The 51139-nt window shown below is 42.5% G+C and overlaps 3 protein-coding genes across 3 annotated transcripts; all 3 read left to right on the top strand.

The window, feature by feature from the left end:
• Nucleotides 1-943: 943 nt before the first annotated feature.
• On the top strand, nucleotides 944-24576 carry radil2a (Ras association and DIL domains 2a). The gene is made up of 17 exons (XM_030790082.1): nucleotides 944-1068; nucleotides 1575-1904; nucleotides 2122-2357; nucleotides 3473-3807; nucleotides 6370-7047; nucleotides 7741-7778; nucleotides 9076-9263; nucleotides 9569-9681; nucleotides 13095-13314; nucleotides 14147-14319; nucleotides 17579-17723; nucleotides 18825-18994; nucleotides 19525-19871; nucleotides 20315-20329; nucleotides 22117-22249; nucleotides 23756-23895; nucleotides 24428-24576. Exons 1-17 carry the CDS (start codon nucleotides 944-946, stop codon nucleotides 24525-24527), a joined length of 3486 nt encoding a protein of 1161 aa, XP_030645942.1. The 3' UTR covers nucleotides 24528-24576.
• A 4550-nt stretch (nucleotides 24577-29126) lies between these two features.
• Nucleotides 29127-35772, top strand: ankrd40 (ankyrin repeat domain 40). The gene is made up of 6 exons (XM_030790782.1): nucleotides 29127-29168; nucleotides 29422-29562; nucleotides 30374-30522; nucleotides 30652-31248; nucleotides 31551-31732; nucleotides 33009-35772. Exons 2-6 carry the CDS (start codon nucleotides 29429-29431, stop codon nucleotides 33156-33158), a joined length of 1212 nt encoding a protein of 403 aa, XP_030646642.1. The 5' UTR covers nucleotides 29127-29168; nucleotides 29422-29428; the 3' UTR covers nucleotides 33159-35772.
• Nucleotides 35773-43598: 7826 nt separating this feature from the next.
• wfikkn2a (info WAP, follistatin/kazal, immunoglobulin, kunitz and netrin domain containing 2a) lies at nucleotides 43599-45969 on the top strand. Its single transcript, XM_030790769.1, has 2 exons — nucleotides 43599-43796; nucleotides 44458-45969. The coding sequence occupies exons 1-2, from the start codon at nucleotides 43599-43601 to the stop codon at nucleotides 45967-45969; spliced, it is 1710 nt and encodes a 569-aa protein (XP_030646629.1).
• Nucleotides 45970-51139: the final 5170 nt, after the last annotated feature.

Here is a 51139-nt window from a genome sequence, read left to right as displayed (position 1 = left end):
CAGGATTCCCTCACTCACTGCCCTGCATGCAGTTCATCTAAGTACTCGATTTACTGAATGTATATTTCATCTCAGTACATCTGCTTTTAAATATGCACGGTATCAATAAAATGCAGTTTGCATTACACAAATTTTATAGAAGAACGAAGTCTTAAATTCCTCTTTAGGTCTTTCCGGTATTAGCTCATCAATCCAAGGACTTTATATTTCACATGTAGGTGTTAATCCAGGAGTTGTTAATGTTCAAGAACTATTAACTAGCACTGAAGTTTCTGGCTCTTAAAAGGCTTTCTCACACGCCCTCTCAAATGACGTCATATCTGTGTCCCGCTACTGGCGCTGTTCACAAAACTTTCAAACGAGTTCCATGAGAGCAGTCTTAACGGAACGGCTACGCGACGGGGTGGCCAGGAGTGTGTTTTGTCTTTGACAAGATTTTTTATGTGAAGTGATTTTTAAAATTATTTTAAGACTGGAAATTGAGCATAAATACTCCAACAAGTTTTTTTTTGGTCTGTTAACGGGATTGTATAATCGTCACTGAGAGAGGAGAAGATACATTTCGGAATAGTTTTGAGTAGACTTGAGAGCCTTCTGTCAATAACGTTTCATACTGTTGTTCCTTCCTTCTGCGGATTTACATATCACTCTGTCGCCCCAGACACTGTTGTTCGGATTGAGACAAGTAAAATGAAGACTGGCTCTTATCGGAATTGACCGTGCCATGCAAATGTAACAGTGGAAGAGACAGTTTGGAGAGATTCATCATGAGAAGAGCTGGATTTCGCTGGGGATTTGTGGTGCAAACTAAACTGCTGACGTTTCGCTCTAACGCTCAGTGCATATCTTAAATATTATTTGTTTCAGCACCTCGGATTATATTTTTGGTTTTACATTGTTCTGTTTTTACATAATAAAATAAAACTTATAAAAATCTGGGAGCATGATTTCGGAGGAAAGTAACCACATATCAAAACAAGCCCTCGGCTTTCCAGTGGGATTATTGATCCGCTCTCCGAAAAAACGTCTGGCCAAAATCGGGAGAAAGCCAAGCAATGGATCTTTACAGTGAGTGACATGCGCACTTTACTCAGAGTCAGACTCGTAAATCTTGGTTTTAATCCAGGCAAGGTAAAAGCAAAAATGTAATGCTAGAGAACACTAGACAGCCATGACGTTTACGTACAGTGTTGCTGAGGGAACGTGACGGACAGGCTTCACCCCTTCGCCACCGCCAAAGGTCATGGTTATTTTTTGAGACCATCTTATGGCGCAAGAGTCTTTTTGCCCCTAGCAGATTTCTGATTTCCAAGTTTCATCCTGGGGTTGAAGAGATCTCATTCGGTCAGCATCATGTTAGTATGGCAGAGGATTTTACAGAAACTTATAGCCATCTCATATGTTTTATCCATTGTTTTTATGTTAAATGTAAACAGTCTCGCTTTTTATTCTGTTTTAAGGTGGCAGGACTTAGGGGAGAGGCAGGTGTATTTCTGGGTTGCCTTTAAGCAGTATTGTCTACACAGGGCAGATGAAATCAGTTTGCCAAAATTTTCTTTCCCTCTCTCTTTTAGGTCCAACACCTCAGATAGCACATCTCAATCTGTGGAGAGCACCGGTGTGAGGCAGCCCGCCAAGAGCAAAATCCGTCGCCACAACAACAGGCTGTCCACAGTTTTTAACCGTAGCCCTGTCTTAAGGGACGGTCGACAGGTTCACGGTGGTAGGACCATGGCTGGAGACCTTCAGGCTGCCGATGACCCCGCAGAGCTGTCATGTCAAATGTCTGCTCCTGGAATCCTCAAGATTTTTGGTAGTGATATCTGCCAAGGCACCAACTACAAGAGTGTGCTGGCCACAACTCGCTCAAGTGCCAAGGAATTGGTGAAGGAGGCCCTGGAGAGGTGAGCGCAATAAAATTCACAAGATTTTACTTTATTCAAAGACATTATGCAAACTCATCGCGTTGACTGAATCAGTTAAGCGTTGGCAGTTAGATTTTACAGGGTAGGTCAATGTGACAGCTGCTGCTATCGCTTCTGCTGGTGATGATGATGATGATGATGATGATGTTGATGATGATTGTCTGATTTACATGCTTCATTTCTCGTTCCCTCACAGATACTGTCTAGAGAAGGAAGATCCAAGAGACTATGTGCTCTGTGATGTGATTGGTAAGATTGGGGCGGACCACCAGTGGAAGACTGAGTGTTTCCGGGTTGTTGGTGACCTTGAAAGGCCCTTGGTGCTGCAGTCACTTTGGAAACCCAAAGAAGGATTCTCTCGGCGTTTTGAGATTCAGAAGAGATCGAGTGTGGAAGAGCGCAACGCCAAGGACACAGACGTAATAACTGCAGGTAAAATATACTGAAGAAATTGACTGGATGACTTAAATATTGCCCCAGTTTCCCTGAGATCACAAGACAGAGGCTTTGATCTATGGTTCTAATAGGACCTATATAACCAAATATTTGAATAAGTTAATCCAGTAGGAAAGTGGGTCAGTTGTTGTGGTCAGTACCAATCATAACTTTTTTTTCTTTTTTAATGGCCCCATTGGGTCTCACACGGGTTTTCCCACTGGGATTTAGAGCTGCTAAAACGTGTCTGGCGTCAGTTTGTTATTCTTTCCATCCTAGCTTGTATCCTGCACTCTAAAGAGTGTGTGGTCATGTTGACACTGGCAGACGGCTGTTGAGTTTCCCAGGGTCCCCTGGTTTGGAGCCAGGGGCTTGCCGGTGGGGGCAGGGGGTGGGGGCAGTGCCACTAATGTGCTTTCTGCCAGAACAATGCAGTTCAACGCCCATTTCCACACCTGATAACGCCCAGCGTGCTGGGTGTCCCCAGGCCTTGAACATTCCACAGTGTTTCATAGCCTCAATATGAGGTGAACGCTGAAGGTGTTATGTTGGCCACAGTGGTATTAGATGGAAGTGAACTCCTCTAGTTGTCTGGCTCCGGATTTCCCTGTCATTTTATTTTTTTTTCACAACAGAGCCAATGTACGCCCTAAAGCGACGCTAGCATGTTTCCCTTCAGTGGCATTATTCGGGACTTTATTGGGAATGCGCCCATAATGGCTGGTTCCTCTATGTGGGAAATCCCAGGAGTCCAATTATTTAGATTAAATTGGGTTGATTCTTTGACTGCACACAAAGCCCTTTGCTACTGATTTTAGCTGCTAAATTATATCTTAAACATTTGGTGATTGTGTTATATTTTAGAACTTTGTAGCCCTGAACATACATCTCTTGCAGGATTTAGTCTGAATATCCATACCCTTACTGAATCACACTTAGAACTACTGCTTCAAATTTTAAGTGCTCTTCATCTTAGGAGCAAAACAGATTTAAACACATACTCACACACGTGCACATGAACATCTAAGTGCGCGTACACACACACACTCACACAGACACACGTCGTCACAGTAACGTTATGCCATGTCCAACCTTGTGTTGTTTCTCCCCAGGTTTGAACGCTCAGGTACGGAAACTTCAGCATGGAAGGTCACGGGTCACATCTCTGTTCGTGGACAGCAGCGATGGAGAGATGGAAGGCATGAGCATATGGAGGAGTTTGAGTGACATGGACATCACCGCCATGGGCAAGGAAGCCTGTAAGGTCCAAAAAAGTCCAATACAGGAGGACCCGGAGGCTGAGGCCGATAATGAAACTCTGAAAGAATGCCTGAGCTTGGAGAAAGAGGAGACGGAGAGCAGCGACGACAACACCACCCAGTACTCTATCCATCCTCCCTTCGACTTCCCTTACTTTCTTCTCCTGCAGGGCTACAACCACGGACAGGTAAGAGAACTGTTTTATCAGTTTTACCCGCTCAACTTTTACTGTGGTCTGCAAAACGTATGAGGGCACTGCCTCAAGATGTCTCCTCATTGTTCATTTCATTAAAGCATTAGGTTGGCCTTTTGGGTTGTATCTGCTGTGCTGTCAAGCAATTGCGAGTCCTCTCTGTGTAACTGGTTGACATCACGAATTAATCGGCGGTTCTACAAGATCATCAAATGTGTCTACAGGCACTTTTGGATAGATTATCCCACACTGGGAGTTGTTGTGTCTATAGTTTTGTTCTGTTGAGATTTCATCAAGGTCTCAGAGTGAGCAGCTACGTTTATTCTTGTGAGGAACATCCTTCTGGTGTTCTTTGACCAGAAGATGAGGTTCAGTGAAACTCTTTTTGGCTTGTGTGTGTTTCTTTTTGTGGGTATGGCTTTTAGCAGATGTTATGAGCTTCTTGTAGGATTAATCCTGTAGCTATGTGGCTTTAGGATGGATTGGAGGAGACATCTCGTCTTAGCGTGCGTGCGTGCATGTGTGTGTGTGTGGGGGGATGATCCCTGCGTACCTAACCCCTGGGGGCTCCCTTTGTCACTCACGGTCAGGAAGCAAAGCTCCGGTCAACACCGGCACCACCAGCAGCTTAGCACTCACGCAGGACAAGCCAGCGTTTTGCCATACTCATGAAAGGAACATTCCGTCCACATTTCAGCTGAACCCCTAATGAACACAGAGACCCCAGATTACAGATCACAGACAGTGGAGGCGTAATGTGACACTCCATGGTGACAAACCCCATAAAACTCTTATGAAGCCATATGTTTCATACTGGCATCTTTTGATGCAAAAATAGTAATGATAGTAATAATAACCTAATACTAATCTAAACAGGTGGTAAGTCAGTGTGCTTAATTCATCCAGGCCAATTTAACTTTGTGCACACTTATAGCTCTTGTGTAGCCTGCACACTGGAATATTGAATATTTCCTCTGTATGTTGGAGGAATAAGAAAGAAACACGCAGTCTATTCATACTGTATCTAGCTTTCTGCCATGTTGACAGTGGTGCTCTTGGTGATAAATTTGTTTACTGAACTTTTGTTTGACAAAAGTTCCACAGTGACAAGTTGAGGCCTGGCCACACCCGTGTGGAGAAAGAGGAAGCAGGCCCTGCAATGGTGTTTGTTCTTCACTGCTGAGTGTGCAGAACTTGGCAGGGAATCACACAAGCGTCATTCTAACACAGGAAAGAGACAGACACATTGACAGTATTTCTATAGGCCTTTTGAATTGTGCATTTGATGGTTGCAATGTTGCCCGAAAGTAGAAAAATGTAAGCGGTTGGCCTGAATATGCGTTGTTATACTGTTTGATTATCATCTAGTTTTGCTCAGAAAGGAGAATGCGCACAGAATTAATCTAGACTCTTGGTCTGTGTGCTATTTCACTTAGGCTATATTAGTTTTAAATTGAAATCTAGCCAAGTTTCCCCTGTTACTTGGACAAGACTGCAAGGTGATTGGTAGTTATAGAGGTAATTATGTGTGCATCTAGGCTCTGTCTCAGGTTTATGCGACTGTAAACAGAGGTTAACATTCCGGTGGGATGAAGACAGACTGTAATTTTGTGCAGGTAATGGGAACTGAAGTTTAAGAATATTTAGACTGTGCATTGTCTTAGTGCCAAACCACACAGCCCCAACAATCTGAGCTCATACTGTTAGACACAAGGGCGGACTGTGTGTTGTTTCTTTCTAAAAATTATCACTTTATCTCTCAGCACAAGAAAAAAACCTACCTAGGAAGCAAACGTAAGCACACGGAAATGACCAGGAATGATTAGACAGACCAAGGCACTGTTGCCCAAAAAACGTGGTCATTTAAAGGATTGATTGTTAGTCAAAAGCAGGTGTTTAGGAAAAGATTAGCTTATCCTAAGGGTTTTAATGCCAGACAGCTCTGATAATCCTGAAAGGCAGTTTTCAGATCAAAAGAATCACATGACCTCACAGAACAATGCAGGCGTCATGTTTTTCCCTTGACCTGATTGGACAGATGTTTGTTGTCATGGCATTTGACTGCTGAATTTAGACTGGTTCGTGTAAAATGCTGTATGTAGAGCATTTTGTGAGTGTGTAATGACAGTAGCAACTAAAACAAAGTGGTAGCACATGGAAATGGTTTGTCATGTCCTGGATATTTCATTTCGGAGGGAAAAATAAACTTCCCGCACTGAAGTCTGCATTGCTCCACACTGGTCCACGTAGTCTGATGGTGATTTGATCAGATATATTGTTGGTATTTTAAAGTTTCTGTGGTCACGTAGGTTATCTCCTGTGCTTTGTACCACTCATGATTCTGATAAGGACAAGTAGATACAGCTCTCAGTCAACATTAAAAAAAAACCAAACTTGTTTCCACAAGCTAAAGAACATTAAAACTCCTCTCATGTTGCAAAGTTTCTAATCCGAAACATATAGCAAAATTCACTTTTCTTTTTTTTTTTTTTTTTGAGTGACAGTATTGTCCACCCTTCCTCCTTTTCTGAAGCGCCGTCTTCCTCGCTGTTGCAGGACTTTGTGATCTACCTGATGAGCAGGAGCAGCTGCGTGTTTGGCAGCTGCAGCGAGCATTTCGCCGCTGAAGACGAGGAGGGTCTGAAGGTGGACGTCTTGCTCTTCGGCCCAGACATACTGCCCCTGCACTGCTGCGTCCGGCGTACGGAAAACCCGTCCGACCCGTCTGAAGGCGCAAGGAGGTCCCACACGCTGCTGAGGCCGTACGACGGCGCCGCGGTCACACACAACGGCAACCTCCTGAAAAACGAGGCGCGGCTCAGCCCGGGAGACCTGATAGGGATGGGCCAACACTACCTGTTCATGTTCAAAGACCCCACCACCTCAGGAGCATCTCAGTCACCTCCCTGGGTGAAATCTCTGTGTCCCGCTGTGACAGCGCCCCCCTGTATAAGCTGCCGGTCTTCGGTAAGGAGGCCCCGGGCCCAGCGCAGAACCGTGGCCCGGTGGAGGGACCTGGAGGGTAGTGCGGTCAGCCTGTCGTACGACGTCCAGCAGGAGGACGGAGTTCTGGAGAAGATCCTGACGATGGTGGACCCGTCAGGGGACGAACCCAAACTCACTCCAGCGTTCTTACTCTGTTTGTGTATCCAACACTCGGTGGCTAATTTTGAGATGGCACAGTTTCGCAGGCTGCTGTTACGTATGGCCAACCAGATTCAGCTCACCATGTGGGTCAGTGAAAGCAGTGTTTTTAGTGTACCATTAGACAAAAGGAGATTCAGATGACAGGCACAAAGGTCAACCGTTTTGCAATCAACCATGTAATGTAAAATTGTTGTAATTTGCATCTTAATTTGCATCAACGTGCGTGGTTGTCTCCTGCCTTTTCTGGGAAGTAATTTGGTATTTTATTAGGGGTTCTGGGTAGATTATTATTTTTCTAACTTTTACTGTTTTAATCTGATTCGCTCTCATGCTAATTTGATCTGTGCTTATCAGCTGAGCCTTTGAGAGCTACTATTCATTCATTCCTCATTAAGTACTGTATTACAGCTACATTGCATCATCAGCACACCCAGATGATGCAGTGAATGTCTTACTGAAGGGCAGACTTTTAGATTACCAAAATCATAACATAGAAAATACATGAAATATCTGGGTGGACAGATTCTTTTATGACACAGGCCAGTTTGGGTGGACAGATTAACTTCCATCTTAAATCATTTATATTTACACATTTAAAACATAATCCAGCGTTAGTCCCTTAGATCAGCTCTATTCAAAATGTTAGTATTAAATGTGATCGCTGCATTGATGTAATAGGGAGGTCTGCAGTAATGAAAAATTAGTTATTCAAAGAATCCTTTTGGAAAAACGTAGCCATGTGTTTAAAAAGGCGGTTGTTTTTCTTTTCTGACCCTATAGGATAGGACAAAAGAGCTTTCTGCGCTTCAGCCAGATGGGTAAGAACCTTGTCTTTACTCTTTTACATTTCACAGGCTACAAACATAACAGTGACTGGCTTAAACAAAACAGAGTGACTAGTTCATTATCACCTCAGGGAGGGGTAGTCCTGTCAGTGTTTTGTTTACAAAGAGTACTCTGCACATAACCCAAGACCCAAGCTATTACATACTGTCACTAACTGGTGAATAGCTACCCCGCTGATATGTAATGAATGTGTGTGTGTGTATTTAACAGGAAGAGAGATGATGTGATGATAATCAGGCTTTGAGTGTGAGTTTGTGTGTGTGTGTGAGTGTGAGTTTGTGTGTGTGTGAGTGTGAGTTTGTGTGTTTGTGAGTGTGAGTTTGTGAGTGAGTGTGAGTTTGTGAGTGTGAGTGTGTGTGTGTAAGTGTAAGGTGCTTTGTGATAATGAAGTGCTAGCTGGTTTATCAGTGCTGGTGTCTGCCCCGTGTTGTATCCTGACTTTCAATCGTTTTCCGTCACATTGAGTCTGAGGTGAACAGGCTGAGGGGTGGGAGGAAAGGGCAAAGGGGAAAAGTGAACTTCAATGACCGTGTGATTTTCTGTTTTTTTCTTTTTTTGTTTTTTTTTTCGCCTTCCTTTGATTCTCTCTTGCCCTTGCCATTTTTTATATCGCTATTCGAAGATAAATGGAGAAACAAAAAAGGTTTTGCAGTTGTTTAAATGTGAAATGATGCAATTATTTTTTTTACTTCAAACATGTTTTTTTAACATACAACACACACCTGTATGTAGTATATCAAATAGACATGTGAAGTTAAATCATTTAGAGCCTCCGGTGCTCTGAAACTGTAATAGATATGAAAAGATCGGGGAGTTTTAAGAGTTGTTAGTTGTTCTGATGGATCAGGTCTGGTCAACCCTGTCTGTCCTGGTACTTTTCCACCTAAAATGAATTTTTTTTTTTTTTATGTGTGTGTGTGTTCCTCCTGACTCTGACACCATCATCAGACAAAACAAGGCTCCTATCTAATTTAAGTTTAACATTCTTCCAAGTTAAATTTTGCTAAGTTCAGCTCAGCTCAGCTTTCAGTGAGAAAGCCAAATGACCGAGCAGTTTAGGAAAACAAATGTAAAGAAGCCTTCAGAGGAACCAAAAATGAAAGCTCATTCTGTAGTCAGTGCTCTAGTGTCCTGATGTAATGAATTTCTTTGCTGTAGCAAAAAAAGAAAAGAAAAGAGACAGCACTGTTGTGGTTACTGAAGCACTGGTGTGGTTACTGAACCCCGGGTGTCGGTCCAGCTGTGTGTCTGAAGAGGTTTGTTTTATAGGGGTTCTGGAGACATGCCGCCAGATCCAGAGGAGCTATGTTTGCTGAGCTTGGAGGAGCTGGTACCAGGCCTGAAACCACTGGTTCTATGGATGGCCAATTCCATTGAGCTCTTGCACTTCATCCAGCATGAGGTCCCCCAGCTGTTACCATGGAGACAGCAGGAGGAGCAAGAGGGGGAGAGCAAAGGTAGTTACAGAGATAGGAGTTTGAAATGTTACGTTTTTCTGTAAATTGATGCATGGTTCCCATATTAAGGTACACTGTTTGCAGAGTTCTTTTTGTAGTACATTCTTCCTGACTGTCTTATGTTTTGTAAGCCTCTGAAGAGATCTTTATGTGTCGTTGAGTCTTTATCTTTTAATCTGTACATCTGTGGTTTGAGACAGGTCATTGTGTCCTCATTGTGTCCTCTTTTGTTGTATGTTTTCAGAATGTGTATATGTTATCTTTGCTATATGCTGTCTTAGTGTCAGTCGTGGTTTTACTTTCAGGATTGTTGCAGTCAGAGATTCAATCCACTCGCACAGCCAGTGAGGAGGCCATGACTGTCCTAGAAGAAATCATTATGTTTACCTTCCAGCAGTCTGTTTATTACCTCACTAAAGTAAGCCTCACAGCCACAAATCACGCGCACACACATACACACACACACAAAAATGACATATTCTGACACAGAAATGTGTACAAATGTCTACATGCACGCAGGCGGGCACACACATCCCCTGACCTTCCGATAAATAGCGTAGGTAATTACTTTTTCACAGACAAACAGTCTCTCACATGCCAGTGCCTCTGCACATTCCTTTCTTAACCTTAATAAGACACACCTATCCACACACATTTCTCCGTCTGCCCACTCCTCTGTTCATTCAGCCCTATAAGGAAGCCCCCGGTCCTCGGCTGGATGTTGAATACGTGAAACAGGACGTTCGACTATAAACACCATTCTTCACTTTAGCAGAGCAGGTCAGGGAACAGTCAAGACCGATCGGTGGAAACACACAGATTTGACTCCCTCTCGGGACTGGCCAGAAAGATAGTTCGTCCTCCACCGTAACAAGCACTGTCACGCTGCGTTTTCCCAGGGTTTAACATAATCGTGTAACGTTGATCGGATTTGAACGTTCCTCTATGTTTCTGTTTTGTCATGCCTGACCAGCAATACGCATAACATGGAAATACGTCACTTTCCTGTGTTAAATGATCTCTTATCAGATGTTGTATATCTTTTGAGAATGCGTCTTGTTTCCATTTAACTGGATGTTTACTGGACGGGCCGGGGCCACAGTTTACACGTTTTTATGGATGACAAGAATGAGTGCAAGGGTAAATTTTCCATGTTAGGATGTATTTTGATTTTTGAAATATAAATAGCTTGGCTTTACTCTCTGCAACACTTCTACCAATAGACTGTCCCATGTGTCACAGCTACCTGAGTGGGATGGGATCTGGTTGCCAGTGTTGCCTAGTGACAGTGTTCCGAGATTGGATTGATGGAAGGCGAGGGGTGTGTTATTGTTTTTTGACCCTTTGATAGGTCTGTTAGCTGTCACTTGCACTTTCCACTCAAGTTTGTTCTCGCTCTGCTGCCACAGACGCATTTTAACTTGCAGGGCACTTTAGTTGACAAGCTGAGATGTGTTAATATTCGGAGTCAAACAAAAATGGATCCCCAGGGGAGAAACTCAGGAACAGCCCCTCAGCCAACCACAGCGTCTTCTAATGAAAACACACAGAGAGACGTATAGAGTTGTATTTGATTCTTTCTTTGTGTATATATTGACCTTTAGTGTGTTCTTCTGCTGCTCCTCTGGTCTTTAATGTGATCTTTCATGTGTTCTTCACACTGAAGAGTGGATTTGGAGAGCTGCTGGCAGAGCAGACAGGAAGAACAGTCAGACCCAGCCGTTCACTGGGAAGCAGCTGTAGACTGGCAGGGCTAGAGCCGAAATGCCGGCCTGAGCTCTCTGTCTGTTTCCTGCGCAGGAAAAGAGCTGTTGTCATCAGTACCATCCCGTCAAGCCCTGGCCAGTGACATAGACTGCTAGCTAAAACCAAAGTAGCTGAATGACCAACACCACGTGAAACACAGGACGTTTTCGCATTCTCAAACAATGTTACATGGAGCCCAGCCCACTGGGAATCCAAACTTCTGTTTATTCCAGTTAATCTGAGCATTCCTTTGGCTTCCACCTGAGATTATCTTCGTTATGACGTGCTGTAATTGTTCTCTCCTTCTGTAATTGCCCTTCTCTTTTATTACTGTAGGCTTATAAGTAGTTAGTGAATAATTTCTTTCTTTGTCAAAGATAAACAGATAAGCCAGCCTTTACCAGTAATGGAGAAAAAAATATGTGCCTTCTTTTTCCTTATGAGCTGCAGCCAGGTACAAGTACCTGATACTATTAAAAGGCCCACCTAATACACATTCTACTACAGTGAACTTTAAACAGCGTCAGTGGGGAGTTGGAGAATATTATTCTTTGTGAGAGATAGTTTGTGCTTTGACTTGAACCCTGGATTCTGTCTTTTCTGTGTTTAATTCTCTCTAACTCTGAATCCTGCCCACTGCTGAAGCACAGGCCCTAAGAATTAAGACTCTTTGGGGATCTGTTGCCTTTCACACATTGTCACATTTTTGTCACATGTAATTTTGACGACAATATTTTCAACTTCTTCTTTCATTCTTTCTAAAAGTCATTTTCCAGAAATCGCTGTAGTTGCCTCCAACAGAACTCACTTCTGCTGGGTTAAGGCAATGTTCCCTCTCAGCAGTCAAGCAGTCAAATGACTTGTGCTGCGTGGAATTTCCCTTTATTTTAATCTGAAAAGTGAGATCACCAAGTTGTCTTTTAATCATCCTAGTTATCCCTGGGTTCCATTTACTCATAGCCTGGTGTGTTCTCACATGACTGACAGGCAGGATGATGTCATGGCCTTGAACAAACAGAGGAGAAGGGAGGGGTGGAAGAAAGCAGGAATGAGAGAGGGTTTCAGTGAGGGAGATATGGAGAAAGAGCAGGACCTTAGGTTCCCTCTGGGTTACTCATTGACCTCTCATACCTCTGGTGCATGAAAGTGTGAAAAAAGCTGTCAGCTTTTAATCAGTGTCTTTCATGAATATAAGAGTCAAAGCCTTGATTGATGTCTTAAACAGCACTTTAGAGTGGTTGGTCTACTGTGTGTGTATGTGTTTGTGTGCGTGTGTATTTTATGGTGTATTTTATGTATTATTTAGATGGAATTTTTCAATTTTGTCTTATTTGTATTTATATAATATGTTGATTTGTTCATTTATGTTTTCCCCAACTGCTCACATTTTATGTGTGTGTTTGTGTGTGTGTGTGTGTGTGTCCTCCCATTTTATCTCTAGGCACCTCCACAGACTCCTGTGTCTTTGTTAGTGTAGTTATGAATCACGTGCAGGTGTTTTGTGTCAAATGCATCTGTTATACTGTAGGTTATCAGTATAGCGTGTGCTTGGGCTGGGGAGTGATCAGAAAGATTCCAGAGACTCCCTGTGTGGCATCAACAACAGACTGAGAGGAACAGATGTTCTGCTGGCCTCTGGCACACGTCTGTATCTGTGTAACGCACAGGAAGTCGGCTTGTGCCATGTTTCCATCGGGTTCATGAGCTGAGACAGAATATTTTGTAACTTTTCCCAAGCACAGCAGTGCCTGAAAGACCGAGATCTCCTGTCAGGAAGGAACACTGCTGAGAATGAACCTAAATGAAGGGGTTACATCTGTTCAGTTCAGTCTTGTGACTTCTTATTTTCACAGTAAAATTGCACCATTATTGTCCACTGCAAAACTGACACTGAACTGCACGTCTGCTTTTGTTGCGTAAAATTTGATATATGTGGAAACATTTCCCAATGTCACACAGACGTATAGGATCATATATTGTATCAGAGAGCATTTACTCAAAAGCATTTATTAAAACATCATGCTACCATTTGTACGCCATATGCACTGATTGAATATTTCTTTCTGTTCCTCTCTCTGTGTATAGAGTATGTACGCGACTTTGCCGAAGCTGTTGGACAGTAACCCATTCTCAGACGGTGGTCATCTGAGAGTGCCCGAAGGCGTCAGCGGCATTCTGGACGTCCTGAAGGGGGCACTGCATCTGCTCAGCGAGTTTCAGGTGCACGCAGAGATCTCCTCTCAGCTCCTGGCCTACCTGTTTTTCTTCACCAATGCCTCACTCTTCAACGCTCTCATGGAGAGAGGTACGAGTTATCGCCGTGGTAACCCCGACCCTCAGGTCTTGCAGTGCGTTCAGGGTTTCTCTGTGTCTTATATTTCATCGTTCTTGGCAGCGTCATAAACCTATATATACCATTCGGATTCATCTGAGGTCAACAGATGAGACTGCATCTACCTAAATAACTTAAGTGGCACACGTTGACAACTCAGAGATTATCAAGCTTCTACTCAGGCTGGTCCAGATTAGTCCGGGATAGATTACAATTGGGACGCTCAGATGTAATGAATGATAATCGAGTTGCTTACTTAAACTGCCAACTTTTGGGGTTGTTCAAGTGCTAAACCTGTAATTACAATAATACTGCGCAGCCTCAATGCACCATTGTTCTATCGACCATCCATAATAATGATCGCTGACAATGCTGCCGCAGTCTTCTTTCAGTCGCTTTAAGATTAATGAAGAAGTAAAACGATTTTGACTTTGTTTGTTAACTGTAGGCGTTTGTTAGGCCAAGGGTGTCTCTATGGGCAGCTAAAGGTTGAACAGTAAGAGTCCACAATGGGTTCTTTGAATTTGGGTCACGGGAAGCACATACAGTAGTACCTCCCTGCAGAAAAGAGCTGTTATACTGCATTTTTTGGCAGCGTTTTAAAGAGTTGACCTTCTGTTTTTCATGTCTCATGTTTTGTTTTTTTTCCAAAAAGACTATTGTGTAGGTTTTAATACGTTCTCAAAATATTGACGGATTAGTGTTGTAAACAGCTCGTTTGTCAGATGTCCAGTTGTTTTGGTCTTTCAGGATCATTATGAATTTGTCATTGATTTGGGTTCTTGTTTTGATCTTTCCTTTGAAGGTTCCGGAGGTGAGTTTTATCAGTGGTCCAGAGGAGTCCAGATTCGTGCCAACCTGGACCTGATCATGGATTGGACCCAGAGTATCGGGCTGGGTGACATGGCTGCCGAATTCTTTCAGAAACTCTCATCTGCTGTCAACCTTCTAGCCACTCCAAAGGAGAACCTACTTCAGGTAAGCCCCCATGTCCCACAACCTCCCGCTTAAACTCCTTCAGCAAAGAAGGAGTCTCAATGAAGAGCGTTCTCGGGAAACCGGTTTATCTGTTTACCCAGATTATCTGATGATCTGATAATCCGTCAGCAGGTGTGCATGCAGACGAGTGGAGCGACGGTATGTAGATTAGAATAAGATATGTCAGACATACATTGAATCACATACAAAATCACTCAGCAGAGGGTGAGACATGTTATTGTTTACTTACACACAGGCTGTTCATATAAATCACAAAGACCTGTAGCATTACAGAGAAGCCAATGTATAAATGAACCGTAAAAATGACCTCATCAGCTGGCAACGTTCGGCAAACCTGTTTGACAAACACAGGTCAGGCTGTAAAGTATCAGGTGCAGTTTAGCGTAACTGAACCATGTCCAGACATGTGCATTTCCTGTATTCTCGCCGAGTGTTTTGTCAATGATGATGCGTAGCCTCTTTGGCACATGTTCAAAGTGCCAAAGCAGGAAAAAAAATGATGTCATCGAAAACAAACTGGCACCTGCCAAGCAGTGTGGTTTTATGTGGTGCAATTATTATAACTGTTTTTTTTTCCCTAAGAGGAAGATCTTTTGTGTTTGCTAAATTGCTCTTGTCATTAAACATGGGCATTGTCATTGTTGTAAGAGGAATTGTTAAACTACAACTGCGGTCATGTATACATGGATCAGATGTCAGAGAAATGCCAATACTTTGGTCCTTTCAGAGCCTGAATGGACACAGGCACGTAACTGCGTGGTCTGAGTTCTTAATCCTTCCTTAACTGTGTAATTTCCTCTCTAATCCATTGAGAAATTGTGGTGGGGATGTGTTACTTCCACATTGTTCTTGTGAAGGTCTTTCCCTGTACAGTTTCAGTCAAGCAATCACAAGTTATAAAACCAAAACACTTTTCTTTTGATGTTCTAAGAGGACCAGACAAAGGTTTCAATATGTCACACTCGCGCACACACTCACGCTCGCACTCACATTCACACAGACACGCACACACACACACTCACACACACACACACACTCATTGCTCTCTGTAATAAAATGATGGGGCATTGAAAAGGTTTGGGGGAGAGAAACCTGTCTTGAAAGCAGAGCAAATGTCTGGTTGGTCTGTCTGATAGTAAACAAGCTTTGGGTCTAAAGTCTTTAAACCCATCATGGAATCACACTTAACGTGGGTTCACCTGAGTAACCCTGTCACTCTGCACATTATCAAAGAGCCATACACAGGAAGGGCAGGGACAAAGTGCAGGAAGGAGTAGTGATGTCACAATGGGCTAGAGAAGCACAAGGATACGTGAAATGAGCTGAATAGTTTTTAGAACAACAAACAACACCACGTGACTGACTCATCACCATCGTTACCGTTTCTATAGTTATTGTTTCTAATGTTCACTCTGGCCACATATTGAAGATCTGCACCCCTTCAAATCCTTAAATTACATTCTTTGCATTTCTTACTGTCTGAATGAGGATTAAAGTTTCATTTTTGAACCCACTGAAATCTCAGTGCATTTGAGAAGATTGGCAGGGATGAGAAAAATAATTTGAAAGTAGATTAATATTTTCCTTTCGATTATAGTCTTAACATTGTTTGGTAATTTTTCAGAGACACTATCTGGTATGTGAAATAAAACAGTTGTGACTAGTGAATCTACTGCTTTCTTTTTCCCTTAGTTTTGAGTCTCAGTTTTCTCTGTTTTGAGCCGGCTAGTCCAGATCCAGCCCAGCTGTGGTTACATGGAAACAGTTGCTTGGAGGTTTTTTTTTTTTTTTTTTTTTTTTTTTTTAGGGTTCCACCCATGGCATGAGGTCATATATTTTGGTCTGTAAAACCGGGCATGTGTAGCACACAGTCATTTATACGTTCCTCTTTTTTCCATCTGTCTTTTTTTTTTCCCTAATCCACTCGGTTTGGTCATGTCTTCTGCACTGTGAAACTATGCTGTTAGAGCCTTTGTGCAGACTTCTGGTTTCACAGTCACAGTGTAGTCAGACAACACTGCTGGGTCAGAGAGAGGCAGAGACAAAGACTCAAGACAACAGGTTTGTCAAGTAAAAAACACTCAACACTCATGAAAGAGAGACGAAAATGAAATCCAAATGAAAATATGATAAAAGGAAAATACTTTTTGTTTATAAAACCTCATCGCTCTACTTTAGGGCCTTTTTCTATGTCTCTTTTTACTTTCCGAGCTGTCGCTGACATGTCTGCTGGCATGCTGAGGGTATCTGACTCTGCCCAGAGAAGACTTGTTTACGATTTTATAATATAGGCCACATCAGCTCGGGCTTTGGTTATTTTCCTCTTCAGCAAATCTGGGTGTGCGGTGATATGTTTACATCTGTGTCATAATGTGTTTGGGTGTGTGGAGCAGAAGACAAATACCCTCAAAATATGCACAGCAGAGAGATACTGAAACATGTTTCTTTATGTCCGTCAGACGTGTAATGTGACACGTATTAGGTTGTGTCTGTTGCGTAGAGGTTGGATGACATCAAAAACGTTATACATTTATATCACACAGTTTTCTCAGTGTTTTGCCCTATGAGCAGTCTCTTGGAAAAAGTTGCTTAATTACAGAAGTAGTGTTGTGTTGTCAGATGGGTTGGTCCCACATGGAAGTGACCACATTGGGCAAATCCTGACTGTCGTTAACGTAGTCTCTCAATCACAGAGAAAGACAAAAGACAAAACACAGATAACTGTTGGAGGATGTGTTTAAGTCCTGGAGCCTGTCCTCTGGTGTCTGTGCCACTGAGCCCTATATCACACATGGCATTTTAATGATGTTTTTTTGAGGCAGAAATAGCATGTGTTTACCTCTGTGTGGTTCCTCTAATTTTGCTGCTGTGTCCATGATGTGAGGTGGGACATGTTGGTGGATTTGGACTATGATGATGGGGTTGTGTGTGTGTGTGTGTGTGTGTGTGTGTGTGTGTGTGCATGCGCGTGTGTGCGAGAGAGAGGGAGGTGATTTATATGTGTGTGTGTGTGTGTGTGTGTGTGTGTATCTCTGAGAGAGAGAGAGAGAGAGAGAGAGAGAGAGAGATCATTCTTAAGTCTTGCCTCTAATATTTCCCTGTTGTGTGTCTATCTCTGTCTTGCTGTGCATGTGTGCGCATACATACATGAGTGACAGACTTTGTCTCTTTGAATGCAGTCTCCTTCAGTGTTTTCATATCATTGTACATGTGTCTTTATTTGTTTTGTTTTCCACAGGCATCCTGGTCATCTCTGAGGGCAGAGTTTCAGCCTCTGAACCCAGCTCAGCTCTACCACATACTAAGGGAGTATAACTCAGGCAAACCTTGCCCCCCAGCCTGGACCCCCTCCACTGAAGACGCACAGGCAGCACTCACAACCTGTAAGTCAGACTGGAGACACAGCCATCCCCCTCTCCACCCACCCACCCACACACACACACATACATACACATACACATAAATACATGCAAATATATTGACAGCATCTCACTCATCTGCTGTCTTATTCAGTCATGCTTGCAACATTTCCATGCCTTCAAGAGAAACATATACAATATCTCTGACTCAGACAGAGACACTGGAGTTGCCTTACATACACACACTCAAACATCTCAATTTGGAAATAGGCCCTGTGAGGTCATTGGAACCCACAAAATTACACATCATGGTTTTTAATCTGATGGATGTTAAGATAAGGCGAAATAAGATTTAGCGTCCAAATCTCTACAAAGACCAGTCTCACAGGGTTAAATTGGCCCCATAATCTGCTAATCTCTCAGCAGGGGAGCTGACAAACTCACCGTCTCTCCCCGTCACTCCGGGTAAGAGGTAGAATGTCCCTGCTCTTTCACCCGGGATAAACTTGTCAGTCGGTCTTTCATAAAGAGGAGGTGCCATTCAAGAGTCACTCGGATGTTACTACAAGGACTGGTCTCCTAGATTAGTCTCACTTAGCAGTTTGGATTAAGTTACAATTGAATGCAGTTTGATTTAGAATCTCCATTCCTCATGCTTCGTGTTTGAAACAGTTCGCAATTGAAGGCATTTATGTTTATCTATCTGTTTTGTTTGTTTTGTTGTTGAGGTTACTGGCTGTATGATGTAGTCATGCTGAACCAGGCCAAAATACAGAAGGTTACTTTATTTGTACAGTTAAGTTGTGCTCTGACCTGAACGTGTGGCTACTGCTGTAATCCTGATGCATGAGGTTAATTAAGTTGACTCTCAGTTCACGCTCTTTTCTTATGTTTATACCGGAAACAAAAAGTAATATGTTACACTGTTAGAGACAATAACTGACATAGAAATTGGGACATTGACCAAAAAATGACTGTCAAACAACAAATTTTGAAGTGGGGGAAAAAAAAAACCCACAAGTAAATGTTAAGTTTTCTTTCAGACCACGTCCTTAAAAACAAACATTACAGTTTTTTTTTTTTTGTTGTTTTTTTTTTAAGACTAACAGAATTGTTTCCTCCTAGCCAACATCCTGGAGAGCTTTGACAACCACCCTCCACTCATCCTACCAAACAGCTCCTTTAACCTGGAGCTGGGCAAACCCATCACAGACTCGGGGCTCTTCAGACAGCTCCAGTGCCTACAGGAGTTCATAGGCTCTCTCCCAAAGACAGACTCGCACGTTTCCACACAGGTACTGCTCCTTTACTGTTGTCAGAGGTTTCCTAAACATTTACTGGAATGGTCCTACATATCAGGCCTGGCACTCCAGTGGTTTGATTGGAGGGGCAATCAGAGATTTTAATTTGATCATTTTTCATTCCTGTTAAAAGCTTTGCTACAGCCTACAAATTACTAATCATGCTTCTTGTGCTGAATCCAGGTTTTCTAAAAGGTTATCTGCTTATTGTGTTGTACCGTTTGGTTTAACATAACCCACTTCTCTGATAACATGAAAGGAAATAACATGAGAGATGCCAAGAGGAGAAAAGTCAGAACAGAAACAACAGTGAGAAGCTGATTGGCACTATCCTAGAGTTTTATACCACCAAACCACTGTTTCAAAAGGAGTATTTAATTGAAAGAATGTTGAGCCTTTCTAAGAGGGGCCCAAGGAACACTTGGGGTAGGGTGAATTGTTATGCTATGTATCAAACACACACACACACACACATATATAATTGTCATGTCCCTCAGGGGTCCCTCGGCCAGTTGACGGAAGAGCCGGAGTCTGTGTGTTCTCCCACGGTCAGTGAACCTGAGGTCAGTGTTCCTCAGGCAGTGTCTCAGCCAGTCAGCTACCCTGTATGGCAAACAGAGGACCGTCTGTCTGAGTCCGCAGCGCACCCTCAGGTTCGGGGGTCTCACGGCAATTTGAGCTCCTGTGAGGCGGTTCTGTCCCAGAAACTGAAGAACCTGGAGCTCCAGAACAGCTTACAAGGGGGTGCAGATCTTGGCTTCCATAAGAGTCTGGCTCTGGACCCATCCTGCCTACTCACCCCCCCAAACACCCCCCAGGGGCTGGACCTATCGGAGCTGGAGGCTGCTCTGCAGGAAGGGGCAGCGAAGCAGTGCAGAGCAGGAAAAGGTACATTTTTCACTGATGAATCGATCATACAGCATTGACAGCACCTAGAGTTGCATTCCAGCAGTTTCACAAGTTCCTCCACTGTGATGGTTTAGATTAAGTCAGCTGGGTTTGATATGTGTCGCTCCATTTTTCAGGTACTTGCAGGAGGTTGATCTTGGCATTGGCTTCTCCATTCTGTCCGTAAATGGCAGCGTACAAATCATATTCTGAAACAGATGCATTCAAAACTTCATGTACTGTAAACTTATAAATGAGTGAAGGAATGAACGAATGAACGAATGAATGACTGACAGTTTGTAAACACAGTGTACAGTCACTATAATGACATGTTTTCTTACCAGAAAAAGAAAAAAATGCCATGAGTGTTGACATTGGGACTGTCTGTCCCGCTGATTTTAGAGTATGTCCTCCTGTGGTTTAGAGAATGAGACAGGTCCAGTCAGAGTGTCCGTCCTGCTTATGGATGGACACTCTGACCTACAGCGTCTCCTGGACCAGTCTCTGTCTTCAGCTTAAATAATACCTTTTGGAGAGCTGTGAGGCAGTTACATTACAGAGGTAGAGGGACCCCTCCCTTCCTCCTTGGTTTATTTGTTTTTTAAACAGGACTGAGCTGAAGGAGTGTCTTGGACATGTACTCTCCAGGAGATGTTTCCCAAGTTCAAAGGAGGGGCTGTTTCCTCCTCGTGTGTCTATTGTTCTTAGACTTTGAGAGCGAGGAGGAGAAAGAGAGGGAGGGTGGCAGTGAAAGTGGGCTTTTCGCTCGGCTAGCCGTGACTTAACGAAGGATTAGAGAGAAAGTGAAGAAATGCTATTAGTTCTGATCTTCACGCACCGTGAAGACAGCTCCCCTATTTGTCTGGGAGCGTCTTAGCTCTGTTTCAAAGACATTCATAGAGCTGGTGCGGACGTGGGAAATCTGCAGAGTGTGTTTTTGATTGCTTTCATATAGATACTGTTTGTTTACTCCAGGCTAACTGACAAACACACAGTTAACTGAAACTCATTGAAAGCAATGAGATTTTATGAAGAAAAAAAAAGCTGTCTGCCAAATCGTAAAACTGGGCGGTTGCTTTCTGAACTCGTTTGCTGATGCTTTGAAGATTTGTGGTAAAGTTTGCCTGATTTTTTTTTTTTTATCCACCATTGTCTACAGTTCAAGACGAAGGCAAGAATCATGAAACATGTTGTAAAAGTACAGGCTTAATATAATACATGCTTTACAGATAGATAGATAGATGGATAGATGGATAGATGGATAGATAGATAGATAGATAGATAGATAGATAGATAGATAGATAGATAGAGGAGCCACAGATTTGTCGTGTATGCCACTAACGATTCTTCTCCAACCAATCACAAAGTTACACTTTTGACTGTGATGGTTTCGCCGGCTAAGGCATCACGCTATTTTTGTAGTAGCAGAGTGTTAATCCCATAATCTGAAGCAGGAATTATGGGGACCCGGTGATGTCAGGAGAGAAGAGAGCCATGCGTGAAGCATCATGGGAATTCACAGTTGGGTTAGCCAGTGGAATCTTAATCTGAGAGAGCCATTGTTCCAGCCACGTCCTACACTGACTACGTGTGTGTGTGTGTGTGTGTGTGTGTGTGTGCGCTAAGGTTGTGGTAAAGGTATTAAAACCTCTGGACACTTGCGACAGGGAAAACCAAGTCTCAAAGCTGCCTGGTACAGCACAATATGTGGTACCCTTAAGAGGGTTTATGTAAAACACAAACTTCATCCTAAAATGGTTTAAGTCTTATCTAAATACATAATTCAGCTCTTCACCCACTGTGAAGAGGTTTCTTTATCATGCATAAATATCAAAGCTCAGGGATCTTCTCTTTGAAGTTTCACAGCGAAACTAACAAGGCAATACATTATGGAATAGTGTTCTACTGTACAGTAGTGATGATATCTGTGTAAAAATCAGTCTTGCCTAAAGCACTTAATAGCAACCATGCCTACTGAAGTCATCTCTCAGCAAAATCAAAACCCAAAACAGCAGCTCCCTGCTGGCGCCTCTCTGAATGAGCTCTGTGAATATAATCAATGCCACTCCATGATTTTACAGCATGTACAGTTCTGCCCTTACACATCCTGTCTCGATTTGGAACGTTGCTCACAGAGGAGAGGAGATTTTTTTTTTTGTTTTAAAGGGATAGCTGTGAAATTAAGAGTCGATCGTGTAACGGGGTTTGATTCTTTCCTCAGGGCGGAGCAACGCGACAGAAAGCAAAGACCAGAGGAGCGACACCAAAGAGGAGGAGGAGGAGGACGGACGTGAGGAGGTTTTCACCGTGGAGCTGAAGAGAGGACCTCACGGCCTCGGACTGGCGTTGGTGGACGGAATGGTACGCCTTGACCGACACTCTCTCTCTCTCTCTCTCTCTCTCTCTCTCTCACTCTCTTTCTCTGCCCTTTTTTCACAGTCTTACTCCCCATCCATCACCGTCTTGTCATTTAGTTGTACAGGCCCTAAAAAGATCCAGAGGTTTGTGTCATGTTTCATCAAGGTTTAAACCACAAACTTCATCAGCAAAGGTTCCACGCTGAGTCATGTACCTGCTAAAGCTTTGGTCATGAGATCTTGTTTAACACTAATGGTACCAAAAGACCCAGAATCAGCATTTCCACTTTGTAAAATGTTAATCTGATTAAAACCCATTGGGACACGCTGTGACCGCACTGTCAACTTCCTCTGTCAGATTTCTTGGAGGTGAAAAACGATTCCTGGAACAAATGAGTGTAACAAAGATAGACAAACAAATATGTTAAAAAAACTAGACAAATAAAAGGAGACTAAAACTATCTTGACCTTGATCCTGTATGCTCACCACGTTACGAAGGCCTATCTGAAAGAAAGCAAAACAAACTGAAGACACGTGGTACAGTAGTGTAGAGCTGTAAATACAGTTTACATGCATAGGTCTCGAGTTCAGGTTTCACTGCACAAACTGCTTGGCAAGATCAGTCCAAGTCCTGACTTGCAATCTGAGGAGCTGGCCTAATGACTTATTTAAAAATGAGGGCAATCTACAGCTGTTGAGTCTAAAAATAAGTAAGTGGTGGTTTTTGCCAACCCCTCAATGGGGTCGGTCAGGAGTGTGTTGAGACAACAAGGGGAGTTTTGTTTAGCTTCTCCGTCATGTGTGGGCCCCCCCGTAGAAGGTTTAGGGCTGCTGACGGAGGAGACCGACAATGTGAGGTGTGTGTGTTGTGTGTTGTGTGTGTGTGTGTGTGTGTGTGTGTGTGTGTGTGTGTGTGTGTGTGTGTGTGTTGGCAGGTGGGGGGTGGTGGGGGCAGGTTTTACGAGAAGCGTATAATGTGGTAAATGTGTTTTTCTTGGCTTCTGCAACAATGTTTGGATCTCAGTAATTGGCCTCATGTGGAGAGAACGCACTCTGTCTGAGGAGAAATGTAGCCTTTTCCCAGAATTCCTTTTGATGGTGACGTGCACAGGTGTGGGGCACTGAGGATATTGATCTGGAATGAGAAAGGCTCGCAGAGAATTGAAATGAAAACAATGACTGTTCACTCACTCACCCACATAAAAACGTCAGAACAATAATTCCCCATTACAGCTCTTCCTGTATTCCGCAAACAAAACAAAACAAAAACTCTCAAACCTCAAGTTGTCTCGCTCTCCACTTTTCATTCATCGGGTTCTTTCTCTGTCCTAAGTCTCTCATTCTGAATCAGTGTCCCATAAACTCCTCTTACACTGTGGTGAATACTTTAACCAGAGTGTTCTTTGTAACTGCCTCTGCTTACTAAGCAAGAACAGACCGGTGAAGGACGCACTCATCATGAGAGAACTCTTCTCATTGTCTCTTTCTCTTGTGTTTGACGACGAGCAGAAAATCCCGCTGAAGATGAGTGGGATATATGTGAAGTCAGTGGTGCCTGATTCACCGGCGGCCCTGTGCCAGAAACTGCGGCTGGGGGACCGGATCCTGGCGGTAAACGGAGTGAGTCTGGTGGGAATGGATTACCAAATGTGAGTGCAGTTCAGTCAACACCACCTCATCTTTGACAAACCGACGATGACAAATGCAGGCTTTGGTTTAATATATATATATATATCCTGTCGGTTTGCAGCGTTGGTTTGCTGCGTTGGTTTGCCTTGTCTTGTCTGGATATACAAGTGGACAGTTATTTTTATGAAGTGTTCCAAATCCCGCTGTCACCTTTTGGCATGCTGAGATGATGGTAGATGACTTTAGAGACCAGTCACTCCACCTCAATCGCTGACATATAATTATTTTATCATCTTCACTCTTCCAAATGCGCCATTAAAGTTGTCGTACATAGAGCCACTTGAGGTAAACTTCACTCAAAAAAGACTTGGCGAGCAGTTTATAAAAGAGGGAGCCTGAGGTTTTTAAAGAGTTGAAGTGTGTTGTGTTTGACTCTCTTAGCCTCTTGTGCTGTGGGTTACCGCAGACCTGACCAAAAATAAATTTTGCTGTGTTTCTGTTTTCCTCTTCTTTTCCTCTCTCCCTCTGTGTCTCTCTCTCTCTCCTCCACAGCGGAAGAGATCTCATCCGGACCTCTGGAGATTCTCTCCGGTTACTGGTGGCCAAAGCAGATTCCAGGACCAGTAACAGGAGTGCAGTAACAGAATGCTAAAAAGATTTATGACGGAGTGGACGCGACGAGACAGCCGAGCGCTTTTTAAAACTCAAGAGGAGGAGACGTCTTAAATCTCCCGACTTTTTTTTTTTTTTTTTTAAATCATCCTTTTACAGAAGCATCTTGTCATGTTTAAAACGCTGCAGGTGTAAGCACTGGAGACATTCTGTGGGCAAAAAAAAAAGAGGACACAAAATTGGAATGACTCTTTGTATGGTTTTGTTTTGTTTCCGGAGTCAGGTGTTGTTGGTTAGATGATGTTGTTTAATTGCTCTGTGTCGTCCGTGAAAAGACTATACGTTATTATTAGTGGCTGTGTTTTAGCAGGGGGGCTTTGTCTGTTCATATAAGGCACTTACACTCTGCACAGTCTGTGCCTAAAGCCATTTCTCTTCTCTCAGCGGGCAGGCAGTTTTTTCAAACAGCTTTAGAAAACAGTGTTTATCGCAGCTCTGTCTTGTGCTGTCTGCATAGTTTTTCTGACACTGGCGTGAGATGGGGAAGAAGAAAAAATACCAGTGGCCAAGAAAGATGCGACATGGGCTGTGATGTTTTTGTTCATGGCTTTGAAAGGAGAGGAACACTGCATCGCTGCCTCTGTCATTATCTGACCTATAAAATATAAAACCCCAAATGTAATCTCCAGACCAAACACAATTTACACACAGCAAACACTATGTAACCACAGGCTGTTTTGCATTCTGGGTTATAGATTCATTTTGTAAGACCATAGTGTAGTAAAACTCACAAGTTATATACAAACACTGTCTTCTCATGCAGTGCACTTGCACTGGCCATAGGTAGCACATAAACTGATGGAAGCCACTGAGTCCAAAACAGAAAAAGAGAAAACAGCCCTGTGTGTTTCCGGATGAGCGTCTGTAAGTTGACTTAACCCATGTGAAACGGCATACTACTCTCTGTCAGTGTCAACAAAACAGTGTTATATCATCAATATTATTGATGACATTATAAAAGAGTATTGTGTTTTTGCAATATTTATATTCTTAAATGTTGTTATTATCAAACATGTTAAATAAATACTATTTTGATTTTTAAAGAGAATTGTATAATGTTTTATTATATTGGTATGGAATGATGGTCTCCATCTCTAAAACAAATGGCGCGGGTAAGGTACGGTAAGAACCACTTCTGCTGTGTGTTTGAACGTACACACAACACGCCAGGGTACGTTTAAAAACTCAGTCATGTCACCTCCATCAGACTTCAGCGTTCCCTGTCTAAAGAGTGTAGTAACAACTCAGACATTCCATGAGGGAATGTGACTTTGTTTGTTGCTATGTACACCACTCTCTTCTTTTATTATTATTGTCTTTTTTTTTTTTTTCTTTTTCTTTCTTTTTCTTTTTTTTTTTAATTTAAGCACAAGTAAAGTGTTGACACGCTCTGAGGAAAAGGGGGAGCCCAGCTGTCAGTGTCTGCTGGGTTTGAGGCCATGAAGGAGCCATGGGTGTGTCACGCAAAAGGAAAAAGCAAGATCGCGCTGCCGCAGGAATGGCAATTTATAGAAGCTGCGTGGTTTCCAGCGGAGCAGCATTCAGTGCTCCACGTGTCCGTCTCCTCTGACATTCCTCTTCAGCGTGCACACACACACACACACACACACACACACACAAACACAAACACAAACACATGCTGTGAGGACTCCCTTTAAAATAGGAATTAAACACACCCTTGACCTAAATCGCCTGCATAAAAGTTAAGTGAAATAGTGTGTGCTCAGATGCTGAGTTTAACTTTTTTTTTTTACTCACATATTGTGTGGCCACAGTAAAAGTTTTTTTTTTTTGTCTTCACTCAGTTTTCAGTTTCATAAGTTAACACCCTCTGATGCTCTTTAAATACTGATAACATTTTCTGATTCAAAGAAGAGCTTTCTGATTTAAAGCTGATTTAAAGCTGTGTTGTGTTGCTCTGTCCAACCCACATGGCAGCAGTGGTCAGAAATAACTATCAGGTTTGTGCAGAAAAAGCAGCTAAATCGGCTGTGTTGGTGGTTGAAGCAGTCTTTGGTGGATTTTCACAGATTTAGAAAATGTCAAATTCTGCCTGTTTATTCCGTTTCAAAGGCAGGGATTTGTGGAGTGCTCTCTCTCTCTCTCTCTTTCACGCTCTCTCTCTCATAAAGACACAAAATTTGAGATGTTAGGGACCTTTACCCATAAGATGTATCATTTGGTGATTAAACCTCTCGGTGACCACTGACATTTGTCTCATATTACATCATAAACAGTGACCTGTCCTCCTGGATGAATCATTGATAAGACACTGAATTACTCATGCTACTGTAATAATGAAAGATACTCAATGCTTAAATTAGAATCTGACACTGCTCTTTCAGGCTTTATTCTTTTTGGTATTGACGTAAGTTAAAGTGAACAATACTGTAAAAACAAAAGAACTTGTGTGTGTGTGTGTGTGTGTGTGTGTGTGTGTGTGCGTGTGTGTGTGGAAAAGTGTCTGTCAGGGGTTGTCTAAAATACCATCCAGGAAGCTGAGCAAGTTCAAATCACTGTGGAGTGACTTCTTCTCTGCTAATACAAGTACCACAACCTCAGAGTAATGACCTTGTAAACAGGACTCTGCTTTGCATACTGTATTTGATCTTGCTGAGGGTCAAGTTATATTGGTGTAACTTAAAAAGGTCAGTTCAGCAGTTTTATGACAGCCCAGCCAGTGATAAATGGGAAAAGTCCAGAGGACTCTGAAATCAGCTACTTCCCCTGGATTAAAACAACCACATTCCACCGAAAATATACAAAATCATCAGTCTCCTATCCATTTTGTTTGTTTTGTTTGTTTGTTTGTTTTAGAACCAGAACTCACCTGACTGCCAGAAAAAGCCTGTAACTCTATCTATCCATCTCTGTTTTCTGATGCAGTATGAGGGTAATATCTCTCCTTGAAAAATGGCAGTGACATAGTCTGTTTCCCCTTAAATGGATATGATCTCTTTGACCAAGTCGGAACTTGAATCCTCAAACATGCATTCATACCACAGAAATAGTCATCTGTTTCCACTGCTGAACGCCCACTTCTCCACCTCGGATATTTGCTGTCTGGTCTGTGGGGGTGTAGACTGTTACTGACAGGCAGTGGCCTTCCTCCAGGATGCCCAGCGAGGAGGAAGTCCGCTGGGGGGGGGGGGGGGGGGGGGGGGCTGAGAGTTGGGATTGTAACTGGGCAAAAACCCAGTGCAGGATTAGGCTCAGAATTTATAATGTTGCATTTGATGCAGTGACACACCCGGATGCTGTGAGTTTTAGGTAGTGGGAACCTATATGTTGAATGTTTAATCAATTTTCTTTGATAGTTCATATCCTGTGTTTGAAAGTAGTGTAGTTCGTCTTGTAGAGATTTCATATTGCAGGATCTCATATTACAGGTTTTCCTTTTAGGAGACCGTCTGTCCATCTTAGGACAAGGGAGTAGGAATAAACATTTGATTTATTAAATTAATTTAAAAGAAAACACTATGACACATCCCAGGTCATGACAGTTTTGATTACTATGAGTAATATTTCTGCAACCGTTCTTTGTTTTCCCCCTCAGCAGACTAAAGGCTCCGTTATTTAAAAAGCTCAAACAATTTAAAGCATTCTTTATACCTGGGATATTTATCCTGCTCTCTTTCAGCTCTTTGCTGATGGAAACATAAAAGAAAATTTATGAGTTTCTTCTGTGGTTTTAAGTATTTTTGAGAGCAATAGATAGGACTGGCAGTTACCAAAGTAACTTATAATAAATCTCAGTGGACAGTGTAAGCGATTAGAAATAGTCCCTCCACAGCAGGTGGCTTTACAGTATGTAATGTAATCTTGCAGATGCCGACTCCAACACCGTAAAAACATTTTATGTTTTCACCCACTTCAGGACAAGCGTCCCCTGGGCGTTTCATTACTTGAGAAATATACTTCACTGTTTGTGAATAAGACAGACCCATAAGGTAAAATTCTTTCATTCAGACTTCAAGATTCGTCCAAACCCTTGGACTCAAACGTAGAGCTCGCAGCTAGCCATAACGTCAAAGTTCAATGTTATCAGTGTACAGTAAATAAACAGTTTAAACACGTATGATCACATTGTTATTATTAATAATACAATTATTATTCAAAGGGGTGCAGCAACTATATTTTTCACGGCAAATATTTAGCTTTAGCCTGTTGTATCATCCCCCGTTGCTGCGGTAAGAATGGATAAAAATATTCAACAATGTACAAAAGTGTTATTCAGTTTGTGTCAGAAGTTTGCCTCATGGTCATAAATTGTGTCACAGCGCCTTCCAGAGCGCAGATGTGGTACTTACAGTCCACAACGTGATACAGAAATTTGTCATCTGTTGTTTTTACGCACAAAGGTGTCAGAAATAAATTAATAAGCTGCCCACGCACATATATACGAGGGCATTTGGTAATGTTGTCGTGCGACTTCAACTCATTAATTTTAGTAATGTAATATGTTATGGACAGACACGATTATTAACTGATGAAACAGAACTGTCAGTGTAGGAACTGAAAAACAGCAGTCTCTGTTGTCGCATTCAAAACTGCCCCCCAAGATGGGAGGAGTAGTACATGCCAATATCAGACTTCGCTAACCGGCTAAAGTGCATTACATGTAAGTTAAATATATTTGAATCTGGGCCGTCGTTATTGTTCGTTTCTTTGGATGTTAAAAAACTTGAAGCTTTGTCGTAATATAAAATAACCTTTGTCGTAATCTTCAATCCGCAAACACGCAACAATTTGATGACAATTCCTCACCGTCGTCTGATGTTCATAACACTAGGAGAAGCGTTATTTTGATTGTCGCGTTGGACTGAAAGTACGGAATATTGATGCTATTTCTTATGACACGCCAAACGATTTAGTGTAAGAATGTCAACCACATCGCTGGACAAAGAACTGCAGGAGCGATTAAGAGAGGCCAGTGCCATCGGAGATATCGACGAAGTCAAGACTTTAGTCGACAGCGGAGTAAATATCAACTCCCAAAATGAGATCAATGGATGGTAAGTATCTGTATTCGACCTGCGACACCTTTTTAGAGTCACTATTATTAATAATAAGGTTGTTTTTTTTTTTACTGTCAGCATATTTTTCTTCATTTAGCCGCGTGGCACGTTTGATACAAATCTAGTCTTGTTTTGCAGTAGGCTATAGGTTATGGTTCATAGGTTGCTTAGTTAATTTAGCAATAGATAATTGGGAATCATCCGATTACTCAACTTGACAACTGTCCCGCTGGCATGGGCATCGCAAGTACACGGTGGCTGTTGCATAATTCTCATTGCTCCGAGCATTGTTTCACACAGTCTGTTAAAACTAGAGTGACAGATCGTGTCATTGTTCTACAGTTTGACTAACCCTCTGGGCAGACCGGTCGGTGTTCCAATCGAGAAGTCCACTCTTCCCGTTTGGTCTAAAACCTGTTTTTATCAGGCCTTGCTACTAGTAGCGACCTTTGCAACTGACTTGTGTTTGGCTTTCCGGCAGTGCTCCACTTTTTATTTTTTTTGTATTAACTCCTTCGATGGGATTTGATTCTTAGTCAGGAGGCCTGATGTACAAGCCAGCTGTCTTAACACGTTTAAGTTCAGCAAACTAAGCAGATTAATATGGACTTTAACGCAAATAACCAGCTTACGTGACCGTGCCTGCTCTGCTGGCAGTGTGGATGTGAATGTCAACAAGACCATTTAGTATAGTGTACCTTACAGACCACAGGGACTGGTTTTTGGAAGCTGATACCAGATGTTCCTAGACCTTACGCTGTGAGTCCCTAAGAGACTTTGATGTCCCTTTTTTTGCTTTCAAATCTAGGACATGCTTGCATTGGGCATGCAAAAGAAACCACAAACAGATAGTAGCATATCTTCTGGACCATGGCGCAGACAAAGAAATTCTTACTGCAAAGGAAGAGCTGGCTGTTCAGTTAACCTCCAAACCAGAGATCAAAAGACTTCTTGGAGGTATGTCTGATTGTCTTTTATGAAGCTTTTAAAAAAATTCTCACACATTTCCAGGTGATTGTTTCCTCACATTTTATCAATGTTCTGATATAACACGGTCATATATCTAACCATTATGCAAACTTGCAGTGGAGGTCGAAGAGGAACCAGAAGTAAAGGAACCAGAGCTGCCAATCATCCCAAACTATCTGTCCAACCCTCCTTTCCTCTACAGCAACATGGACAAAGATAATCTGATTATAGCACAACAACATGCCTCCCAGAATGGCTCCAGTGCTCCCAGTGAGGATCTGGACTCTGAACCAGCAACTTTATCGCCTACTCACGAGCCACAGCAGCAGCAGCAGCCACAGACGTCGAACCAGAACCAGAACCTGTTCAGTGAGAATCCCATTCAGAGAGACAGGCCTTACGTTCCCGTGTTAGAACAAAACGGTTCCTTGCCAACCCCCGCCATTAATGGGACCCTGCCCATGGAGCTGTCCGCAGACTCTCACCATGGCAATCACAGCGGCCACGCCCGGCAACAGAACGGACCTGTTTGCCCCGCGTTGCCCTCGCCTGGTGGGGGCGGCAGTAGCCACGGTTCCACCGTCACCAACCCAACCGTTACCAGGCAACAGTCAATCCCCCAGCAGCTGAACTGCCCTCAGCCGAGTCAGAGTGGGACGATGCCAGCTTTCCAGCCGTTTTTCTTCACCAGTACTTTCCCAGTCAATGTCCAAGGTGAGGAACCAATCTAGTGTCACTCTAATAGCATGAGGAGCAGTAGAATACTGTAAGCTTAGTTCTTTTTATACATTAACTGGTTTTTTTTTCTGCATTATTGTGCCACCTCGATATTATATGGGTAGATAATGGTTTTTGCACGTGATTTTGCCAGTTTGTAGTTAGTGAAGTTGTGACAGTATTGATATTATTTGTTTATTGTTGTCCTGATCTTCCAGTTTGTGACTGAGGTGGTAAGAATGCTGGACTAAACATATTAGTCCCATGGTATGTAACCCCAATATTCCTCTGTGTCTCAGAGCTGGTTTTGAAGGTCCGGATTCAGAACCCCAACGCCAGAGAGAATGACTTCATAGAGGTGGAACTGGACCGTCAGGAGCTGACGTACCGGGCCCTGCTCAGAGTGTGCTGCAGAGAGCTGGACATTAGTGCCGAACACGTGGAGAAGATCCGTAAACTGCCTAACACCATGCTGAGAAAGGTCAGGGCCGTCCTATGCATGGTGTCACAGCTCACACAAACACACCCTTAGACACCTTTCAGAGCAAAATGCACACCTGCTGCTCTGTGTGGTTTAGCACTATCTGTTATATTAAGGATATCCAAAATGATCAGAAAATCATTAACAAAAATGTTTGACTTTATATTCTGGGATCCTCATTATAATTTTTTAAAATATGTTTCTAAGCCCTACGGTGTTGTCTGATTGAAGAAAAAGACCAAAAATGTTGTTTGTTTGTTCATATTTTGTCATGTGGCGTAGGATTTTTCTACTCTGGCCTCTCTTCAGAATGGCTGTTTTGTTCCAGACACACAGACATCATTATCCTCCTTGCAGTGTGGGACACCTGTCCCTCTCTTCAATAAACTGAAAGAATCTAATCTTTCCCATATTTATAAAAACCACCTAGAGGAGCCCACATCGTAGTTTGAAACATATTTTAAGACGTCCAAAAACGTAAACACATAATAAGTAGACATTTAGATCATTTTTCTGTTGTTACACGATAATTTGTTTTATATCCTAGAGATCCTCATATTCTCTCTCACTCACATTTTGTTCTGTGTTCTAAACACGTCATGTGATTTGTAGGCTTTGTTAGCAGTAGAAGTGGCTGTTACATATCTCTGTATGGACTGGGAGTGTGTGAGGTGCATTGGCTGCGGCGTGTGTGTAACTGGGAGGCAAGAAGCCCGAGGTAGAGTCAGTAGTTCCGTTTCACTGCACTCGCTCCTCATTAGGACCGAACTGGACCGCAGCGTTTAAAAAACACCAGTCTAGGGCAAGGGCAGGACAGAGTGGAGAAGAGAAGAATAAAAGAGAGAGAGAGAGAGAGAAAACAGTAATGTCATACGGAAGGCACCTCAGGATCTCGTACTGAGTAACATTAGGATGTTCCATTTGATGAAAATCACTGGAGGCTTTGGAGCTTAACGTTGGACCTCAGCGCACTTCCTCGCATTATTATTATGTCCAGGGTCTATTGTTATATTCATACAGCGACACCCATTCACAAAAGACACTGTCTGATTTTTTCTTTTTTTGCTTTTTTGTGTCACTGACTATGTGAGAGTTACAACCTTCTATGTCGCGTTGTTCCAATAATACTACTAATGATGCTATGGTACATCAGTATGGAACATGCAAATTTCAGCCCCAGTCATCTCACTCCCAGTGCAATGACTGCATTTATAACATCTTGTCCTTCTATTGTTATGGGTCTGGCTGATGTAATGCTTTCTCCCTTTCCTCCCAGGACAAGGATGTGGCACGGCTGCAGGATTTCCAGGAGCTGGAGGTGGTTTTGGAGAAGGCGGAAGGCTTGTCTTTCCTCTCCTCTGGGAGTCAGGGAGGTCTGGCAGACAGACCCTGCTACAACCTGAAGGCCTCTAGACTCACGTATTAGCCACGCCCCGCGGATTCCCGCTCGCTTACTCTTAGGAAACAGACCGTTTCGACGTATCCCCCTCTTCTCGGGCATCTCCGCCTCAGAAACTCGTAACTAAAGCTCGATTTCCCAAAAAACAACTGACATCACCTGACATCTTTTTCTCTTCATTGTCCCTCCATAGGTCTGTGTAGACTAGTAGCACCTTTGTTTGCTTGCATGGTCCCCTCTACCATCCCCCCCCCCCCCCACACGTTAAATGTGGGTGTCTCTTGTCCCGCTGTGATGTCACTGAGGTTGATTTAGTGTCATTATTAACTCGTTTTTTTTTGTTTGTTTTTTTTCTCTGCTGTCTCGAGTGGCTCGTAGCAGACAGAGATATGTTTACTGGGAAGACCAGAGAACTTCCTGTTACCCTGTGCCGTCAAATTCGCCTTGTGTCAAATGTTCAGATCCAAATTTGAAAATTCTGTGAGCTCTTATCGGACCACCGTGTGGTCCTGAGTGTACTTGCGACTGTGCGACTTAACTCGTCAGATTCCGAGCAACCAGCCCAAATGACATGCACGTTGTTATCTTTCTTCAGACGCTTGTCCTACCTACTGTTTTTGTTTGTTTGTTTTGTTTTGTTTTGTTTTGTTTTTTGAAGCACACAGTGGATTGGTTCTCGCAGAAAAAAAACATCAAGGGGGGAGCAGAGATGCATGTTTGGTTTTGGCCAGAAATTTGTTTAGGAAAATTGTTTTAGGGAAGCGCTATGCGGCATGTCTTGGTTCACTGTAGGATGGCATAAAGCACAGTTCTCCTGAACATGCGGAGAAAGTCAGAAGTGGAATGGTCGATATTGGGGGGTTTTTTTGTCTGTTTTTTGTTGTCCTTTTATCAGAAATTTATCTTTAAAAGTGAATTGGTTTCTCATTACCTTGTCATGCTTACAGCTCCACGGGAGTTAGATGAACTGTTCATTTTTAGTTTTTGAATATTTCCATGGAGGAGTACTATTTAAGCCAAATACAAGCGCAGTTTGTCCAAGTTCTCTGTAATCGACTATCAGTCTTTTTTTTCCCCGTCATGAATCAAGGCCTAACCATCTCTTATTCCTCGTGAAGAGAACTAAAATATGTAGCAGAGATAGTTGCATTGAAAACGACGGTGTGATTAAAAGAAAAGGATAAATTGTAGCGCTTCCAGAAACACTTAACTCCCTTACCCCCTTAACTGACTTCTCTTACCCATTTAGGACCTGGAGGAGTACTAAGAATGAGGAGGGGCTGCTTTTGTACATTTGCAGCAGTTGTGGTTCTCCAGTTTGACTCGTGGAGAGTTTTTCTTTTCTTTTTTTTTTTTTAATGCCAAGGTGTCTCCTCTGTTATTGACATATTAACACCTGTAGAAAGTTGTGAGTTGGCATCAAAATTTTTCCTTCTGTGACAGAGGATATCTTGCTCCTACAGAGAGTACACGCATAGTTAATACGTCATAGCTGGTCGCATGTTAAATTGCATACATCGGAATGCTGTGGAAACGATACGCCCCCCCCCCCCCCCCCCCAAGTCATTCGGGTGCGGGAGTTACTACTATACGTTGAATATGGTAACAATAAAGAATGACACATTTTCTATAGCCTTTAATGTGATAAATTGTTTTTAGTGATGGGGGCTGAGCGCAAAGTTTGTTGGTTTATTTCTGAGCTTTGTTACCACTCTTTCACAATAGCCTTGTAATACGGTATTGCTGTGTATGAAGAAGATCTTATTTTTTGAAATTAGCTATTTTTCCTTAGTTTGTGTGGATGTGTGCGAAGCAGAGAGAGAGAGAGAGAGAGAGAAAGAACATACACTAATGGCTAAAATGAAACCAGGCACTTGACTCCAGTTGCTTGAAGTCAAAAAAAAGGGAGGAATCGACCGTTGTTGGGTTTTTTTTTAACGACGGCGATCATGCGGACGGATGTCTTATCGGATTTGCGACGCCACTCCTTTTCCTCGATGCTTGGTCGAATAAGCTGACGGACGTGAACACTGCAACGCTACCGAAACAGCTTCAGAAAGTGAACCTGTTTCTCACTGAGAACCTTGCTGGTTTTGTTGGAAAAAAAAAAAAAAAACCTCTTAATATTGTACTAACTGGTCAAGTTCTAGAAGATGAATACAGTTTGACTTAACCTATGCATCCAGAGTCTGATATTTTTATATTTCCTGTGTACTTAATTAATCATTAGGCCCTGTTTATCGCGTGTCTACCCTTAAATCCCTGTATTTGCTCTTTGTTAAAGCATGAAAAAGGAGTTACCCGACATTTTCTCTGCTGACATGGCTGCTAGATGTTTAATGAAAGTTTCCTTTTTTAGGAGTGTTAATTAAAAGTGTGTCCTAGCTCCAGTTCTCTAGACCTACCTGACAGAAGCATTTCATCTTAGTCCAGTGTGAACATTTATCACGTTAATCAAATAATTATCAATCTGATAATCAGGCTTTCTGCTGCTGAGCTATGACGACAAAACAGGTTGTTCTGTATCTGTGTTTCTGAATTTGCATTTTTTCCCAAGGAACTACTTCTTGGTAATATACTTTTTCCTTTGGGCTCTCTTGACGGTTTCAACCCTTTATTCAAAGAGAGTTGGTATTGTATCTTAGAGAAACAAACATTCCCATGCCAAAAATTGATAACACACTGAAATTAAATAGCTCTTAACCCCAGATAGTTTTGGTTTTCTATCAAAATATGTTATATATTATAACAAATGGTGTTAGGGCCTCAGCTAAGAGATTTGGCCAGGTCAAATCTTAACCTTATACACTCCCATTGTTTCCAGCTATTAAAACACTTATTTTTGTTATCTTAAACCTCAGTGATCCCAGGAGTGATCATTTATTTTATTTTAAAACTAGCAGAACTAGCCTTTAAGAAATGCTGGATTATAGGACTAGGTGACAAAGGGGACCAGAGGACGGTGACAGGAGAGCCACTAGAGGGAGCAATTCCGTCAATTTTGGCGTTTAATTTTGCCTTAGCTGTGGTTTATTACTCTAAAGAAGCTCCCTCTCTCTCCTTCCTGCTTTTCCGTTGTGTAAATAAAGACTTTAAAGCAAGTAGTCATAACCTAGGGACATTAACAGAACTTACAGTAGAAGAAAAATACAGTGAAATCCCCCTCTTTGCAATTTCCTTTCACACCCAGGGCTACCAATTAGATAAGCCATAAATAATTGAATACATAAAGCAACATATTAGGAAAGGGGGTGGGGTGGGGGGGTCCAGGATGATTTGTCCCAACATATGAAAATCTGCTTGGCAAAATCCACAGTGTCAGGCACTGGTGTCCACAACACATTCCACTGATCAGTGCTTTGTATTTACCAGAATCTCCATACAATACCTCACACTCTTTGCAGAAAAGACACAATCTCTGCCACTTTTAGCAGGGGTTCCCAGCATAAGCATTCAGTTCTCTGCAGGTGTTTGTTGACCCTCTTCATACAGCGCACACAGTTGTGCTTTCTCCAACACAGCGATACTTAAGTGTCTGTCGGCGTATCCTTGACATAATGTGAGGTGTTGGAACCCCTTGTGTTAGATTCAGCTGAAGGGAGTCTGATTCGATTAGAACAAAAAACAACACGCAAAGAATGAACAGACTCAATCAAACACATACACGCACACCCACACACACACACACACACACAACATGCTGTCCATGCTATGATGCGCTAGGTTTAAAACATAACCTTACACAACATGCTGTCCCTGCTGTGACATGCTAGGTTTAAAACAAAACCTTACACACTGTTGAACAACTTCCTGTGATGACAGAAAAACTTAGGCAGGTTTGTGTAAAAGTTTGGCCAACCCTTGGTAGGTGTAAATATGTTGATGAATAAGTGATCAGAAACTGATGTGAAGCAAAATCCCAGTGTGTGTTCTGTGTTCTGATTTCGCTTTCACAGAAACATAAAAATAGTTAAATCCCTAAACATTCCCACCTAACTACTTCAGCTGTCAAAAAGAGTTTTGAAGAAATTGAACTAGTACTATTGAAGCGGAGGCAAAAATGGAAAAATCTTTTGACTGACTTTCCTGAAAACTGGTCAGATTTGCAAAACAGGACCCACGGATTATTGCAAAGGACCTGCATGTTGTTAATGGGTCGGCAAAGACAGCCTGCCTTACACAACAATGATATGCATGACAGAGTTGTTAGGAGGGAGCCCCTTCTATTGAGCGAAGTATGTGAAAGAAAACCTTTATAAGCCTTAAGCTTTCCGTAACAAACCAAACCGTTCAGTCTCTACAACAAAAGATGGAGGAAAATGGGGTGAGGCTTTACAAAACGAACGCTCTGTCAACCATTAAGCATAATGGTGTATCTATTCTGCCTTGGGGTTATGTGGCAGCCAAAAGAACAGGAAATGTGCAGGTGCAAAGAACAATTCAACGATTTAATCACATAACATTAAACCGTAGAGGATAATATCTCAGGAACCTCAAGAAACTGAAGTTGGGAATTTCAGCGAGATAAGAATCCAAAACTCATCTAAAAATCGTATATGGAATACGAGAAAGAAGAAGATGAGTTTTGCCAGAAAGAGGTGGTAAAGAAATTTCAGAAGCAACAATAGAAAGACCAGTCTGTCAGTTAGATACGTCAAGAATGCAGAAGTAGAAATTATATATTAAAATGCGTTGATTAAAGGTTGATCCAGCTTCTGTTTCCTCAGTGGATCTGTCAAATGGACCTCTACATTTGAGAACCATGTTCAGGATGGTCTCTCTAGATCAGGATGGTCTCTCTGCATCTCGGATAGTGTGCATGAGTATTATGCCATCCACATATTCTTGTTTTTTGAAATTGTGTTAAAATGTTTAACTAATGGGAACCATCAGTCAGTCATGGGTATACATTCAAACAATTTGTTATGCCTTTTCCATCCATTATCTAGACAAATGACCTCCTGGGGGGTGGGGGTGTCAAACACAGCTAGAAAAAACAAGAAGCTCATTCCCTAATCAGATATTGTCATTTTCTACAGTATGTAACATGTATTTGTAACTGTATTCTTTTCCAGTGGTTTTGCCATGTTTTGTTATGGGGCACTGCAGTTCTGTGTTGTTACTAGTGTCACCTTTGTTTATTATTTAAGTATTTGTAAACAAAAAAAAAGGACAAAAAGACCAACTGTTTGTTTGATTGGAAAGATGGAAAATGTCTTTCCTGCTGTGAAACTTTTGGCTCATTGATTGGTCCCACAGGATGTCCGTACATATAGTCCCGTGAATTATGAAAATGACCTGCAGTAACACCAGACACTCAGAGAAACAAGTGTCTCTCGTATGACCTGAAATCAGATCAAAATGTTCAGAAGAACATGATATTTGTTCTTCTCTTCAGCTTAAGAACACAAACAGAGGGTATTTGCCATCTGAAGTACCTAAACAGTATGTATGAAAGTCAGCCCCCCCACACACACACACAAACTTCATTTTGTATATTAGAAAAAAAAAAGAAGAAGAAGAAACTGGATCCCATGTGCGGACCAGATGTTCCAGCTGTGATCACTTTCACAGGAGCGAAGCTCTGTTTGCATAATCACAGCCCGCTGTGCAGGGAACGGACAGTCACATCTGGATCACTGATACTGCCTGCTGCTCTGTGTGTGTGTGTGTGTGTGTGTGTGTGTGCGTGTCTGAAACATAGTCTGGTCTCCCTCTCTCTGAAGGAGTCTAGAAATCAGATTAGCTGACTGCCCTGCTCCTTTGTCCCAAAGTCAGACAGTGTAATGAGCTTATGAGAGGTAATGACACTTTCATTATTTTTTTTTAATCCCTGGCTCCTGAGTAACACACTCATGTAAAACTGTTTCTGCTTCCCTGAAGACTCCTATGACCAGGAAGCGCTTGGAGTACAAACCCAAGGCTGCCTCTACCAGTCTGTAGAAACCTGACATTTTCTGATGAGAATGTATGGTATTGGTGTGAATGGTATAGCTCTCTAAGGATCTCATGCAACTGAACATACCTACTTATGAAAGCTGAGCTACTGTGAAAATTACATGAAGAATATGCACAAAATTCATGATAATAGAAATAAAGCACATGTTTCGGTTTTTTGAATGGTGTGAATCCCTCTAATATTCCTTCATAAACTGTCACAACTCTGAGTGATTTATGATGAGTTCCTCAGTGCATTCTTGGCGTTAAACCCCTGAATTAAAATGCTTGTTCCTTGCACACAACAAGGAGGTAGTTCATTTAATAGGCCAATCAATAGTACATCTCAGTGTATTCAGTTTAAGTAGGTTGTCTAAATGGCAAAGTGTTTGTGAAATACAGTAAAGTATTTCATACCAAAATTCATAAGCATGTTAAAACACAGTCAAAATGCATCGTAAGTTTTATAAGAACGCATACTTGCTGCTGTGGCTGGAGATTACTGTGATCAATGTGAGAAAGTCCAGGTTTGTGTATCCACGGGAGAGTGCACAGTTATAAGACGTAGGGAAATAGTGTTTTGCACTTCCTGCCTTTTTGTTAAATTTTGCCACATTTCACATGTAGCGATACGTATCCAACGCCCACAACACCTGACCAATGCCCACTGACATCCCAAACCTGTTTTGGGTAGCGGTTTAAGGAAAGTCAATAACTCGGCCATGGTCAACTGTGGTTTTCCGGGCTGAACATACCTCGTGACATCGATTAGAGCAGTTTGAAACCGATTAGAATTTTGACCCTCTTCGCGTCAGCACGACACAGCGTAAGCTCGTCAAGTATTTTCTCAGTATTTGTGGGTGACAGGCAGAGGTGGCCACGTCGTGGGGTAAGCTCGCAAACCCGGTACACGTTTCTCGCCGCCGCAGAGCTCCAAACATTGGGTCACCACTTCGTAATCCAACCAAACTGTAATCCACTGCCCCGGCAGCCGCCGCCGATCTGAGTTAAGTGACCATCCGTGTACAACTGTACCGCACGGTGTAGCTACATACGTTTCTAGGTAGTTGCATCGGCAACTGCTTACAGTACGGTGACCTTCGCTAGAGAACAAAATATACATCCTATTGAGTCACAGTGAACCTAGTATCGGACTGGGCAACCATATACAATCTAAAAAAAATTAGTAGGACATGTGACTTTATATAATATATCAAATATATCGACAGCTAGAACAAGCAACTAGTCATAGCTACAAAAATTACACCCTGTTTAGGTTACTTGCAAAAAAGAAAGAGAAAATGGAAGAAGAAGAAGTTCCTGAGACATTTCATCAAATAATTACACATGTCAGAGTGTTTGACTTCAGACCACTGTTGACTCTAGCATTTGTCATGTGTCCCGCTAGGATCAGTTTCAGCTAAAATTCTGGTGTGCTGAACGACTAACTAACTAAACAAATTAGGGGTGACGTCATTAATAAACACCTTGGACATGAAGCCTTACGTTAACACACTGAACGACGTAGAAGCCAAGTCTTTTAATTCTCAAAGTATTCTGTGACTCTGCGATGTGAAAATGTTGACTTTGTTCACTCATGAAGTCAGCGTACTCCACCGTTCATTGGGTAGTCTTCTGAGGCTGGTAGCCTTTACTTATCTTTTAAGCAGCTTTAAGCCATTCAAGGGATTTGTTTTGTGGTACCAAACTATATGATTTATTTAATCAGTGATCAGACACTGCAAAGCCATAGTTATCATGGTCAGAGTCATAAAAAGAGGGAACTGCAACAGCACAGCTCCTACATCAGAGACTCGAGAGAAATACAGGCATTAGAAGTAGTTGCATAAACTGATTGCTTCTCCATCATACAATCCTAAGACTTCATTTAGCCAACCCACCACAGCAATGCTATATAATGAAAGGATGTCAAATATATTTTATCACACTCATTGCATTAAAAGAAAAAACCATAGAGACACAACTCTCACCCTAACATGTTCCAAATGGCAGGGCGACCCCAGAAACCTCACACCCTCACTCGTTGATTCTAACGGGTTTCTGCACAGTTTGGCCTGCTTGAATTTGAGCAACAAACAACAACATCTACCAGTAAACATTCCAACACAGCACTGAGAAATATTTGATTGTGCTGGATCTGACAGGGGATCACACAATTATCTTAATTTGCTTCCTGTCTCTGTTATTTTCTTGTTGATTTATGATAAATATGGCAGTGTGTCAGCTAAAGCTATCATTTATAGTTCTTCATATAGACCCTGCCACTTTGTTCTGGACTGGACAGGCTTAAACGTCCTCACAGAAAGCACCAGGGATCTTAAGATCTCACTGCTGTAGACGTTTGACCTTTGTCAAAAAATCAAAGTGCCGCAGAGCTGTTGACACAAAAGTTATCAGGAAACGGCAATATACTGAGTCATGAAATCTCACTGATTGGCGTATGAAATCTTGATTTATTTGCACATATCATATATTTATTTAAATGAGACTCTGTTTACTTTGGTAAAGTGTACACAGACACACTGTTTAGCTTATGGAATCCTGTTGTTGTGTCTGTATTATTGTGTAACTACACAGTGAATGATTACTGAGTAAGATTAACTTGGGAAGATTCATTAGTGTCATTATGAAGATGGTGAAAAACAAAACAAAAATAAATGAACAAATAAATAAGAATAAAAACTAAAAACCGTTCAGAAAAGTCAAGGTCAAGGTTTGTTTACAGACCATACATATGGTTAGACCATGCTCTCTGTTGGGGTTATTAGCAGGACTCCAGGTTGTTGTTGTTCAGTATATAACTGGTTTTTCAGGCAGACATGTCAGGGCTATGTGGAGAATGCCAGGTCTCTGCTGTCCAGCAGAGAGGATTGGGGTTTCTTCCACAGAGGATATAGAATGAGGTGGGATGAGGTGGGGTAGGGGGTGCTGAAGACAAAATGGCACAACACATATTAAGGTCAGAGAGGAAGGTCAGTGTAATGTACTGTGTTTGGTACTATGTAAACTTGATGACCCCCGCTCTGTTAATTAGTGATGTGTGTTTCTGTGTGTGTGTGTGTGTGTGTGTGAGGGAGAGAGAGAGAGGTTAGATCTAAGAAGCTGTTGGCCCCATTTTCTCAGCATGGGATATGTATGGGAACAGTTTTCATTTAGGACAGGTTCTTCACATGTTCTTCACACCAGTCAAATGTCAGATTATCTAAGGATATTATAGTCTTATGTGTATCAAGCATGTATCTTTCCCTTTTTTACACTCATAGACTTAAAACCTCTATTGTCATCAGTTGACTCTGACTCACTGTTATAATTTCAGTAATGATCTAGGATTATGGAAAATAGTTTTGGTACTTTTGATAATTTCTGTAAACTGGCATGATTAGCTTTTTTCTTGGAATTTCCTCTGAGCTGACCTAACTAATCAGTACTTTGTTCAGACTTGGACATTCTCAAGGTCTTGCTTCAACAAGAGGATCGCAGTTATAATTGCAGATCCTCATGTCAGAGCGACCTCCAGTGTTCAAAGTATCATTCAAGTCCTCAGACCATACCTACATCTTAGTGCTTCACTGAGACACACACACACACACACACTGTATCTAAATTTGTCTTTGAGGAGTGGATGGCATTAATCAATATTCTTTTCATATGTCCAGTAAACTCCATACAATACAGTATTTGGCGAGTATTTACTCCTTGGTGTTACTAGGCAACAAACATGAGGAGTTTGTATGCAGTTTCATACTTAACGCATATATCTAAAAACTGATACATTTTTTGTTTTTTTACTTGTTGCCTTTAGCTGTCCTGAACACTATGGTTGGTCCTGCACTTTGACTCTTTAAGCCAATTGACCCCTTGCTCAGATACGCACCACACCTGGAATTCATTTCTTGTTTGATAAATCAGAGAAAAAAACAGACATTCTGAGAAGCAGATTACATACCAAACTAGCCTGTTTATCAACTAAATTTACGTGTTGGCTTGTTTACCAGATAGCTTATTTTTGTTATGTAATACTGATTATATGATTTTGTGCACTAAAGCGTGACATTGTCAAACTTTCCTGGTTAATCTATGGCCACTTAATGTTAGGAACAAGAAGGGTTAAAAGGTGTTGGGGCACGTCGCACAGGTGACCTTCAACTCAGTGTCAGCCTAAATTGAACTCCTACTATAATCACGACTGTACAACTTAACATGGTTGTTAGGGGTGGACTTGCTGCTTGTTAGACACGTTCGATCCTAAGTAATTGAACTCAAATGCCGCTACCTAATCTCACAGGACTATTAAATGTGCAGCAGCGCACCGACCTCTACACTCCGCAAACTCCTTGCTGTGGTTACTCGTTCTTTTACGCTTTGAGGTGACCGTAAAGAGCTTGTTCACTTCATTTACTCGTTTTAATTATTTTCACTCCTGAAACCTAAGACTCGGAGAAGTTTCACACGCTTTAAAAGGGAAGTTTTCTCCAGACGTTGGCGTCCTGTCACTGTTGAGTGCTGGATATGTGGTGGATGCTCTTTCCCCGATGGATCTGGTTTTTATTTGGACACTTCTGCGTCTGGCGCCTAGACTCTCGCGTCAGGGCGATGACTTTGCCCAAAGTCGTCTACTCTCACGCGGGGATGTGCCCTAACGAGATGAACCCGAACCTGTGGGTGGATGCGATGAGTACCTGCATGCGAGAGTGCGAGTCCGATCAGGTGAGACTGCTTTTCCTTCGCGTGTATCCGATTGCTCGTAGTTCACGGTTTGAAGCTGCGGAATAAGTGAGATATTTGAGTTACTGATGCGTTATTTCGATCGTCGTCTGTGCGTAATGATTTGAAGACAGATTCTCATCATAGTTCAGTTTAAATTTCCAGTGACCGAAATAGGACGTGCATTAACATTGATGAGTTTAAACTCGCATATGGGGCACTTTTTAACTAACGTCGTATGAGTGATTCGTATAGTCTGCATTTGTGACTTATGTCCGCATCCTCTGTGGCTTTTGTGCATATTGCTCAAAATGTCTGCAAAACGTACATTTTCGTTAGCATCAAGTGACCATTGACATAGCTACTAGTTTGTCAGACTTCTTAAGTCTTTGTTCCTTAAAACGTTGTACTACTTCATAAAATAATTTCATAGTCTTGCTTGAAACGTGGAACAAAAGAGAAATATGCCCACTCTGTACTGAATACACTAAATGCATAGCTAATCTGCTGACAGGTTTATTGCCTGAGAAAGAAATTATGTTTAGAGTCTGATTAAGGAAAAAAAAAAGCACACAGGCTGCAGCACATACCATGCAGAGAGCAAGTCCACATTCACAGACTGGACATTGAAGCAAAGTGTTCTTTACACTGTCTGTCTCTGCAGGACTGCGAGGCATTTGAGAAATGTTGTCCCAACGTTTGCGGGAACAAGAGCTGCGTGGCTGCCCGCTACATGGACATAAAGGGGAAAAAAGGCCCTGTAGGAATGCCCAAAGGAGCCACCTGTGACAAATTCATGTGCTCTCAGCAAGGCTCAGAGTGTGACATCTGGGACGGCCAGCCGGTTTGTAAGTGTCGTGATCGATGTGAACGAGAGCCCCGTTTTACCTGTGCCTCAGACGGAATGACCTACTACAACAAGTGCTATATGGATGCTGAGGCTTGCTCCAAGGGCGTCACCCTCACAGAGGTCACCTGTCGGTATCACCTCACCTGGCCCAACACCAGCCCGCTGCCAATGGAAACCACCATCCATCCCACCACGCCACACCTGGAAACCACACCTATGGACATCCACCCGCCAGTGATGATCAGCAACCCTGTGCACCATTCCGTGTTTGTCGGAGAGACAGCCAGCTTTCTATGTGAAGTGACCGGGAAACCAAAGCCTGAAATCACCTGGGAGAAACAGACTGAGGGAAAACCGAACACGGTGATGCGGCCAAACCACGTGCGGGGGAATCTGGTGGTCACCAACATAGCACAGCTGGTTATTTACAATGCTCAGCTCCAGGATGCTGGGATCTACACCTGCACCGCCAAGAACCCGGGCGGATCCATACAGGCTCACTTCCCGCTGTCTGTTGTCCGACGAGAGCAGGCGATGGCGGAGGATTCGGCGAACGTAACGCGTCTGCCGGCGGAGGAGTGCCTGAAAGCGCCTGACATGGGTGATTGCGGAGAGGAGAGTATGAGCTGGTATTATGAGGCTAAACGCAACAACTGCTTCACCTTTACTTACAGCCAGTGCAACAGAAACCGCAATCACTTTGACACCTATGAAGCGTGCATGCTGTCATGTGGGAAGGAGCTGGCGGCCCCTTGCTCTTTGCCCAGCCTGCAGGGACCCTGCAAAGCATACGAGCCACGCTGGGCATACAGTCACACGCTCAAACAGTGCCAGTCCTTCATCTATGGCGGTTGCGGCGGGAACGAGAACAATTTCGAGAGCAAGGAAGCCTGCGAAGAGATGTGTCCGTTTCCCAAGAGCAACAACTGCAAAATGTGCAAACCCAAGCAGAAGATGGTCACCAGTTTCTGCAAGAGCGACTTTGTCATCCTGGGACGCATGACGGAAGTGACGGAGGACCAGGACTCGGGTCACGCCCTCATCACGGTGGAGGAAATCCTGAAGGACGAGAAGATGGGGCTGAAGTTCTTTGGCCAGGAACCACTAGAAGTGACGCTGCTCAATATGGACTGGAACTGCCCCTGTCCCAATATCACCAGTGCAGAAGGACAGCTCATTATAATGGGAGATGTTCACAACGGAATGGCAGTGCTACAGCCCGACAGCTTCGTAGCCAGCTCCAGCTCTCGCCGTGTGCGCAAGCTTCGTGAGGTCATCAACAAGAAGACTTGTGACTTTCTCAAGGAATTTGGCGGGACGCAGTAGTGTGACTGTTTTCTGTACACTCCATATGCCCTGTGCTCTGAACTGTACAACATGATTGGCAGGTGTTTCATTGGGCGAGATTTCTCAGTTTGCCTGATAATTTTAGAAGTGAATATGTTATCGGAAAGTCAGAGTTATCCATTAGGCATGCTCCTAATCTTTGCTCCAACTGGATAATCTTGATTTTTAAAGCCATGTTTACTTAAGTTGTCTGATTAACTGAGAGATGCCACGGTGAAATACTCCTCTGAACCGAACTGCTCTTTATCCTGTTTTGAAAACACCCCATTTGGTTTCTGACTGGGTTTCAATGCTCAAACGATTTACAGTTTTGAAATGCAGGAGTTATAGATTTGTAATACTGATTAACTGTGCAAATTTCTTAATGAAAATATTAAGAAACCCAGATTACATATCTATCTGGTATATAACACAATCTCCAATCAACTATTTTAATAATAAATTACATGAAGATAGCCTAGGTTTACCTTAAATATTTTCAAGCACTTATCTTGTAAAAAGGTACAAATCTTTTAATATTTTAGTTTGACTAAAATGGTTATACAAATTGTGTGTTAAATTTGTGTTTTCTTCACTTGACATATTACCAGTGCCTCAAAGGCAGTAAGTTAAGCTAAACTCATACCTTCAGGTAAAATGTATTCAAAGTTGTCAGAAGGGTAACGTACGTTTGGTTTCATTCATATTTTGTTATTTTTTAAAAAACTTTTAAAAAAATATCTGGAAAACTTTTGAATCAGTAATCTAGACAGTTTATAATCTTAATTATTTAAGTACTTTCTCTACAGTATTACATATACTTTTCTGTATATTCCATCTATTTATTTTAGTTTCTTAATTTTTCATAACTGCCATGAATTGAATTTCAAGATAATATTGTTTGATTAATTTATAGAGAGCAATTTCATTTCTGTCAAAGACAAGTAGTCGGTGTACTGATGATAAAATGATCAATGCCCTTTGACAATGTAACATTCATGAAACACCAGAGATGGAGACAGAGAGAGAATAAAGCCACTGTCAACTAAATCTCTGGCAATCTTCATCTGTATTTCAGCTCCACTGCTTCATTCACCCACATCATTAACGCACGGACTCTAGGTAGACAGAATTTGGCTTGGCAGTAAAATTTCCCAAGGTGTTTTTGCTTTTGGCTGGATGGGGTAAGGGTATTTTATTATGAAGCACCCCCCACACACACACACATACACACACACACGCACACGCACACGCACACACACACACCACCCCTTCCGCCCACCACCACCTCCCTCCCGCCTTCCCTTCATAGTCGGCCGGCCCCAGGCATTCATTCTGAAGCAGGTCACATTCCTGCACTGTGGTGGGGGGGGGGTTTGGGGGGAGGAGGTGGTGGTGGTGGTGGTGGTTTGGAGTCCTGTCTGAAGCCTGTGTTGTGTCTGGGTCTGTTGGGACTCTCTGCCCAGCGGCGAATGGACCTTTTATGTGAGACTAGGCTGCAGGGGTCTGGTCCCTGCAGGCGAACACCCCCACCATCCCCCAATCCCTTGGCCCTTCTCCCTCCCCTCATCCCTACCTCTCTCATCTCCACAGCCCCGACTCAGTCCAGCCACGCTGTGACCCCGCATGGGGAGGGAGGGACCGCTGCTCTCAGATAAAGTTCTGTTTAAAAAGCTTTGAACTTTTGACTTGACAGCGTTCTCAGGGGAGAGGGAGAGAGAGAAAGGGACCGACAGACAGAGACACTGAGAGAGAGAGAGAAAACACATGGTTTTTCCCAGAGAGGGCCTCCGACGTCTGCTGCCTCAGACCAGCTCTGGGCCAAGGCATGACCCCATAGGCGACTAATGAAAAGGAGAGAGAGAGACAGGGAGGGGGAGAAAGAGAGAGAGAGAGAGAGAGAGAGAGAGACTCATTTCATTAAATCTGCTGACAAGTGTCAAGTGCAGCACTTGGGCTCAAGTTCAGTTGCTGCAGACAGCTCATAGCAACAAAGGAAGACACACACACACTCTCACACACACACACACACACACACCACACCACACTTCTCACCACTTCTAAAACAAAAGGATCCTGGACAAAGTTATTTCCAGCTGCATGCTTGGTTTGTTTCCCAACTCTTGCAGACTACACCTGGACTGAGTCCCAAGTGCCTTGACCTGTGACAGAATTTCCTGGAAAACTCACAGAAAATGTTTATTGTGAATGTTCCAGCATAGTTATATAGGGTCAAAGAGAGATAGTGAAGTGTCTTTTTCAAGGAAGAACACTCACTATTATATCTACAAGTACGCGTACGTGAGGTCTCCTGCTTGGTTCTGTAGACAACAAAAAATTTACTTGACCAAGATGTAGTAACAGACTTTTGACTGTTTTTTTTTAAACTCTTTTCTGTCTTCAAGAAGTTAATTTATCTTTTTAATTAAATGCTAACAGTTGCACAAAGAGAGTTGTTTGACCTCACAGACAGGCTTGTTTTTCCATTTTCTGACAAATGGAGCGTAGCTGTAGTATCAAAACAGCGCCATCTGCTGTTTAGCAAGAGTAGCACTCCACAAGGAGATCATGTATCCCTCTGTTTTTGGAGACCTAATTTCTGAACTGATAATGATATGGTTTGTCATTAACCATTATCCCTGGCTGGTGAGTTCATGATGTTCTCCTTATGGTCCTCATTAGGAGGTCAGACGTGTAAGGCTTTTGATTTCAGCTCTGAGACATAATTACGCTTACCATCCCTACAGTTTGATAGCATTGTATAAAAACAATTACAGAAATGCCCTTTGTCTTGTGTTTTAATACCTCTCTTTGTCAGTTCAGAGTGTGTCTGTGTGTGTGTGTGTGTGTGTGTGTGCGCGCGTGCATGCTTGCATGTGTATGTCTGTGTCTGTGTGTGTGTGTGTGTGTGTGTGTGTGTGTGTGTGTGCGCGCGCGTGCATGCTTGCATGCGTGTGTCTGTGTGTGTGTGTGTGTGCGTGTGTGTGGTGCGTGTGTGTGTGTGTGTGTGTGTGTGTGTGTGTGTGTGTGCGTGTGCGCGTGCACACATGCACTCCTTTTTTTTATTTCAATCCCCCCCAAGGACTTCCACATATTTAGAATACTTGAATAGTCCAAACTTAACCCTGAACTTGATTACGTGATTCTTTTTTTATCAATTAGATAAACCAGGCAGCTGGTATAATAACATCAGTCAATTCCATTAACGGTTCTGATGTGATCTGGTGCCGCATTAGCTGTGATAGGTAACGATGTAACATGAAATAAGTCTTTAATGAAAATCTATATGGGAAATTCATCCCACGGTTCACAGTCTGATGCCTGATATCACTCTCAGATCCTGAGCGCTGTGCGTCAGCTGATGACTCATCCTCCCCGGCAAGCCAGAGTTTGTTACCAGGCAGACGGGATAATGTGTTCTCTGAAATGTGCAGTGCTTGAACATCATGTATGAATGTATGACTGTATGTATGTATGTCTGTCTGTCGGTAAGTATCTATCTATCTAACTATCTGTCTGTCTATCTGCCTGCCTGTCTGTCTGCCTACCTGTCTGTCTGTCTGTCTGATTCCCTGTGAGTCTTTCTCTATGTTTACATAATAAACCTTGTTTTGAATCATGTTGTCAAACCCTGGGTGAATGAAATCAAGGAGCGAATACCAACATCGCTAAGGATGGGGATACAAATATCACTAACAATATAAGGGAATCATACAGAATCTACTGCACAGTGGAAATTTTGGCCTTCTCAGAATGCAGGTATATGCCCCTTTACAGTTGTTGTCATAGAGATAGAATCACATGTCCAGGGATTCACACTGAGTCCAGTTCAGGTGGAATGGCCTCTATAACATAAGAATGGCAAATGTTCTACGGAATGTCAGCTGACCAATGATCAGTGTTTGTTACTGCAACCAGGCAGAACTGCTATCATTCTGTGTAGTGCACTACCACTAATGGTCCACTAGGGGGTGATATCACACTAAAACCTGACATGTCATTTCACTTGCATAGTCAGGTGTTTGACAGCAGGGCTGAATCCCTCCCTAATAGTTTGCTGAGATTAGAGCTGTTCCTCCCTTGGTGCCTATTGATCAAGAGCAAACGAAAAACAAGAAAAAAATATAAATCAGTAATTCAACAAATAAGTTCTTCTTTATACAGAATTTTATAAAAGATCACCTCCAGAAATTCTGTCTAGGCATTTCAGATATTGGTCATTATTCTGTTTTTCATTTTGAAGGAATTTTGTCCAATCCTCTGAGCAAATAAATAGAGAGGAATGGACGAAAGGGTTCAAATTCGCTAAGCAGAGAGAGAGAGAGAGAGAGAGAGAGAGAGAGAGATGTAATATTACTGTGTTGTTATATAATGACATTGAGATCAGAGGGCGTGTCTGAGATGATGAGCTTGTGCTGCGTGGCTGCTGACATCATCACATTTAACAGTGCATATGATCTGACCTTACTTGTCCTTGCCATTACTGTGGCATCTCAGCACATTGTGAACCATGGGCATACTGCTCCGCCTATTACGTAACACTAAACAAGAGACTGGGCAAAGTGGGCCTATCTCGCTAAGCTAACAACATTCAGTGTGAATGTGTTTGAATGACTAAAAAGCCGCCGCACGCATGGCTAACAGCACTGCGCTGTGTCCTTAAAATGGGCATGTTTGCCAGTTTTTAAACCGGAACGTTTAGAGCACTTTGGAATGGCTGTCACTTAAACCTGTTTGGATTTGCCAGAATAGTGTGTGGTTAGCACGGGATGAGATTTATAGTCACGAGTGAATGATTTTTCTCCCTCTCTATGACTCAGGGCCATTTTCCAATTGTTAGAAAGAATTTCTGTAGAGGAAGGTTTCTCTGAATTCTCTTTCATGGTATTGACTTTACCCTCTCTCTCTCTCTTTCTCTTCCCTCTCTCTCTCTTTCTTTCTCTCTTTCCCTCTCTCTCTGTCTCTTATTCTCATTCTGTAGACCAGGTTTGGTCTGAGCTGGTGGAGGCCTCACCTGATATTCCTGGGTGGAAAAAAAGTCATTTGCAGGTTTTGATTATTAAATCTGATGTATCTATATAAATTATGTCTGCTCTTATATCTGCTTTTGACGATTTTTACAAAATGAATTTACAACTTAGTCCCAGATGAAAATGAACCTTCCAGGAAA

The sequence above is a fragment of the Chanos chanos genome, chromosome 13, assembly GCF_902362185.1.
Source record: "Chanos chanos chromosome 13, fChaCha1.1, whole genome shotgun sequence".
NCBI classification, from domain to species: Eukaryota; Metazoa; Chordata; class Actinopteri; order Gonorynchiformes; family Chanidae; genus Chanos; species Chanos chanos.
The sequence above is the reverse complement of the archived record's forward strand: the minus strand, read 5'-3'. Positions and strand labels throughout refer to the sequence as shown.

Bases quoted from the DNA above. Each gene is read 5' to 3' on its own strand.
- radil2a (XM_030790082.1), top strand. From the start codon at position 944: ATGATTTCGGAGGAAAGTAACCACATATCAAAACAAGCCCTCGGCTTT. The intron at 9,682-13,094 runs GTAAGCCTCACA...CTCTGTGTATAG, and splicing joins CTGTTTATTACCTCACTAAA to AGTATGTACGCGACTTTGCC. The intron at 13,315-14,146 runs GTACGAGTTATC...TTTCCTTTGAAG, and splicing joins CAACGCTCTCATGGAGAGAG to GTTCCGGAGGTGAGTTTTAT.
- ankrd40 (XM_030790782.1), top strand. From the start codon at position 29,429: ATGTCAACCACATCGCTGGACAAAGAACTGCAGGAGCGATTAAGAGAG. The intron at 29,563-30,373 runs GTAAGTATCTGT...TTTCAAATCTAG, and splicing joins CAAAATGAGATCAATGGATG to GACATGCTTGCATTGGGCAT. The intron at 30,523-30,651 runs GTATGTCTGATT...GCAAACTTGCAG, and splicing joins GATCAAAAGACTTCTTGGAG to TGGAGGTCGAAGAGGAACCA.
- wfikkn2a (XM_030790769.1), top strand. From the start codon at position 43,599: ATGTGGTGGATGCTCTTTCCCCGATGGATCTGGTTTTTATTTGGACAC. The intron at 43,797-44,457 runs GTGAGACTGCTT...CTGTCTCTGCAG, and splicing joins GAGAGTGCGAGTCCGATCAG to GACTGCGAGGCATTTGAGAA.